The 72089-nt window shown below is 42.7% G+C and overlaps 2 protein-coding genes across 5 annotated transcripts; one reads left to right on the forward strand and one right to left on the reverse strand.

The window, feature by feature from the left end:
• Window positions 1–29168: 29168 nt before the first annotated feature.
• LOC105466163 (2-aminoethanethiol dioxygenase) lies at window positions 29169–32934 on the forward strand. Its single transcript, XM_011715142.2, has one exon. It carries the CDS (start codon window positions 29518–29520, stop codon window positions 30328–30330), a length of 813 nt encoding a protein of 270 aa, XP_011713444.2. The 5' UTR covers window positions 29169–29517; the 3' UTR covers window positions 30331–32934.
• Window positions 32935–36415: 3481 nt separating this feature from the next.
• On the reverse strand, window positions 36416–43256 carry LOC105466162 (early growth response 2). Of its 4 annotated transcripts, none has more exons than XM_071069615.1 (3): window positions 43022–43256; window positions 40284–40392; window positions 36416–38901 (listed from the first exon to the last, which is right to left on the reverse strand). In XM_071069615.1, the coding sequence occupies exons 1-3, from the start codon at window positions 43118–43120 to the stop codon at window positions 37640–37642; spliced, it is 1470 nt and encodes a 489-aa protein (XP_070925716.1). In that variant the 5' UTR covers window positions 43121–43256; the 3' UTR covers window positions 36416–37639. The 4 variants fall into 4 exon arrangements, with proteins under 4 accessions (XP_070925716.1, XP_011713440.1, XP_070925717.1 ...); XM_011715138.3 differs by lacking the exon at window positions 43022–43256 and adding an exon at window positions 40692–41039 and having other exon boundaries at window positions 36420–38901; XM_071069616.1 differs by lacking the exon at window positions 43022–43256 and adding an exon at window positions 40493–41039 and having other exon boundaries at window positions 36420–38901.
• Window positions 43257–72089: the final 28833 nt, after the last annotated feature.

The following is a 72089-nucleotide window of genomic DNA, read 5'->3' on the forward strand; positions in this document are numbered from 1 at the left end:
CACATATGCATGTATCTTTTTTTTCCCCAGAAACAAAGTTGTCATGCACGGCTGCATGCTTGTTATGGAAGAAAATTTTGCAAAATAAAATCATGTATTGTCCTTACCTAGGACTCCCAGTGTTCCAACACCACTCTGAGCGGGCAGTGAGCTTACAGCTGATTCCCATGACTTCTCTGAATCCCATTTCGGGACCACTTTTTAAATGTTCACTCACCCATTTTTGCATGAGGACAGTACCCTAAAGGGGTTCTAAATAAATACTATCTACCTCGGCATAAGAAAAGTATACTGCAAACTTTTGTCCCAAGGTTTCATACCTACAGGGCCTTTGCAAGACAGCATCAAAAGGATTTGGGATCTGACTCCCAACTGTGTGGGGCCAACGACTTTATTTATATCTTCATGATATAACATTCCATTCCATGGACTTCTTTTTTTTTTTTTTTTAAGACCAAGTCTCTCTCTGTCACCCAGGCTGGAGGGCAGAGGCACCAACTTGACTCACTGCAACCTCCGCCTCCTGGGTTCAACCAATTCTCCTGCCTCAGCCTCCTGAGTAGCTGGGACTACAGGTGCGTGACCCCATGCCCAGCTAGTTTTTGTATTTTTAGTAGAGACAGGGTTTCGTCATGTTGGCCAGGCTGGTCTCGAACTCATGACCTCAAGTGATCTACTTGTCTCAGCCTCCCAAAGTGCTGGGATTACAGGCATGAGCCACCACGCCTGACTAGTATTCCATGGACTTCTGAAACTAGTGATTTCTTATATTTACATTTTAAAACTGTTTGTCTTAAACCAAAAACTTTGGACACTGAGTTTGTCAAAGATACGTACTTAGAATCAAATAAGTAGGTTGTGAATATACAAAAATATATCCAGATATAGAGGTATTATAAATGGAAAGATAGTATTTGGTTCTATTAAATGGTTTATCATAAAATATCTTTTCATAGAAAAGACTTGAAGTGTGGGCAGGAAGGGACAGACAGATTACCAAGAGAGCTGATTAAGTCCCATCTGTTAAGTGCCACCTTCAGATTGACAGGGCGGCTGAAGTCAGAACCAATATAAATAGAAAACAGAGTAAAAAAGAAAAAAACTCTTGGCTGGCTTCTAGTTAACAATGTTGTAACAACTGCTTTTTTTCCTGAACAAATTAAAAAAAAAAATGTTCAGGCATTGTAGGTCAAGATGCTCTGGGAGGTTGATCGTGAAACACCACAGCTGGTGTTTACACAAACAGAACAAGACTTTTCCACCTAGAACGGGGACTAGGTACATGCTTTGGGAAAGTATACACTTCCTCTAAGGATGCTGCTATTGCTTAAAACACTTGGAGAACTTCTCCTTCACAATTTCCTTTCAGAGCCTTAAGCACGTTCTTTAGAATATTCTCAATAGTGATGTATCTTTATAATTTAAATTTTTATTTCATTTAGGGGATGGGCGGGAAGATTTTAAAGGAAATGATGGGGAGATTTAAGTAGCCAACAATCTTTTGAAGGAAAATCCAATGAATAAAGTTGGTCAGTAAACAAAGTTAGTGCTTTTTCACATCCATCTTACTCACCAAAAAGAACAGTTTTCAAATGGGAAAAGAAAGGCAGCTATCATTAAGAAGGCACTAAAATTTAAGATAGTTTTTTTAAAATAATTGCTAATTTAAATGAGAATAATTGTATCCCATGTGCCTCCCACCAAAAGAAAATGAAAATAAAAATGTTTCAGATGTAATCAGAGAACCATAGTCAGTGACATTTTAAAAATCAGGGAGAAAGACTAAGGATAGATCAAAGCCCCTAAGACTAAGATATAATCCTAAGACTAAGGATAGTTCAGAGGGAAGGAACAGACTGGGAGAGGAAAAAATGGAATCCAGAAATTTCATGTTGTTTCTAGAAAAATTCTATGATAGGGTGTTAAAATATGACTCAAAATTATAGAATGCTAGAAATAATCGAGCTCATAGTTTTCCAGATTTTTTTTTAATGGTGGGTAAAACAGACAAATTGACTTGCCTGAAGTGATAAAACTAAGCATCCGGGGAAATCCAAATAATCTCCCAGGTTACATCCTGATGCCTTCTTAGAGCACTTAAAAAATAAAGTAATGATCACTAGAAAGAACTGGGTTCAGAAGGAGACCAATGTGATCCACAAAGTCACAGCAAAGTCATCTTTAATAAGCGATTAAATAGGGAAACACCATAGAGTCAGTGTTTCAGCATTCTAGCAAAGCATTTCATGCAGCATTGGGTGATATCCTTGCAAACAAGATGGGAAAATGCCACCAGGTGCTAGTAACAGCCAGGAGGATTTAGAACAGTTGGGTGGTTTAACAGTCATAGCAAACTTGTGGGTAGATGCCACCTTCTGTGTGCCGCAAGGCTCTCAGTGAAACATCTGTATTATGACTTGGGGTAGAGATGGCAAGTATGTTTATCAAATCTATGTTATAATGCTAAAAGAAAATTTGAAAAATTGATGTAGAATTCAACCACCACCATTATAAACTGTTTATATATATATATGCATATATACACACATATACACATACATATATAGACACATGTATGTATATATACATATACATACTCATATATGTATATATGTATATAGGATGGAGGAAGCTGGCTTATAATGGTTCATATTAAAACAAACTTTAAAATAAACAACAGCAAATAAGTCTTACTTAACCACAAATTCAATATAAGCCACCAGGGCAGTATGGATACCAAAAAAAGCAAGCAGTCTTAATCCGTATCAACAGACAGTGTCATTGTCCCCCCACACTTTGGTATAGGGGCTTCAGTGACTTCATCCAGAGGATTATGTTTCATTCCCAGCCCTGGGTTTCATGAAGAACCTCCACAAACTAAGTCAGCTCAGACAAGGGTGACCAGAAGAGTGAAAGCCAGAAACTTGAGAAGAAGGGGAGAATTTGATATGCTTAGCTTGAGAAGAGAAAACCTAGATGTTATAGAATGGTTGGTTGCCTTCAAATATTTGGAATAAGTCATGAGAAAGGGAGGGAAGGCATGTTGTACATAAAAGGAAAGAACTCTGGCTGCATAATAGAAGAAGCCAGGTTCATCTTCACATCAAGAACTTTCTTACCAGCCTTCCTGGCCAGCAAAAGGATGGATGGCTGCCTCGCCATGTGTGGTCAACAATGGTTGCTCCAGCACCACAAGGGCTTGATGGAAGTCGGTTGACCATTGGTCAGAAGACCCCTGGGAGACAGTCCTGCAACTGAAATCAGAGGATAGATCAGATGCGCTTTCCAAGAGCCTTTTTCAAAGTTAGTGTTGGGTTTTGTTTCCAAGAGTTGTGATCATGAGGTTTTGAGAACGATTTTCTCTCACGGCTCATCTAGCATCTCTTTGGGTCATTTTCAAAACAGCCTAATCTTCTTCCTAAGATTTTTATTCATGAAATTCTCTTCCACAAATTAGAACTAACATCATTTCCCATTTCCACAATGCCTCATCCACTAATCCCGCTGCCTCTTTCTAGGATATAGAGATAACTGTAAACTTGGCCAGAGAGCCAGCTTCAGGTGTTACTTTCCTATATTTGTCTCCTTCCTGTTATTGTCTGTTTGTGGCTCTTTTAGATTCTGAATCTCCTTAATAAGCTGCTGGGTCTAAAATTGGCCCTTTGCCCAGAGTGGGGTTTCCCCAGCCTAGAGGTATGAAAAGACACTTCACACTCTGTGGCACTGGGGAAGTCCCAAGAGCTAAACTATTTTATTTTAAATATTAAATAGAAAAGGAGCTTGATTAGTGGGTGTAGAAAAGAGGGGAATTTTCACTTGTGAAATAGTGACTAGATTTTCAGTTGTGAAACAGTGACTATTTTAACAATAAAAGATTATGTCTCATCCTTGACTCACACATACATACCCGTTTGATCAGTTTGCTCTTTTACCAAGTCTCCAATATTCTACTAGCACTATCAGAAGAAGCCGCTCAGCCTGTGCAATACAGACAGACCTCATCTCCACACACACACCAAAAAAAAAAAAAAAAAAAAAAGCCAGATAGTATGCCTGTAATCCCAGACACTTGGGAGGCTGAGGTGGGAGGATGGCTTGAGCCCAGGAGGTTGAGGCTGCAGTGAGCTATGATTGTGCCACTGCACTCCAGTCAGGGCTACATAGTGAGACTCCATGTCTGAAAAAAAAAAATTAAACAAATAAATAAATAAGTAAAAGAAGCTGATCCAGAGGTACCAAAGTTACAACTAGATTACACATTATCATCTGAACTAAACAGAAAATTTATGTTTACTTTTTGAAAATATTGAGAAAATCTCATTTGTAGTCAATGTCTAAGTGTTTCCCACATCCCGAAGACCTTAGACAAAGTTTTGAATAACTTTCATCCACTAACATCTCACTGGAAAATGCTAGCGAATTTGGGAGTAAATTTGTTCACCTTCTATGGGTTAAAAATGGGACTCCTCAAGTCACCTGGATCCTTTGAAAAAATCTTCACAGCCTCCTTTAACAGACCAGTGGAGGAGAAAAAACTGGGAGAGAGTCTATGTCTACTCAAGGCTATCACTACTAAGTCCAAGTGCATGGTAATGATGAAAGAGAAACAGCTTGCATAGGTCTACTCATCCTACTAACCCACTGGGACAAAGATCTAGAGGCAGGTCACAGTGCTTATAGACTACCAAAGGAAAGTTAAAAGAATTGGCAATGAGGAGATGGAGGAAGCAGGAGATGGAAGACATTCACTCTAAGCATCTGGATCCATAACTGGGCACTGAACTTCAAATTCCAAGCAAGGAGAAAGGAATGGGGTCCATACAGGTTAACTTTCAAAGGGCCCATAGCTTCCTCTTCACTGTCCCATCCTCAGATTTGGAGCATGTGCATAAATTGAGCCTACTGATATAACAATCTTGTCTGTCAGGGACCTCAAACCTTCCTAGGTTATACCAGCAAGAAGGGATGAAGGGTTCTTTGAGGATGATCCACTGAGATGCTAATCAGCAAAATAAGAACCCCAGGAGATGGGTTAACAAATGACAGAAGGTGTGAATCATCAATAAAAGTAAAAATTTATATTTACTATACATTAAGAAGTATACCCCAAAACTAGTTTTTTTAAGCTGGCAAGATTATTCCTGCCGGAGAACCTCTGCCAGGGAAGTTCTGCCCAGATCTTACCATGGCCGACTCCTTCTGCCCTTCAGATTCCACTCAAGTGCTACGATCACAGAGAGGATTTCTTTGGTGTTCCAGACTAAAGCAGCCACCCAGTGGCTACTCCACTATCCAGTTTATCATCATGTCACTCTATTATTTTCCTCCCAGTACTTAGGGCTTTTTGCAAGATAATTATCTTGTTCCCTTGTTTCTTTTCTATGGTCTGCCCCTACTTCTAGAATATGAACTCCATGCAGACAGGAATCTTGCTTGTCTTTTCACTGCTATATTCCTCACCCATAGGTACCATGGAATGCATGGAATGAGTGTTTAATACACATTTGTTGAATGAATGAATGAATGAATGAATGAATGAATGAATGAAAGACCAAATCAATGTTGGTAAGTTCTCAGTTTCTAATAACTCAGAACTAAGCAACTTTCTGGTCTTTAATTGAATATCTAACAGATTTTCTTGTGGGGAGAACTTCATTCCCCAATAACACCAGGCAAATGGAGCATGTAAATGGGAAAACATATTGTCATTGAGACTTAAGCAATTTTAAAAATAAAACTTCTCCCTATTAGAGAAGATATGCTATTAGAGAAGACAGACTATGAATCACAATTGTAAAATAAAACTGTCTATCACTTACTGTTTCTGACCCCTATACCATTACTCATCTTTCTCCAGACACCTAGGGAGCTGCTGTATGCAAAGACCACCACTTTATGTCACTGAGCATCTTTTTCACTCAGCTTCAGTGTGTGAAATTATTTCTCTTTTATCCCTGCCCCAGAAATCTAAACAGAGTCCCAGTCTTATATCCAGGAACACCAGGAGACTAGTGCAATATTAAAATATTACTCCCGTTGGTGGCTGGCAAGATGACCAAATAGGAACAGCTCTGGTCTGCAGCTCCCAGCGAGATCAACACAAAAGGCTGGTGATTTCTGCATTTCCAACTGAGAACATTTCCAAACCAGCTCATCTCATTGGGACTGGTTAGGCAGTGGGTGCAGCCCACAGAGGGCGAGCCAAAGCAGGGTGGAATGTCGCCTCACCTGGGAAGCACAAAGGGTCGGGGAACCCCCTCCCCTAGCCAAGGGAAGCCGTGAGGGACTGTGTCATGAGGAATGGTACAGTCTGACCCACATACTATGCTTTTCCCATGGTCATCACAACCTGCAGGCCAGGAGATTCCCTCAGGTGCCTACACCATCAGGGCCCCGAGTTGTAAGCACAAAACTGGGCAGCCATTTGGGCAGACACTGAGCTAGCTGCAGGAGTTTTTTTTTCATACCCCAGTGGCACCTGGAACACCAGTGAGACAGATCCATTCACTCCCCTGGAAAGGGGGCTGAAGCCAGGGAGCCAAGTGCTCTAGTTCAGTGGATCCCACCCCCACAGAGCCCAGCAAGCTAAGATCCATTGGCTTGAAATTCTCACTGCCAGTACAGCAGTCTGAAGTTAACCTGGGATGCACCAGCTTGGTGGGGTGGGGGGGGAGTTCTCCATTACTGAGGCTTGAGTAGGTGGTTTTCCCCTCACAGTGTAAACAAAACCCCTGGGGAGTTCGAACTGGGCAGAGCCCACTGCAGCTCAGCAAACTACTGTAGCCAGACTGCCTCTCCAGATTCCTCCTCTCTGGGCAGGACATCTCTGAAAGAAAGGCAGCAGCCCCAGTCAGGGACTTATAGATGAAACTCCCATCTCCCTGGGACAGAGCACCTGGGGGAAGGGGTGGCTGTGGGTGCAGCTTCGGCAGACTTAAACATTCCGGCCTGCTGGCTCTGAAGAGAGCAGTGGATCTCTCGGCACAGTGCTCCAGCTCTGCTAAGAGACAGATTGTCTCCTCAAGTAGGTCCCTGACCTCCATGCCTCCTGACTGAGAGACTACTCCCAGCAGGGGTCAACAGACACCTCACACAGGAGAGCTCTGGCTGGCATCTGGCAGGTGCCTCTCTGGGACGAAGCTTCCAAAGGAAGGAACAGGCAGCAATCTTTGCTGTTCTGCAACCTCTGCTGGTAATACCCAGGCAAACAGGGTCTGGAGTGGACTTCCAGAAAACTCCAGCAAACCTGCAGGGAAGGGGTCCTGACTGTTAGAAGGAAAACCAACAAACAGAAAGGAATAGCATCAACATCAACAAAAAGGATGTCCACACAAAAGCCCCATCTGAAGGTCACCAACATCAAAGACCAAAGGTAGACAAAACCACGAAGATGAGGAAAAAACAGGGCAAAAAGGCTGAAAATTTCAAAAACCAGAATGCCTCTTCTCCTCCAAAGGATCACAACTCCTTGCCAGCAAGGGAACAAAACAGGATGGAGAATGAGTTTGACGAACCGACAGAAGTAAGCTTCAGAAGGTGGGTAATAACAAACTCCTCCGAGCTAAAGGAGTATGTTCTAACCCAACGCAAGGAAGCTAAGAACCTTGAAAAAAGGTTAGAGGAATTGCTAATTAGACTAACCAGTTTAGACAAGAACATAAATGACCTGATGGAGCTGAAAAACACAGCACAAGAACTTCGTGAAGCATACAGAAGTATCAATAGCTAAATCAATCAAGCAGAAGAAAGGATATCAGAGATTGAAGATCAGCTTAATGAAATAAAGCGTGAAGATAAGATTAAAGAAAAAAGAATGAAAAGAAATGAACAAAGCCTCCAAGAAATATGGGACTATGTGAAAAGACCAAACTTATGTTCCATTGGTGTATCTGAAAGTGATAGAATGGAACCAAGCTGGAAAACACCCTTCAGGATATTCAGGAGAACTTCCCCAACCTAGCAAGACAGGTCAACATTCAAATTCAGGAAATACAGAGAATACCACAAAGATACTCCTTGAGAAGAGCAACGCAGACACATAATCATAAGATTCACCAAGGTTAAAATGAAGGAAAAAATGTTAAGGGCAGGCAGAGAGAAAGGTCGGGTTACCCACAAAGGGAAGCCCATCAGACTAACAGTGGATCTCTACAGAAACCCTACAAGCCAGAAGAGAGTGGGGGCCAATATTCAACATTCTTATAGAAAAGAATTTTCAACCCAGAATTTCATATCCGTCAAACCAAGCTTCATAAGAGAAGGAGAAATAAAATCCTTTACAGAAAACAAATGCTGAAAGATTTTGTGACCACCAGGCCCGCCTTACAAGAGTTCCTAAAGAGAGCACTGAAAATGGAAAGGAAAAATCAGTACCAGCCACTGCAAAACCTACCAAATTGTAAAGACCATCGACACTGTGAAGAAACTGCATCAACTAGCATGCAAAATAACAAGCTAGCATCATAATGACAGGATCAAATTCACACATAACAATATTAACCTTAAATGTAAATGGGCTAAATGCCTCAATTAAAAGACACAGACTGGCAAATTGGATAAAGAGTTAAGACCCATCGGTGTGCTGTATTCAGGGGACTCATCTCATGTGCAAAGACATACATAGGCTCAAAATAAAGGGATGGAGGAATATTTACCAAGCATATGGAAAGCAAAAAAAAAAAAAAAAAAAAAAAAAAAAAAAAAAAAAAAGCAGAGGATGCAATCCTAGTCTCTGATAAAACAGACTTTAAACCAACAAAGATCAAAAAGAGACAAAGAAGGGTATTACATAATGGTAAAGGGATCAATGTAACAAGAAGAGCTAACTATTCTAAATATATACACACCCAATACAGGAGCACCCAGATTTATAAACAAGTTCTTAGAGACCTACAAAGAGGACTCCCACACAATAACAGTGGGAGACTTTAACACCCCACTGTCAATATTAGATCAATGAGACAGAAAGTTAACAAGGATATTCAGGACTTGAACTCAGCTCCCGACCAAGTGGACCTAATAGACATCTACGGAACTTTCCACCCCAAATCAACAGAATATACATTCTTCTAAGCACCACATCACACTTATTCTAAAATGACCACACAGTTGGAAGTAAAATACTCCTCAGCAAATGCCAAAGGATGGAAATCATAAAAAACAGTATCTCAGATGACAGTGCAATCAAATTAGAGCTCAGGATTAAGAAACTCACTCAAATCCACACAACTACATGGAAACTGAACAACCTACTCCTGAATGACTATTGGGTAAATAGCTAAATTAAGGCAGAAATAAATAAGTTAATTGAAACCAATGAGAACAAAGACACAACATACCAGAATCTCTGGGACACAGCTAAAGCAGTGTTTAGAGGGAAATTTATAGCACTAAACGCCCACAGGAGAAAGCGCAAAAGATCTAAAATGGACACCCTAACATCAAAATTAAAAGAGCTAGAGAAGCAAGAGCAAACAAATTCAAAAGCTAGCATAAGACAAGAAATAACTAAGATCAGAGCAGAACTGAAGGAGATAGAGACATGAAAAACCCTTCAAAAAATTAGTGAATCCAGGAGCTGGTTTTTTTGAAAGATTAATAAAATAGACCACTAGCCAGACTAATAAGGAAGAAAAGAGAGAAGAATCAAATAGACACAATAAAAAATGATAAAGGGGTCCAAGCACGGTGGCTCACGCCTCACTTTGGGAGGCCGAGGTGGGTGGATCACCTGAGGTCGAGACCAGCCTGACCAACATGGAGAAACCCCATCTCTACTAAAAATACAAAATTAGCCCGGTGTGGTGATGGATGCCTGTAATACCAGCTACTCGAGAGGCTGAGGCAGGAGAATTGCTTGAACCTGGGAGGCAAAGGTTGTGGTGAGCCGAGATCATGCCATGGTACGCCAGCTGGGGCACCAAGATTGAAACTCTTTCTCAAAAACAAACAAAAAAAAAGATAAAGGGGATATCACCACTGATCCCACAGAAATACAAACTAATATCAGAGAATACTATAAACACCGCTACACAAATAAATTAGAAAATCTAGAAGAAATGGATAAATTCCTGGACACATACACCCTCCCAAGACTAAACCAGGAAGAAGTCAAATCCCTGAATAGACCAATAACAAGGTCTGAAATTGAGGCAGTAATAAATAGCCTACCAACCAAAAAACCCAGGACCAGACGGATTCACAGTCTAATTCTACCAGAGGTACAAAGAGAAGCTGGTACCATTCCTTCTGAAATTATTCCAAACAATAGAAAAAGAAGGACTCCTCCCTAACTCATTTTATGAAGCTGTCATCATCCTGATGTCAAAAGCTGGCAGAGACACAACAAAAATAAGAAAACTTCAGGCCAATATCCCTGATGAACATCAATGTGAAAATCCTTAATAAAATACTGGCAAACTGAATCCAGCAGCACATCAGAAAGCTTATCCACCACTATCAAGTCGGCTTCATCCCTGGGATGCAAGACTGGTTCAATATATGCAAATCAATAAACATAATCCATTACATAAACAGAACCAATGACAAAAACCATATGATCATCTCAATAGATGCAGAAAAGACCTTTGATAAAATTCGACACCTCTTCATGCTAAAAACTCTCAATAAACTATGTACTGATGGAATGTATCTCAAAATAATAAGAGCTATTTATGACAAACTCACAGCCAATATCACACTGAATAGGCAAAAGCTGGAAGCATCCCCTTTGAAAACTGGCACAAGACAAGGATGCCCTCTCTTACCACTCCTATTCAAAATAGTTTTGGAAATTCTGGCCAGGGCAATCAGGCAAGAGAAAGAAATAAAGGGTATTCAGATAGGAAGAGAGGAAGTCCTATTGTCTCTGTTTGTAGATGACAAGATTGTATATTTAGAAAATCCCATCGTCTCAACTGAAAATCTCCTTAAGCTGATAAACAATTTTAGCTAAGTCTCAGGATACAAAATCAATGTGCAAAAATCACAAGCATTCTTATACACCAATAATAGACAAACAGAGAGCCAAATCATGAGTGAGCTCCCATTCACGATTGCTACAAAGAGAATAAAATACCTAGGAATACAACTTACAAGGGATGTGAAGGACTTCTTCAAGGAGAACTACAAACCACTGCTCAAGGACATAAGAGAGGATACAAACAAATGGAAAAACATTCCATGCTCATGGATCGGAAGAATCAATATCATGAAAATGGCCATACTGCCCAAAGTAATTTATAGATTCAGTGCTATCCCCATCAAGCGACCATTGACTTTCTTCACAGAATTATAAAAAACTACTTTAAATTTAATATGGAACCAAAAAAGAGTGCACATTGCCAAGACAATCCTAAGCAAAAAGAACAAAGGTGGAGGCATCATGCTACCTGACTTCAAACTATACTACAAGGTTACAGTAACCAAAACAGCATGGTACTGGTACCAAAACAGATATAAAGACCAATGGAACAGAACAGAGGCCTCAGAAATAACGCCACACATCTACAACCATCTAATCTTTGACAAACCTGACAAAAACAAGCAATGGGAGAAAGGATTCCCTATTTAATAAATGGTGTTGGGAAAACTGGCTAGCCATATGCAGAAAACTGAAACTGGATCCCTTCCTTACACCTTATACAAAAATTAACTCAAGATAGATTAAAGACTTAAACATAAGACCTAAAACCATAAAAACCCTAGAAGAAAACCTAGGCAATACCATTCAGGATATAGGCACGGGCAAAACCTTCATGACTAAAACACCAAAAGCAATGACAACAAAAGTCAAAATTGATGAATGGGATCTAATTAAATGAAAGAGTTTCTGCACAGCAAAAGAAACTATCATCAGAGTGAACAGGCAACCCACAGAATGGCAGAAAACTTTTGAAATCTACCCAGCTGACAAAGGGCTAATATCCAGAATCTACTAAGAACTTAAACAAATTTACAAGAAAAATACAAGCAACCCCATCAAAAAGTGGGCAAAGGATATGATATGAACAGACACTTCTGAAATGAAGACATTTATGCAGCCAACAAACTTATGAAAAAAAGCTCAGCATCACTGGTCATGAGAAAAATGCAAATCAAAACCACAGTGAGATATCATCTCATGCCAGTTAGAATGGTGATCATTAAAAAGTCAGGAAACAACAGATACTGGAGAGGATGTGGAGAAATAGGAACGCTTTTACACTGTTGGGAGTGTAAATTAGTTCAACCATGTGGAAGACAGTGTGGCGATTCCTCAAGGATCTAGAACTAGAAATACCATTTGACCCAGCAATCCCATTACTGGGTATATACCCAAAGGATTATAAATCATTCTACTATAAAGACACATGCACACATATGTTATTGCAGCACTGTTCACAACAGCAAAGACTTGGAACCAACCCAAATGTCCACCAATGATAGACTGGATAAAGAAAATGTAGCACATACGCACCATGGAATACTATGCAGCCATAAAAAAGGGACGAGTTCATGTCCTTTGCAGGGACATGGATAAAACTGGAAACCATCATTCTCAGCAAACTAACACACACAGGAACAGAAAACTAAACACCACATGTTCTCACTCATAAGTGGGAGTTGAGTTGAACAATGAGGACACATGGACACAGGGAGGGGAACATCACAAACCAGGGCCTTGGGGAGGTGGGGGGCTGGGGGAGGGATAGCATTAGGAGAAATACCTAATGTAGATGATGGGTTGATGGGTGCAGCAACCACCATGGCAAGTGTATAGCTATGTAACAAACCTGCAAGTTCTGCACATGTATCCCAGAACTTAAACTATAATAACAAAAAAAAAAAAGCGTTATTGCCACCAACAGTATCCCTTGCTATATACCAAGGCAATTTTAACATGCTCAAGTAGTCACCTGCTAAAATGTGAACATTCCACAACCAGTAAATTCCACAAAAATTTTAAAAATATTTTTCTCTGCAGACAAAATAAACATTGCAGCATGAAATGTACTTTGTAAATTGAATAATTAGATGCCGGATATCAAAGGGCCAAGATAAAAATAGCAGCATCCACCAGGCTTTCTACATTCTTTATGATAGACTAAGCCGGCAGCCTGGATGGGACGGCACGAACATGAAAATTTGTTGCCACTAATCCTGTTCCTGTAGGCAGAAAATTCTCTTTGTTTTAGCTTCAGAGTGAGAAAAAAACTCCACCATCACCTAAAGTCCATTTTGTACAGTTAAAAATAAAACTCGTCAAATAGGGATTTGCTGCATGACCCTGACCTGTGCACAGCTGCAGGCTTCTCGGGGCAGGAGAACAAATGTCTGCATGGGAAGAGAATGCACACTGCTGGCTGGATCAGGGGAGAGTTGACGCTCATGTGAGAAAGTTCCGGCAGAAATGCCTGAAGGTTGCAAATAATTCTATAAAGTAAAACACACCATACGCCTCTGTGGGCTACACAAATGCACCCGTGGCCAAACAGAACACCGTGTGGCTCTTCTGTCCATGCACAAGTAGGGAGACAAAGTCTGGGTCTTCACTTCTCTCCTGTCTCCTTCCCATCAATGTGCTCCCAATTCTTGTGTAGGGACTTGGTTCAAGCTACACATCCTCAGAGAAGCTTTTTCTAAACATCTTGCCTAGAATGGACTCTGGTGTATTTTGTAAGCCCAGGCTTGCATTTGTTAATAGGTAACAGGAGCTCCACAAATCCCCTTACCCTGCGTCTTGCTTCTTTCCAGCTCCTGTGTGTCCGGTCTGCAGGGAGATTCTTATCTCCCACCAGCAGGGAGGTACATCTTCTGTTATTTCCACAGTTTAGTACAGTACTCCTATCAAATGGCTATGTAGTAAAAGCTGATGAATGACTTAGCAAATTACCTTTTCATAGGATTCATTCCTGATAAAACAGGGCCTCCTTGCATGAGAAGTGGATCTTGGGGAACACTGAAATGGGATGGGAGCGAGAAAAAGGATTAAAGACAGGAGGTTATATAGGAAGAGGGAAGCAATGACTGGCCTTCCCCCAAGAGAACTCAAGGAGGACCTCTGGACTGCATGCAGCATTTCAGGGTGGCGCAGAGGAGGGGAGGCACCGAGGCAATCCAGGAAGGAGCAAAGACTCGTGGTCCGGAGAGAATGGTGCCACTGAATGCACAGTGCGGAGGGGGTGTCTGGAAGAAACGTGCCAAATGTTGAACAGAGTGAGGCAAAGTGAGTACCTCTGCGTGTGTGTCAGTGGGGCATTGAGATACAAGGAAAGTAAGCTAGGGGACGGGATCACAGTTGCAGCACAACCAAGCCTATTTGCTGACGCTGAAGGAGAACTGTTAGGCAAGATTCCCCCCACTGCATTTTTGTCCCAAATGCCACCCCAGAGTGGTATCTTCCCAAACCACACCCAGCTCTGACGCATGACGGCTGACACCTGAGTTTCCAAGGTCTCATGGTGATTAATATGCTCATTTCCATGGTGATACTTTTTGGTTCTTCACCTAACTCTCCTTTAAGGGTAGAATAAGGACTAGTTAGATAATTCCCTCGAATTCCAAAGGTATTCCAATTCTCAAGTAATCCAAGTTGTCACAGCTGCACTGAATTCTCCCATCCACTGTTGGCTATTCTGGGAGCAGCCCTCCCTGATAGAGCCTGGCTTCTCCGCGGGACCCCAAAGTACCAGCAGAAGATGTGAGAGGGAGGCAGTCTCCTTCCAGGACCTTTTATCTGCTTCTGGTAAGGCCTGACCCCTAGGCAGTCACACGCATGCAGCAAAAGTGCTCTCTGCTTAGACAGTCAGCGACTACAGCCAGGAGCAGAGCATTTTGAGGGGCACCCCTCACCAGGGAGGGGAGAGATGGGGAGGTGCCAGTGCCATCACCAATCACAAATTCTCGGATTGGTTTATTTCTTTGACGGTTCGTTTTAATGCTTTGTACCTGATGCTCAGACATCTAGAATAAGACAGCTTTTCTCTCCTCATTTTTTATTAGAAGGAGAAAAGAGGAAAGCAATCAGAATCCATTCTTCTCAGCACGTGGGCAAAGCACACATTAAAGCACCTCCATGTCAGATTCTCTTTCCTCCTCTGCAGTGCTGTCCATACTTCTCCAAAACATTCCCCAACTATCATCCCTTCTAGGAATGTACTCCAGAATATGCCCTTGAAGAGGACAAAAGGCATAAGCCCCACAGTCACTAGCATGTGCTAACATACTCATGGGTTCTGTCTTCCAGGGTTCATCCTGTTATCATCCTGGGTTCTGTCAAAAATACATTAAGTAGATGTAGTCTTCATCCTCAGGAAATGTATAAGCCAACACAGGAATAGAGTTTTCAAGGTTGCTCATCCCCCTGCCTCTCTGGTCCCTGCCCCTAGTGGTGAGGAAATGGCGCAGGCGGCTCTGCCTTGGCTTCCCACACTCGGCCTGTGCTCCTGGGCTTTTGCCGCTTCACCTTTTTGGTTTGGTGACCATATTCTTCAACCCCAGTAAGACACATTTTCATAGATCCCTACATATATATATATATTTGAGAGACAGGCTCTCACCCTATTGCCCAGGCTGCAGTAAAGTGGCATGATTGTAGCTCACTGTAACCTCAAACTCCTGGCCTCAAGCAATCCTCCCACCTCAGCTCCCGAAAGTGCTGAGATTATGGGCATGAGCCACCACACCCAGTGATCCCTCTACTTTAAGAGGAAAATAGGCTACAGCAAGATATTAAAAGGTGAACACTCATATGGCCGTCTGCATTAGTGTACTATTGTGACTATTGGTAAGAATAAAATACTATCTTTATGTGAACACTTACAGGAAAATCTGAGTTGAGAAAAGAAAGGTAAAAACAAAATGCTAGATGGAGGATGTTATGCCAAAAGGGACAAGTGTGAAATCTGTCAGTCAAGTATAATATCAAGACAACTGCTTACATAATACATGTAAGTCAAACTACAAAAGAGGAGCCACTTAGGCCAGTTTGAGGCAAGGAACCTAAAAAAAAAAAAATGTGAGGTTAATGCAGAATGTTAAACTGCAGAATGCTAAACTATTCAGCCTGAAAGTAAGAACTGGTGAAACAAACAAGAAAGAATATTTCATTTTATTAACACTAGATGGGCACGGTGGCTCACGCCTGTAATCCCAGCACTTTGGGAGGCCAAGGTGGACGAACTGCTTGAGCACAGGAGTTTGAGACCAGCCTGGGCAACACGGCAAAACTCCTGTCTCTACAAAACATACAAAAATTAGCCAGGTGTGGTGGTGTATGCCCAAAGTCCCAGCTACTCAAGAGGCTGAGGCAGGAGAATGGCCCAAGCCCACGAGGCAGAGTTTGCAGTGAGCTGAGATCACACCACTGCACTCCAGCCTGGGTGACTGAGTGGGACCCTGTCTCAAAAAAAAAAAAAAAAAAAAAAATCATTTGACTTCTGTGTTCAGTTGGACTTTTTGAAAATAGGCTATGTTAACTACTAGAGAGTACAAGATCAGTAACTAGTTGAGGAGTCCACAACTTTATATAGTAAGTGGCAAAATGTTTACATAAATCAATCAGGTTCTGCATGGGCCCCTGCAAAGGAGATGCTTGTTGTCTAGTCCAGCTGTGATCTGTGGTGTATTTTGGCTCCTTCGCTTTAGGAAGAAATTAAGAAATGAAGAAGCAAGTGACATTCGATGAGAAAAAAAAATAAACAGAAACTATTCTTAGAGTTTGGTCATGGCCTGAGGGCCATGATACAGTAATTACGTAAGAAAAGTCAATGAGAAAAAAACCCAGCATGAAAAACTGAAATCCCGTAGCCTAAATGGAAGCCTAGTGTGGGGAGCTACTACAGGATTTACGAAAATACCCTGGAACCCACTTCAGCATGCTGGCCATCAGATCGCCGTGCATCTCCTATGTTTCAGAAAGTTCCTTTTTACAGAGCACTGTTTCAGTGATTAGAAAGGTGTGTTTTTTTAAAATTGAACATTAGCCTGAACATCTACTTATGGAATGTTATGCATTACACAAGCAAGGCCATTCCTTATAGTACCTAGTGAGCGGTGCTAGGTCCAGGAAACAAACCATCTTCTAGGTCCAAAATTGCCAGTCACTGATGTGTTAGGCAACAAGGGAGGAAAAGCAGGCACTACACCTCTCAGGCCTCCCCATTAGCATAGATGATAGACTTAGATACCTGTCCTTCTCTAGACTTTTATATTTTATTTACAGTAACTATTCAAAATTAACTTGGGACACCCAACGTGAAGTGTCAAAGAAAGTGCAATAGACAACAACAACTACTACACCATCTATGTACTCTTCTTTACCTGTAAAATAGAGTTTATTTTAGAGCAGGTTTAGGGTCACAGAAAAACTGAATGCAAGGTACAGAGATTTACCATATATCTCCAGCCCCAACACGTGCAGAGCATCATCAACATCCCCACCAGAGTGGTATTTTGCTACAATTGATGAGCCTATGCTGACACATCACTATCACCCAAAGTCCATAGTTTATATCAGCATTCATTCTGGGTTTTGTACATTCTATGAATCTGGACAAATGTTTACTGACACGTATCCACCATTATAGAATCACATGGAGTAGTTTCACTGCCCTAAGAATCCTCTGTGCTCCACCTACTCATCCCTCTCTCTTCTAGTCCCTGGAAACCACTGATCTTTTTACTATCTCCATGGTTTTGCCTTTTCTGGAATGTCACGTACTTGGAATCACACAGTATGCAGCCTTTTTAGATTGGGTTCTTTCATTTAGTAACATGGATTAAGTTTCCTCCATGTCTTTTGATGGCTTGGTAGCTCATTCCTTTTTATAACTGATTAATATTCCATTATTTGGATGTACCACCATTTATTTATCCTTTCATCTGTTGAAGAACATCTTGGCTACCTCTTCACTACTTTTTTAAAAAATAGCATTTAAAGATATAGGGAGGAGTAAAACAAACAAACAAACAAAAACACGGCAAGAGCAACTCAGGCTACCCATGAAAAACTATAAAGAATCTCTTTAGTGCTTTCTACTTTCACCACTCCTTTTCCCAAGGTGATTGCTTCGTGTTTATCTACCAACTCTTGATATGCAAGGTAATTTTCTCCTGGGTCTTCTTCCTGAAGGATCTTGTCATAAGTAGAACGGTATTATAGGTATATATTAATAACTCATATATACATATAGTTATATATTAGTAACACATTAGCTTTTAACTGAAAACTGAAGTTTCAGTTTTTGTGTAAAGAAATTCTCCTCTCAGGAATGTTTGCATTTTAACAGAAAGAACGAATTTCCAACTAGAAATTTCCAACAGTATAGCAGCCTGTTTGGGAAAAATCAAGTGGTATTTGGAAACAAGAGTGTTTTACCGGTGTCCCTCAAATTACTCCAAACTGGGATTCACCAAGGCTCTGATTTATTTATCTCTATTAAGACTTCACTTACTGCCTGGGCATAGAGGCTCATGCCCGTAATACCAGCACTTTAAGATGCCAAGGCAGGTGGATCCCTTGAACCCAGGAACTTGGGACCAGCCTGGGCAACATGGTAAAAGCCTGTCTCTACAAAATAAAAAAAAAAAAAAGCTGGGAGTGGTGGTGCATGCCTGTGGTCCCAGCTACTCTAAAGACTGAGGTGAGAGGATCCCTTGATCCCAGGAGGCAGAGATTGCAGTGAGTGGTGATCTTGCCACTGCATTCCAGTCTGGGCAACAGAGCAAAACCCTGACTCAAAACAAACAAACAAACAAAAAGAACTTACTAAAGTTAAGAATTTGGATCTAGACATCCAAATTCAACACACTTTGTTTAATATTTAAACGCTTTTAAAGGAAGCAGTTGCCAAGACCTTATTCTTTATAACTGATTCTCAACCAGGGGTGATTTCGTCCCGTATCCTGAGGACGTTTAGGAACAGATGGACGTATTTACGGTTATCACAACAGGGTGGGGTATGGGAGTTAGTGCTACTGTCATCTAGGGGGTAGAGGCCAAGGATATTGATGAACATCTTGCAATGCACAGGTCAGCCCCCACTACAAAGAATTAGCCAATCCAAAAGTCGATAGTACTGAAGTTGAGAAACCCTGCTCTCTGTGAGCTAACTGCACTAAAGTTGATACCTAGATAATATAAACATCAATGCGAGTGATATCAGTGCCCAGCTTAAGAGTAAAAATGACCATAATTTATAAGGATCTGCACTATTTTCTTAACATTTCTGGAATATCTTATCCCTGGCTTTGATTTATTGAAATTGCCTTTTCAAAACACTCAATTGAATAAAATGAAGAGGCTTTATATACTGTATAGTTCATGCAAGTTTTTCTATTTTGGAAATGGAAGTAGTGATTAAAATTGGCATTTCTGAAACTCTAATTGCTAGTTGTTGCATTGCTAAGGGGAAAAAAAAAGAAAAATATTTCCAAGACCAGCCAGATGGGAAGTCTCAAGATAAGAAATTATAAGCCAGTGTTCATATTCCAACCAGAAGAAACATTCTGTTTATACATTTTTAAATTCTGCTTAAATAGTAAGCAATGCATTTATTTAATGAATTCCTAAATAGCTATTAATTGGCTGACTAGTTTTCTAATATTGGATTTAATCTCCCAAACCCTATTAGATTATTAATAAGTAGAACAGAGTCTATATTTTAAAAAACTCTGTATAAATAACAGCTTTATACATTTTAATGGGATTAGACTGGTTTCTGATATTGTAGGTGATATCCACATCTTAAAATGTCCGTTTTTCAAAACTCATTATGTTACCAGCAGTGAATCTGTACAAGTCTGAAGCAAACTTGATCCTTGACTCCTCAAAGAAAATAATTTGGCTGAGGAGCAGATGCACGTTTAAGGCAGAGGGAAAGACCACGGCAACTTTTAGAGCAGGAGTGAAAGTTTATTTAAAAAAATTTTTTTACAGTAGAAACAAAAAGAAGTAAAGTACACTTGGAAGAGGGCCAAGCGAGTGACCTGAGAGATCCAAGTGCCCCATCTGGCTCTTGACCTGGAGGTTCGTACATTGGCATGGTTCAGGGTTTTGGTTTCTTCTCGCTTGAGAAGAAAGGGCTTCCCTTGGAGCAGGTTGTCTCCATGCCTGGTGGCCAGCCAGCACTTGGGAAGGGCTGCATGCACAGTGTGTTTACTGAATTTGTACAAATGCTCACTTGAGGTGTTGTTCCCTTACTAGCTGAACATTCCTAGAGGAAGGTCATACACCCATTAAACCACCATTTTACCTCTTAGTGCGCATCCTTGAGCCCACTTGCCTAACTCCTGAGATCTCATCAGGAAGCTGCTGATCACCAGATGTGGGTGTTTTCTTATCTATTGGGAGACTGCCATTCCCTGGCACCAGCTGTGCCCAATTATTGTTTTACAGAGACAGTTTAACAACCAGCTGACCATCACCTGATGGTCACCTGACATTCCTGGTGGGCAGGGCCCTGTCCTGCCCTGCTCATGTCTGCCTAACTACCTACTCCAACAATTTGTGATTGAAATATGATGAAGTCTTTCAGTTTACACACCCAGACCAGAGCAACACAAATGTCTTCATGACGTCAATACTCAGAGTCTTGGGAACACAATCTATATTTCTTTGGTAACTTCTGCTGTCCTGAAAGTTCTCTCTCCTCCCTTTGTCACTCCCTTTCTTCTCCTTGTTTTTCTCTTCTGCCATTCCCCTAAGAAACAGTAAATGGATGGAAAAGACTTGCAGTGGAGGCATGTGAGGAAAAGCCATAAAGGTTCCATCTGTCATCATGAAACTAAAACTGCTCAAACAAGAAAAGATGGCCCAGCAAGGGCTTTCACTTACTGAAATTTATCTCGAATTTTCCAAACATAAGAATCTTTAAGCCACGAAGAAAAGCTTTTTTTTTTTTTTTTTTTTTTTTTTTTTACAGGGTCTTGCTTTTAGTAGATTTGTGTAACTGTTTTCTTTTATTCAAGTCTGCTGAAAGCTACTGAGTGAGAACTACGAATTGAGGTACATCTCTTGCCAGTTGCTTGGGTTTGACAAATAAAGTAATCATCAAAATCACGGAGTGTGCACTGCTTTTAAAAGCCCTATTTGCTTGACATAATATAGCAGCTGGATGGCTAGGCAAATAAATGGCATTACTTAACATAATCACTTAATGTTGTGCAACGAAAGTCAGGTCTCATTGCTTTATCGCTTTCAAAGAGTTTAATGACAATGAAGTTGATTGTTAGTGTGAAGATATAAATTGTTCAGTAGTTAGAGTTGTTAATGACAGCAAAGGAACACAAAAGAGGAAAAACAGGCTTTAGCAGTACAAATTCATTGCTAATTGCCTGTGCATTCATTATAGGCTGACCAGGGCTAATTATCTAATTAAACTAAAGCTCTGCTGCCTTAAAGAAATTTCTATGCACTGTGATGTTGGTTGTCAATTACTCAGCATGTCCTGTTGAAATGTGTAGTTAACTCAAGTCATGTTTTGCTTTTCCCACTAGCAATACATGGCAGTCTTATTGCATGATAATTTGTGCTTAGAATGAAAAAAAAAGTTTTTCCTTAAAAAAATACATTGTGGAAACTAAAAATAATAACAAACATTTTAAATAAGGGCTCCTGCTCATTTTACTCAATGATCTATATTCAGGAAAAGTCAATATAATCTACTTTGGAAAGGGAAAACACAGACATAAAAAACAAGTCAAATATCGTTATATACATGCTACTGAGTGTTCTCTTCATGTTAAAAATACATTTAAAAGTGTCTTTTGTGATATCTGTGTAGATCATGGTATGAAATTAATATAATTTCATATCATTACAATCTTCAAAATTCATAGGTTTTTTTTTTTTTTAATGCTGGAAGGAAAGTGGTAAATCATCTAAACCAAATTCTTCACTTTATAAATAAAGGAACTGAAGTTCCCAGAAGTGAAATCATTTGCCCCAAGTCACACAGCTGGTTGCTAGAACCAGGAGGAGAACTGGTATCCTCTCAGTCCATTATTCTTTCCATGTTCAGTCCTGCTGTTCCACTTTCAAATCGTACTGTTATTTCTCACACTTTCTCCAAAATGCCAGAACAGAGCATCTATGGACAAGGTTATCTTTGTTTGTTTTTCCAAAAGAAGGCTTTGATTAGTGGCATTTCATCTCTCCAAGGAAACACGTGTAATACTGCCCCTATTTATTTATTTCAAGTCGGTCAAATGCCCAGGAGTGTAATTTAAGGTGAATAGTCAAGGGAGAAGTTTTAAAAAGCAAAGCAAACAAACAAACAAACAAAAAAAAACAAGGTATCATATGCCTTCTCCAACTAAAGAGAAAAAGGTGATAAACTTACAGTGGATTTTATTAATCAGAGTGCTCAAACAATTAATTGCATCCTGCTATTTTGCTCCTAAGGAATTTTATTCTAAACCAATGATCCATGACCATAAAGCAATATTTATTGGGTTGGTGCAAATATAATTATGGTTTAATGGCAAAAACCGCAATAACTTTTGCACCCACCTAATACTAAGCATCCTGTGGGAAAAGCATCTCCCAAGAAAGTACAATATCATTCTAAAGAGTTTCCCCAACTTCATCTCCCTTAATCCTAGTATACGGCATCTGTTCCCCTGCAAGGACATAGAACTCTGGAACCCTATCCTGCCCCTTTCCCAGTCATTTTTCAGGCAGGCACCAGCAATGAACACACAGTTCTTTGCTGGCAAGTCAAGGAAGACGATTTTCCCTTTCACTGCCTCTTGAAGCTGAACATCAACTGTTTCACCACTTGTGATTCAAATCCATTAATTAAAATAAATATAAAGTAAAACTCTCTCAGCCAGGAGGAAGAGGACAGATGGGGAAGCGGAGGAGGTGGAGATAGCTGATGTCTTCTCAGAGGAAAAAAAAAAAAAGGAAAAGAAAAACAAGAAGCATGAAATGGGGCAGGGGGGAGTTAATTAAGAGAGGTAAAGTGTGTTTGAATTTAATTTACAGTTCACAACAATTTTAAGTCTCATAATAGTTGCATTGCTTAAATGAGAAGAGGAAAACCTCTCTAATACCAAATTGGTGGAGGGGGTGCTATAATCTTAAATCACCTCCAAAAATCATAATACGTGACCTCTGGCAGTGCTTCAGCCTGGGCTATAGCAAAATCTTCTCTTTGTTAATAACTTGTGAAAGCCGCACCTTCCCCCACCTCAACTACGCTCTGCATTCTACCAATTTTTAATTCTTTTTCCCTCGCCTCTCATTGCCTGAAATAAGACATTGGCAAGTAAGAGGAAAAAAAGAATAAATTTAAGTCTTTCTCTATCCCAATCCACTATGCACCAGTCTATAGAATTACAGTTAGAAAATGGTGTCTATGGCATGTATCACACAACACAACCTATGCAATTTATTAGTGCAATGTGTACAGCTAAAGTCTGACCCAAACATGAAAAAGCCCTGAACTTAGCATATTTAACTAAATAGCCCATACACCAAAGTGATATGACTTCAAATAACCACACAAATTTGAACTAGAGTGGGCAGAGTTACTTTATATGATCTTAGTGGAGATGGACACAGCTAACAGGATTATAGTGTAATAATTTTAGATAAATGAAAGAAAATACATACGTTTGGTTTTATGTGAATCAGTCTTATGATTGTCTCTGTCCTCCACATTGAGCTAACGAGATGCTAGAAGGAATCTTACAAATAAATAATCTCTCACAGAAACTGGGATCCAGTGAAGTCAGGTGACTTGCTCAGTAACACACAGGTAGTCAGTGGCAAAGCCATGACACCAGCTCCTCTGACTTTGAAATTATTATTTTTTCTTACAACATGACATTCATTCATAATAAGGAATGAGAAATATACACTCATGTTTTTTAAAAACTGAAAGCAATGATACAAATCCAAAATACTTCAAATATAATTGAGTATGAATTAGTCTGAAAATGGGGATATTTTTATCCACTTATTTACCATGTTCTATGCTAATATACAAGGCAGATATCGGAATAAGGTGGAAATGACTACTCGGGAAAAAATAAACCTTCCTTCCCACTTTAAAAACAAAAACAAAACAAAACTGCAGACTAGGAACTCTGAGCATGTGAGAATATCATTATAATCTTTTGTACTCTTTCCACTGGATCTCAGTGTACCAAAAGAAATGGACAAATGAATTCTGAAGAAGATTTGAGTAAAAGCCAGAAGCTAATGTATCTTGTGAATTAAAGAAAATTAGTCCCCATAGAGTCAAGAGGTAGGGGAAGAAGAACGAAAGGCAAAAGCACAAGCCTAGTTCCCAAAGAATGAAGAGATCATAGAAATGAACAAGTGGAGTTAAATCCATATAGGCTGGGGGCTCTTCCAGCTCTCCTTGTTTCCTGGTTAATTAAGCAACTGTAAAGGAGGAGAAAAAAAAAATCTCAGCTTTACTCATGCTTCTGTGTGCTTCCCTCATTCCTAAATTTAATAGACGTGGGCAGGAGGTGGGATTTAAGCTTTATCAGTCTTACCTATCACCACAGAGCTGTCAACCTGTGAAAGAAAAAACATGGAGAAAATACACTTGGAAATAGATTGCTGAAGCAACAGCTCATCAGCAAGCCCTGTCAGCTGTACCTTCAAACAGATTCTTATCCTTACACTAGTTCTCTTGTCTTTCCTCTGGATTACTGCCCCTCATTCAGGTTTCCCTGCTGTTACACTCACCCCACCACCAACCTCTTAAAAATGTAAAACAGATCAAATCACTCCCCTGCCCAAAGCTCTCCAAAGACTTCTCACTGCATTTAGAATAAAATCCAACTCCCTACCACAGCCTACAACTTCCTATTACCCCCTCTCACGGCCTAAAAGGCCTACATAGTACAATCCCTACTGGCCTCTCCACCTGCATCTCCCTCCAGGAATCTGAAAGCTCACTATGCAGTCTTAACCCCACAGGTCTTTATCTTCTCTCCTAATTATACCAAGTTCCTTCCTATGTGGTCAAAGTTGTGATAGTCAATACCCTGTTAACAATCTTAAGGATGTTTCCTGGTCTTGGAATGCTCTGACCCCAGATTTTTCCATGGCTAACTCCTTAACATTCAAAAGTGGCTTAAATGTTAATATCTGGTCACTCTTGATAACCCAATTTAAAGTAACATAGCACACACACATAAATATCATACCATCCTATTACTGTATTTTACTGTCTTCCTAAGTTTTCTCTGTCTGAAAAGTATGTTGCTCATTTACTTGCACTGTATAACACTTCCATCCTCTCAAACATACACATTTCCTTCCAGGTAAACGCCTTGGGAATTTGGACTTTGTCTTCCTTTGTTCCTTGCTGAATCCCCAAAGCCTAGAACAATGCCTGGTACCCAGTGGATACCGACTGTTTCTTAAACGATTGATTTTGTCTATTCCAAACTTTCCCCAAACCTTGTCTCTGTCATGCATTTTCCTAGTATTTGTTCACTATCACTTCTCTTCCTGTCTCATCCCTTTCAGGATCTCTTTGGTCTCCATTTTGCTTACAACAACACTGAAGAATTACAGAATCAAAGAGGATAAAAAAGAAGGATGTTAATGCTAACAGAAACCCACTCAGTCTATGCTACTGGCAGTGGGGCAGAAGGGCAAGTAAACTGCTTCTTAAGGGCAAAAGCCCATAGAGTCAATGTCACCCATTAGTGCAGCTCTGAATGAAGGGCAACATCTAAACGAATTATGGAGGTAGTCTCTTTGTGACCTAAAAAAGTACCACATGCCCTGTAGACACTCAGCAGTTCTTATGAACTTTTTTTTTAGAGACAGTCTCACTCTGTTGCCTAGGCCTGGGTGCAGGGGTGGAATCATAGCTAACTGCAGCCTTGAACTCGTCGGCTCGATCAATCCTCCTGCCTCAGCCTTCAGAATACACTACAGGCATGTATCACCATGCTCAACTAATTTTTAAATTTTTTCTGTAAAGATGTGGGTCTTGCAATGTTGCCTAGGTTGTCCTTAAACACCTGTCCTCAAGCGATCCCCCTGTCTTGGCCTCCCAAAGTGTTGGGATTACAGGCGTGAACCACCATACCATGCCTGCCTGGTTCTTAAAATTTTTAATGTGCAAAAGATTCAGATGCAGTAGGTTTTGACATGATCTGGGAACCTGCACTTTTGACAAACACTCCCAAGTGATTCTGACACAGGCAGTCTTTGGAAACTGTGAACTCAGGCCAAAGGATGACTAGCAAGGACTTGAGGAATGGTATTACCAGGTAAGTGGTTTAAGCAATAATCATTTTTATCTCTACCCTGAAGCTGATTCTCAAAAGAAGTCAAATTCCCTTTCAATACTTGCTTAGTATTATTTAAATTTATTGGTCTTTAAGTACAACTTATAGCCATTTTAAACCTATAATAGCTACTGTCATGGGGCAGCTACTATGTTCTACATAGTGTCATCAGTGATTCACACAGGTGTATTATCCTATTTTATAGACGAAAATTTTGAGCTTCAGTTAAGTAAGTGGGGACAACCATTAAGTGACAGATTTGAAAATCAAACAGATTCGCATGTTAATATAGTATATAGTCTGTGTTCCATGAAGTCTATACTTCCCACTAATTATACCTTAATAGAAGTAAAACCAATAAATAAAAATTCATATTTGTAAATAAAGGAAGGGAAGGAATTTTACTCTCAAATATTCCTCACTTTAGAAAAAGACTGTATGAAATTTAATTATGAGCTTTGAAAGTACATTTAAATAACGTAACAATGGCATGGCAACCTCTGAACATGAATCAACCTCTCTTTTTTTTTTTTTTTTTTTTTGCTCGCTCTGTCTGTCGCCCAGGCTGGAGTGCAGCGGTCGGATGTTGGATCACTACAAGCTCCGCCTCCCGGGTTCACGCCATTCTCCTGCCTCAGCCTCCCGAGTAGCTGGGACTACAGGTGCCCGCCACCATGCCCGGCTAATTTTTTGTTATTTTTAGTAGAGACGGGGTTTCACCGTCTCTACTAACAATATCCTGACTCTTGTTTAGCCAGGATGGTCTCGATCTCCTGACCTCGTGATCCGCCTGTCCTGGCCTCCCAAAGTGCTGGGATTACAGGCGTCAGCCACCGCACCCGGCCGAAAATCAATCAATCTTAACAATCCTTTCCTAAAGCAAATAACCACCCTTTTAACTAACGAGAGCTGGTTCACTATTTACAGATCTACCAGTGGTTCTCAAACTGGGCTAATCATGAAGAATCGCTTGTTCGGGCACGGTGGCTCACGCCTGTAATCCCAGCACTTTGGGAGGCCGAGGTGGTCGGATCACGAGGTCAGGAGATCGAGACTATCCTGGCTAACACGATGAAACCCCACCTCTACTAAATATACAAAAACAAACAAACAAAAAAATTAGCCGGGCGTGGTGGCAGGTGCCTGTAGTCCCAGCTACTCCAGAGGCTGAGGCAGGAGAATGGCATGAACCCGGGAGGTGGAGCTTGCAGTGAGCCGAGATCGCGCCACTGCACTTCAGCCTGGGCAACACAGCGAGACTCCGTATCAAAAATAATAATGATAACAATAATAAAAATCGCACGAGGGAGCATCTTAAATATAAATCATAGGGGCAACCCACCCCGGGTCCCCTTCCACGCTGAGGAAGCTTTATTCTTTTGCTCTTCACAATAAACCTTGCTACGGCTCCAAAAAAAAAAAAAAAAAGGCTTCACTCCAGTTCTTCTGAATCAAAATATCTGAGGTGTGACCCCCAAGATCTTTATTTTTTAAGCTCCCCAGGGGGTTCTGATGAGTAGCGTTCAGAACTATTGTTTCCTTAACACCGGCATTCTATAAATGAAAAAATTGAGGACGTAAATGTCGGATTTGCCTAACGACACACAGCTTGTAAGTGGCACATTAGGCTGGAATAACAATATCCTGACTCTTGTTTGGTCCTTTTACACCAATTCAAGCTGCTGGTTTTGGTAAGACTGTACTTGTTTCTGCTTTGCTGCTTATGCCTTGCAGAGTACTTAGTATTCACTATCCTACAACTTATTCCCTCATCTGCAATCTGGGAATAATAATAGTGCCTGCCTCTTAAGAGATGCTGCAAGGATTAAATAGTATAACATTCGTTATATAATTCACTTAACACAGTGCCTGGCATATTGTGAGTACTCATTAGCCAGGTTACGTAATTCACTAAAAAAGTATGCCTATTTTAACTGGAGAGGATTTACTGAATCACTCCAATTACAAAATGTACAAGAAAAACATGGTCAGCTTGGGAGTCCAAAAAGACTTTAAACTCAGGGTTTACAGTCATAGTATCTAATGTCTTGCTTTTCTAGTCATTTACTTATGTCAAAAGTTAGTTCACGCCACAGAGCAGGATGCCTCTGTGTAGTGAACTAATTTCACAATTACTGATTGAACTGACTGTTGCACACCACTGTTTCTCCTAGGCTGCCTCAGAACCATCTAGTAACTCCATCTCTGGGTGATGACAGGGAATCCGCATTTATAAAACCCCTTCCCCCTTCTCGGGCAAACTAAGATTTGACAACCACTAGTATTCGGAATCCACGACCACTGTAAATGGCCTCTCAAGCCTCTCCAGCAAAAAGCTATCGTGCTCTGTAACCAGAAGAGCTGCGTCATCAGGTCCTGATGCAAACAACAACTGGGCCCAGCTGGGCCGAGTAACCTTGGTGATCACAGAGGACGGCCTGGACCCCCTCCCCTCCTAGGAAACACAAAATTACAAAAGCGCCCTCCTACAACTCCCGTGGGAGACAGTGCTACACCTAGGCGGCCGTGAGGAGCTAAAGCTGACTCAACAGCCTCCTTCCCAGGGCAAGGCCAAAGGAAGGCGACCCTGCACGGCTAACCAGGCCCCAGCGGCGCCAGAAGGTTAACGACCCTCCTTGCCCTGTTATTTATGAAGGCCAAGAGCCTCCACTACTTCGCGGGCCAGCTGACGGAAGTGCATCACTCCACCCTGCGGGGGATGCCGGGAGTTGTAGTCAAGTGACTGCTACTCTTGCACCTCGAGTCATCTTTTTTAAAACAAGAAAAACACCTCTGCATTCTGAAAAAGATCGCTTTATTCCCAACATGTGTAATAGTTCCTCCATTTTCCAATCAACTAAGTGAACTCTCTCAGCGCTCAAGCGGAAGGCCGGACTACAAGTCCCGGCATGCTCTGCAGGGTCCCTGGGCGCCCGGCCACCGTCGTAGGTGCGGGCCGCATGAATGGAGCACCGGGCGTAAGGCAAAGCCTGGCACCGTCCGCGCGGCCGGTATCTGCTCCCGGAGCGTGAGTGCGGGGTGTGGGGCGTGCGCGTGCACGCTCAGAGGGGGCGCAAGGCGAGCGCGCCGGGCAGTTGCGGGCGCGTGGCTGCTGAGGTTGGCTGTGGTGCCGCGCGCCCGACGGGCCGGTGGTTGCGGGGCCTCCCGCCTCGACCCGGGCTGCGGGCAGCCGTGGCGGCCGCCGGGGACCGCAAGGGGCGGAGGAAAGGAGGGGGCCGGTCCCGGTACGCAGAGGAGCAGCAGACCATGCCCCGAGACAACATGGCCTCCCTGATCCAACGGATCGCCCGCCAGGCTTGCCTCACCTTCCGGGACAGCGGGGGCGGTCGCGGCGCTTCCGATCGCGGCGCGGCTTCTGGCCCGGAGGCGCCGATGCCGCCGGGCTTCCCGGAGAACCTGAGCAAGCTGAAGAGCCTTCTGACCCAGGTCCGCGCCGAGGACTTGAACATCGCCCCGCGCAAGGCCACACTACAGCCACTGCCGCCCAACCTGCCGCCAGTCACCTACATGCACATCTACGAGACGGACGGCTTCAGTCTGGGCGTGTTCCTGCTCAAGAGCGGCACGTCCATCCCGCTGCACGACCACCCGGGCATGCATGGCATGCTCAAGGTGCTATACGGCACCGTGCGCATCAGCTGTATGGACAAGCTGGACGCGGGCGGCGGGCAACCGCCGCGGGCCTTGCCGCCCGAGCAGCAGTTTGAGCCGCCGCTGCAGCCCCGGGAGCGAGAAGCAGTGCGGCCGGGCGTGCTGCGTTCGCGGGCCGAGTACACCGAGGCCAGTGGCCCCTGCATCCTGACACCGCACCGGGACAACCTGCACCAGATTGACGCCGTGGAAGGGCCTGCCGCCTTCCTGGACATCCTGGCCCCGCCCTACGACCCGGACGACGGCCGGGACTGCCACTATTACCGGGTGCTGGAGCCGGTCAGGCCCAAGGAGGCCTCCAGCTCGGCCTGTGACCTGCCCCGAGAGGTGTGGCTCCTGGAGACCCCACAGGCCGATGACTTCTGGTGCGAGGGAGAACCCTATCCAGGTCCCAAGGTCTTCCCTTGAAGCCACCGGCGCCCAGGAGCAGTGGGCCGAAGACGTGCCCTACCCTACCACAAGGGCTGTGTCTCTCTCTACCCCCGATCCTGGGCGTTGGATCTACTGGAATGAGCAGCAGCCGCTTCCTCGGCAGCCTTGGGAAGCACGGGCGACTGGACAGCAGCCGCCGGGCACGGTTATGGGGGCGGAGTGGGCGGGGAGGCTAGATTGTTTCCTGGTACCGTCACTGCCACTGGGGCTTTGATTTGGAGGAATGGGGCAGGGGACTATCTGAAGCGCTTCCATCCTAAAGCCATAATGAAAGTATCTTCCTCTCTTCCCCATTCTATACAAAATACTAAGTGGTTTTCTTCCTCCCACTCCCCACCCCTTAGGTAAATAGGGTTTATTTTCCACTCATGCCCTTATGCCCTTTTTTTCTTACAGTTTTAACTTATTGACTGTGCATGACCCAGTGGTTTGAATTGTTTTTAGTTCAAGTCATTGGTAAAAACTAGGTTTAAAGAGATGAGCTACTGTTTAAAGTGAGCTGGCCTGCCTAATTAATTCCTTGTGAAAATTAAATGATTTTTTCAGTTTGGGGATCACTCTCACAATATAACTATGCATGTAGAGGACAAGATTTATTTTCTTTCCTCCCTGTGCCCAGTAGCCACATCTGGTTTACTCAGGCAGCATCTACTAAGAAATTCAGCACCTGCATAATCTCTGTGACATGGTCACTTAGAGCTTATCTTCCCTATGAATCTCCAGATCTGTGAGTTGAGCAGATTTCATGTTGCAGATTCACCTGTAATGCAAAGACTGTATTATCCTCACATGACTTTTTTTCTTGTCTTACTGTACCTTAAAAGGTGATAGAGTAATTCTATATTTTCTAACGGGAAGATTCAAAGGAGCTGAATGTGTTATGCTTCCAAACAACTGAATGTAAAACACTCCTAGCCAGCTGTTGTATTCCCTATCTTTATTTACTTCCAATATTTTACTGTAAAAGTAGGGAGAAATATTATGTTGATAGCTGTTTCACATTCTCTCAGGAACTCTAACGTTCCCGACTCGGGTATTTCCAGCTGTGTTGCTGGCAGTGTTGTCTCAACCCTCTCCCTAAAACGACTGAGCGCTGGGTTCATCTAATGTGATTTTCTGTAGGACGGGATAGAAGGCACAGAAGATCACAGCTAGAGAATTGAGAATTAACTAGACTGCTAGCCATTTTAGGGCACCAAAACTTGGGATTAAACACTTCCCACTTCCCACTCCCAAACCCTGAAATGAACAGTCTTGCTATCTGTGACTAGTTTTATTTTTGTGCGTTTAATAGTCTGAGCAGTCTCACCTTGTTTACAGATGTATTGACACCATTTGCTTCAGGCCATGAAGCACTGTTTCTCCCTTTTTACTATTTATAAGATTCCTTTTTTCACAAAACTTTTAATAAAAACAAATTGTAGAAATAAACACATTAAAATTTGCCCAGCTGTCGTCTAAGCCCTCTTGATTGACTTGCCCAAGTGGCAGTAGAGTTCTAATATCTATAATAAAGGGAGATTTGCTATTGTTGGTGGAATGTTGACCCGGTATGTAGAGAAAGAGTATGTGCCTTTGCCTCTTTATACACACACAGACCCAGGGTGAGGGAGTATTTGTTCCCAGTTTTTAAGATAGTATAAAAAAGCAAATACTTGGTGAGTGATTTAAAAATAAAACCAAAACAAAACACAAAAAGATATTCCACAGGACATGCCACTTTATTATAAAACCTGACACAGGCATAGTACCAAGTATTTCCTCCAGGGTTGTTAAAATTGTTTTATTGTAGCTCCACATTCTGATGTCGTTTAAAATGCCTTTGGGGGCAGTTCGAAGCAGTTCTTCATGTCACTTAGTTTGAAAATAAAATTCTAGATATGCAAATGATTTTCTTAGAAAACTTCACAAAATAAAAGGTGGGTTTTTTTTTCCATAGCACGGTAATGAATGTGGTTATCAATCATATACTTTTTTGGATTATATTGTAGCAAAAAGTTGATTAGCTTACAAAGATTATTAATAGCAATGTATGTGTTATAATACAACCTAGAGTACATTAACCTACAAAAACTCATGCTGGCTGTAGGATAGTAATAAAGGAAGAATTATGACTTCATTATGAAAAAAAAAAAGTTTTAAAGTTTTCAGTTATAAGCAAATTGGAAGAAAATACCTAAGGTGCTTTCAAAAGAGTAACTGAAATTGTTGCAGGCCAAAACAGCAATATGATATCTCAGATTCAGTTCAATAAGTACAGTGAAACCTTTGGTTCACTAATAAATTCTGAGTAAATTAGTGGTGAAGACAAAATGTAACTTGTTTTAGTGAGCCACTAAGGAAAGAATATGCTTATTACAAAGACAAAGTGTGGTGCAGAAAGTATGTTGCACGTGTGTGCATAAACTGTTCGTCATGACTGACTTGATACGTTGCTATTGTGGTTCTATATACTCCCTCCAATATAGATAATTTTTAATAACAACTGTGGGATAAAAGTTATCTTCCCCTAGGAAAGACTAATGAGCACAATGATACTAATCACTTTTGTAGTGAATAATAAATGCAATAATTGCCTCATGGGTGAGAAATTGTCTGTCTAAATGCTTCTGAAGCTTTTAAAGTATCTGGTTCTGTCAGTGGCCAGTTATATCAATGCAGAGTATTGTGTACCTACTTAGCTATTTTATGAGAATTGATTTTTACTAAGCCTGATTTGAATGGATTGCATTTACACCAACTGCTATTTATTAATGAAAGTGATAGCCTGCTTTTTAAATAATATGTGTTTTGTCAACAGGAGAGGGTTTTCTGAGCTTTTAACACTAGTAACCCTGAACTTCTCCCAAAATCCACACCTTTTATTCCCCCTTTTCGTTGTCTCCTTGTAGGTGCCTCAGTCCTGGCATCTCGGGAGGACTCTGCCATTACTCATCTGTTACTGATTCTGAATCTTGTGCTCTAGCTCTCCAGCCCGGTGAAGAAGCAATATATCTTTAATTCAGGGCTTGCCTATTGCTTTCCAATTCTAACCTGAGAGCAGTGCTACTTCTGTAATTGCAGGTCTAAATAACTTAAACGTATATACAGAAGCCAATCACTGATCGCTTCCATTGCAATGAGGCATCTGCTGTCAAAGAAGGAAACCATTTGTCAAGTCCCTTATAGATATTGAATCTTCAAACCCAAATCTGGGGATGTTTGCATTTCTGGATTAAAATCAGTATACCTGTAATGCCAGCACTTTGGGAGGCTGAGGCAGGCAGATCACCTGAGGTCAGGAGTTTGAGACCAGCCTGGCCAACATGGCAAAACCCCATCTCTACTAAAAGTGGAAAAATTAGTCAGGCATGGTAGTGGGCACCTGTAATCCCAGTTACCTAGAAGGCTGAGGCAGGAGAATCTCTTGAACCTGGGAGGTGGAGGTTGTGGTTAGCCGAGATCGTGCCACTGCACTCCAGCCTGGGCGACAAGAGCGAGACTGCATGTCAAAAAAAGAAAAACAAAATCAGTGTACTTATGGAAAATGAAGACGTTTCAAATTGTTTAGAGATAATTCTTACTTGATTATTGCAAGACAGGGAAAAGCTTGCCTGCTCTGGTGTCTACAGTTTGATTACCATTAAAGGTTCACAATGTATACTGTAAGATTATGTACTAAAAGCTAGTGGCCTTCTGCAGATTTTAAAGCCCAAGTAATATACACTTAAAAATAGTTTATTTCCTTGAGAGTGAGCTTTGAAACAGCATGAGGGAAAACACATCTGAAGCTAATGTCTAATCGGACTATTTTGCTATAACAGAAAAAAGCTTACTTTGTATTTAACCTAAGGAAAATAAGATAGTACTATACAAGAAAACAAAAATACTTTCATTCTGGAAGAAAAGAGTTTCAGGACTTATTTTCTTTTTTGTTCTCCTGTAGAATTTGTTTAGTTTTAGCTTCTGCTGGCAGCATTTTGGGGACTTTTTAATGCTGACCGCTCTTCCCCCCACTCTCCATACACACACACACAAAAGTGGTATTAAATGGTTAAAATGTCACTGCAGCCATTTTTAACATACACGAAACAATTTGCCTTAATCTTATTAGCAGCTGGGATAATCAAATTAAATAGCCTGGTTTGTGAACACTTGTAAGCCTTATGTAGGTATAATCAACTCATTTTTAATATGAGTTGAACTATCTCAAAAGCACTATGAATCTTTAAGAAATTATTCTCCAGAAGTGTATATACAAGATTAGAAGAAGACATTTTTCTGTGCTTTATTTCTTGAGTAATGTAAAAAATGAGATGTGTGCAAGAAGCACCCTGAATATTTTAAGTAGAGAGCAAAATCGGATTAAAGATACTGACCTTACATATTGAAATCTACTAGTAAAAGCCACAAGGTTGGCTCTGAGAAAACGCTGAGGTGTGGTGTTCCTTATGGTATGTGTGTTAATGCTACCTCACCAAGCTCACGTCAGGGTGAAAGTGATTATGTAACCAATTCTGCTGTCATCAAAATATCTTCTTTTTTATTTTTGAGATGACTTTTGAGTCTACTGCTTTGTAAGTAATTGTTTAGATTATCTTGATTGAAGATCCTCTAAAATTAGAATTTGGCAAGACAAATATATCTTACAAAATTTGGGTATACTATATTTTAATATAATGAAATCTTGGTAGGAAGGAAGTATTCTTTTAAATCATGTAATTATCAAAATGTAGCATTGTCTGATACTTACTAAAGTTGGACAAGCAGGGATGATACTATGCCAACAAGCTGGGAAATAGGAACTAATGGGAAAACACCAGTCACTAGAAAAATCTGAAACAAGTTCGGAAACCTCTTGTTTCATAGTAGAATAGGGGGATTCTACATCCTTGAAATAGGGATGGAGAAAAGATATAGAAGAAAGGCATTCATTCCCTCCACAAATCGGATCTCAAATTCTAGTGCTGGTAAGGGCAAAAGGTGGTTTCCAGAGTAGCTGTAACCATCTGCTGTTCTGAAATACAGGTTGAGCCTGAGGGAGTCTTAACAGTACTGAAGGGCAAATAGACAAAGGGATTTTCAGATGTCAGCTAAACAGTGGACGCTGCTGCAACATGTTACATTTGTGTAAGGATCCAGAGGTGGGTGAACGTAAATGATATTTAGGCCCAGATTTTACAGTAAAGATGATAACTTCACAAAGGCATCATCTGTTTACTTGTGGCTAAATTAACTATTTTTTGGTGAATTTACATTTTAAAACCACTACAAAAGACTTGCAGTAAAACGAACCCTACAGTATATTCTTTGCAAACCCTTATCCAGTACCATGGAGGACTATATTGGCCTATTTAGTTTAGATCATCTTTGAGATTTTCTTGAGGCATCTATATCTAATGAGCTGAGTATTTTGATGGTCACTTCTAGACCCACCAAACCTTTGGCAGATCAATGATCCTTTCAGATAGGGGTAATCAGTTGGGAAGTGAAGGCTGGAGAGAAATGAGTCCTGGGGTAATTCCTTTGGCAACCCATTCATGCTGTCATCAGCAGCGTCTGGGAGCATTTTCGATCTGAAGAGATGATAGCGCTTTTCAAAAAGTTTTCTGTGGTCATGAGACTAATCCTGGAAGCTGAAAGTCATTTCCAGCTTGACCACGCCACCACACTTTCCACAAAGCCACATCTCGTCTGAGTTCCAGACCCTGGTCAGGGTTCTGAAAGCGGTTGCAAATGTGTAGTCTCCGAGTGGGCACTTGTTTGTAAGTATTTATTTTCCGGAGCCCACTCAGGAGCGGAGAGAAGCTATAGGCTGTTAGAGACAACGGAACAATGAGTCAAAACAACGCCTCCCCACTTTTACACTAATGCATGGGGGAAATCCCCAGAACACTAGTGTTTGATTATGAATGGAGCCTGCTTTGGGGTTGGTATCCAGAGGCTAGCAAAGAAGACCTGGAGACCATGGTTTGGTCAAAGCATTTTCACTGGTGCTTAGTGCTGTTTTTAAAAAATACTGCCACAGCGACTGAATGACTGTTTAATTCCCACCCAGTAAGTATTTCAGAAATGATTTCTGCAACAAAAATATTGTTGAAAAGTATTTATTTACACTATAGTCACAAACCATCCATTATCTGAACTTCAGTTAGTGGTTTTGCATTAGAATAGATTTATTTTTTCACAACTATTAAGAGCTAATGACCAAACAAATCAGCTCCAGTAACATTATGTACATTCTTATCTGAAATTTGACTACAAAGGTAACACTTTTAAGTCACAAAACAAAGCATACAAAAATATACTTTCTAAAAAAAATTCCAAATATTAATAGGCAGAAATATACAGCCATACTAAACCCAGGGAGTGATTTTTCTTTCCATAAGGCAACCCATTTACATGCAGACCCTGTAACATTGTCTACATCACACAAGGCACCAAGGACACTTCCAACACAATTGCATGCATCCTAGTTTCAGAGAATATATGTACATCCCCCTTAAATAAGTTAACCTCTGACTCATTTCAAGAGATCATAAATGCTTTACATTTTTTCCCAAAGATTCAGAATTGTAGAGAACAGTGTACATCAAAAATACACGAAATCTGAGTGGATATACACTGAAAAAATAGTCTACATTTCTCAACTCGAAAAGGAGCAGATATTGCTATGTCCCTCCCATCACATTGCACTTCTGTTCTCTGAGTTTATAATACATATTGCTTCAAGGGTTGAGACAACTAGATATGCTCTGATTCGCCATTCTAGGGCCACAGAGTGCGGCATAAAGGCCATACTTCACTCACTGTACAACATGCCCTAAATCAGTCCCAAGCCATAAAGTGCACATCAGTTTTGCTTGTCTTTTTGCTGTTCCCACTTGAAGGGATCAGCGTCTCCCAACCTATTGTAGAAAATGTCTTAGATCAACTCTGACATCCAGGGTCAAAAACCTGTGATGGGTCAAAATAAGGGGAAGTGGGGGAGCAAAATCTAGTCAAACAACCCTTTAAAGCAGGGTCAGACCTCAGCCCTCTTGGCCAGGGGTCCCCCACCACCCCCTTCTGAGCCTCCCCTTTGCCTTGGGTTGATAGTCAACTCACCTAAGAGAGACTAGAATGGTCTAAATTCTAGGAAGGAACTGCTTCTAGGTGGAAAGGGGGCAGTGCTAGCTCCACCAAAGCCCTTTGCCCAACAAAGGGAGGGAGGGACAGGGAAGGGTGGTAGTGTTTGTTGTGCAGCTCCAGTGGACAAAGGGCCTCCGGGACCTTTGGGAACTGGTGTGTCAGCCCGAGTCTCATCTCAAGGTGTCCGGGTCCGAGAGGAGCAAGGGGCGAGCGGCCCTCCACCAAGAGTGCTGCTGCTGCTGCTGCACAGGGTGCCCCCAGGCTGCACGCCCCCAGAGCAGGAGGCTGTAGAGGGGGCTGGCACTGAGGCAGAGGGGGCACTGCTTTTCCGCTCTTTCTGTCTCAGGTGGATCTTGGTGTGGCGCTTCCTCTCATCACTCCGGGCAAACTTTCGGCCACAGTAGTCACAGGCGAAGGGCTTCTCACCGGTGTGGGTGCGGATGTGGGTGGTGAGGTGGTCACTGCGGCTGAAGTTGCGCATGCAGATCCGACACTGGAAGGGCTTATGCCCAGTGTGGATTCGGATGTGCCGTGTCAGCTCGTCGGAGCGGGAGAACCGCCGGTCGCAGCCTTCTGCTGGGCACGGGTAGGGCCTCTCGTGCACTGGCGTCTTGCTAGGTCTGTTGGGGTACTTGCGAGGCCTCAGAATGGGCCGCAGTGGCAGGTGATGCGGGTTATAGGCGGCAGCGGCCGCGGCGGCGGCTGCTGCTGAGCTGCTACCAGGCAGTCGGGGTCCCTCGCTGCCTCCACTGGCCCCTGGTCCGGTCACCCCAGTACTGGGGCCCCCCAGGGTAAAGTTACGGATGGTAGAGAGTGGAGTGAGTGGAGGGGGCACCCGCAGGGTGTCCAGGGGGCAGGGAAAGGGCTTACGGTCTGGGCCAGCTGTACCATGTAGGTCTCTCTGGCACTGAGATGGAAAGAATCCAGGATAGTCTGGGATCATTGGGAAGAGACCTGGGTCCGTGGCTGGCTTGGGGGACGGATAGGAAGGAGGTGGTGGGTAGGCCAGAGAGGAAGAAGTGGAGGTGGTGGCTGCTGACAGGAACGCAGAAGGGTCCTGGTAGAGGTCTCCTGCACAGCCAGAATAAGGAGGAGGAGGCGGTGGTGGAGAGTACAGGTGGTCCAGGTCAGGCTGGGTCTGGGACATGGTGCACACACCCAGGGGTCCTGTGGCCAGTGGGTTGGGGGAGGCAGAGGTGACGCTGGATGAGGCTGTGGTCGAAGCTGGGGAAGTGACCCCTTGCAAGATGCCTGCACTCACAATATTGATGATGCCTTCTGGGTAGCAGCTGGCACCAGGGTACTGAGGGTCAATGGAGAACTTGCCCATGTAAGTGAAGGTCTGGTTTCTAGGTGCAGAGACGGGAGCAAAGCTGCTGGGATATGGGAGATCCAACGACCTCTTCTCTCCAGTCATGTCAATGTTGATCATGCCATCTGGGGAGGGAAAAGGCAGAATGGAGATGGAACAATGAAAATACAGCCAGGATTCCCTTCTCACCCCGGGTCACATAGGTCCATTCCCAAGGCCCAGAGTCTCAGCACTGTAGAGCTGGGGCAAAGTCCAAAAGGTAGGGAAATTGAGACTCACAGACAGTAAGAAGAGGCCAGCCCAATTGTGGCAACCCATTGACAGTATGGAACTCAAGAACTACCTCCAAAAAAGCAGAATGAGCTTTTCCCAACTCCCCTCCACCCCCAGCCATCTGCAGCTCTAGTCCCCAATAAAAAACACCCAATAATAGCAACAACAATATTTTAAAAGGCCCCATCTGCCCGGAGCTTCTCTCCCTCTTCTTTGCCTGGGGGTTCCACGGCTGAGGCACCAGGACAAACACCACCCAAGAATCGACCTAGTGCCGTGATGCTGCCAAACCGAGAGGAGAGCCCGAGAAGCGGGTGGGTGACTTCCCGGCTGCTCCCCATCCGCAGCGCCTTGTGCCTTTCTCTCCCTCCCTCTCCCGCTGCGCTTCAGCTGAGGGCTGCTGGAGGGAATGGGGGCTGTAGAGGAAGGAGTCCGTAGGTTTCCCTGCCATCCCAATCTTCTCCGCCTTTCCCGACAGCCGCGCGTCCCCGCCTCAGCTCAAGGCCAGTGGCCCGGCTTCGAGGAAGGTGCGGGGGCCGCGAGAGACGACTTCCACGGCATCGCCAAGGAAACCGGCGTCGCCGGTGCCCCCGCGGGCCTCCCTCAGCAGTCCGGGGGCTGCTTCCCGCCGTTGCTCGCCCTCCTCCACCACCCACTCCCTGCCTCCGCCGGCCGGAGCCCCCGCCTTGCTAACCCCCTCAACTTCGCGGGCGGTGCGCAGGTGGGGGAGCGCCTCCAGGCCGCAAGAAGGGAGCGCTCCGAGATTTTCCCGGGGTCGGCTCTGCCCAGGAGGGAGCTACCGACGATTTCCCTTGGCGCTTCTCCGCCGCTCGGCTCTCCAGGCGCGCAGCTCTCCCCGGGAGCCCCGAACTTTACCGTCACTTTGCCCCTGCCCCGGGAGAGGGGAGGTCGAAGTGCTACCGGCCAGAGGGCCTGCGCAAGCCTCGAAGCCTGAAGGGACGCCTCTTCCACCCCCATCCCTGCGCTCGCCCGGGGCTGGGCGCGCCGGGGCGCACGCACGCCGGTTTGCTGGCGACCTGGCGCATCAGCCCGCGCGCCCTGGTCCCTGCTGCCGCAGGTTCCTCCTACACCCACTTCCAGTCTTCAAAGCCAGTGCAATCAGCACCGTCCACCTGGAGCCCCAATCCTCTCCTGCGATTCCCGCACACCCACTGCACCCCACCCACCACCTCCGGGCCGCGCAGGTCCCGGCCTGCGAAGACACGCGGCTTACCTCCAGCCACTCCGTTCATCTGGTCAAAGGGGCCTCCCAGTTCGGCATTGGGAAAGATGGTCACCGACGTGGCGGCGAGGTCCTCCACCGGGTAGATGTTGTCAGACAGCTGGTGCACAAAACCACTGAGAGTTACTGGGATTTTGTCTACGGCCTTGGCGGTCATCATTTGCTCCTCGCACAACCTGGAGACCCAACTCCCTCGCTACCTGGAGTGTCAGAAAAGCCGTTTTGGAGAGGGGTTGGACTGAGCCTGGGATGGTATCTCCTTTTGCCCTCCACACTTAAAAACAACCACCACACATACCAAAAAAAAAAAAAAAAAAAAAAAAAAAATCAACAGAAATAAAAGTAGCAAACAAGTTGCTGTTTTTTAAGAAATAAGAAAAATGGCTATTTGCCACTGACTCTCTCCTGTCTGTGTTCCGGCTGCTGGGAAGCCAGGAGTTGCTGGTGTAGTGTTATTATAACAGTCAGTGTGTCCCCTCGCCGAGCTATTAATCAATTGCTCCTTGCTCAGTTAGACGGAAAGTGTTGCTCTAAGTATTTATGGGCAGGTCTTCAATACCCGTGACGTCGCTGCCCATATATGGACTGAGGAACAGGGCTGGGCCAGGCGGCTTTTGCCGTCACATGGCTGATTTGCATACACGGGCTCGGCCGCGCGGACTCCGCCGGGCTCGCGACTCCCAGCTCGCAGCCGGCGGGGATCCGCGGGGGTCCCGGGCACGCGGCCCTAGCTGCAGCCTGGGTCCGGGGCACAGGGATCGCGGGAGAGAGGGCGCGCCATGGACCCAGCCGCAGCCACAGCGGGAGAGCGAGCGGCTCCGGGCTGCGGCTCAGCCTCCCGGGGCGGGGAGGAATTCCGGTTCTCTGGGACTTTCCAAAAAAGGCGAAGATCCGGTGCCGGCGGCTCCGCCTCCCTAGCCCTTGTTTGGGAGCCATTCCGGAAAATTAAACTTCGGAAAGAAACCGAGCTGAGCCGAGACACTACAGTCAAACCCCTACTCACTTTCTTGGCAGCTCAAAACCGCAAGCAAAAGGAGGCAGCGAAGAAAAAAAAAGCTACATGCATTCACGGAAGCTGACTGCTTTTTTCTGAATTACTTGGTGGAAAGAAGTGGCTGGTGATAAGAGTGAATGCGTATTGCTTTTTTGGAAAGTCTGTTCTATTTATACAGGAGCGAAAACGGAACAGGTTTGGGTTGTTTGTTTGTTTAAGTATTTTGGGCACCTTGGGACTGGGAGGGTAAACCCTAGGAGGAGCAGAATTACTGTGGGGAGCTTCGAGAGAAATCCTCAGCCGGAGACACCCTCCTTCCTCTGCCCGCGCGCTCCCCGCCCCCCTTCAGCTGCTGCGCGGAGCGGGCGCCCTTCCCGGCGCGTCTGGGCGGTCGGCTGCGTGGGGGCGTCCAGATGGAAGCTTGGACACTCACCCTGCCCCTCCACACACACATACACACACACACTCGCTCCACTTCCGCTACACACTCCCGCCCCCGCTGCCCTCTTCACACACCCGCTCACACACCTTACACTACACACCTCCCTGTTGACTGCGCCCGCGCGCCCGCGTTGCCAGCAGTGTCCCGGCGGCAGAGCGGGCTCCGGGCTCGCGGGACAGGAGGCTCTGTGAAGACACTGTCTTAGCCTTCACTACCTGTCCCGGCAGCCACAGATTCCTCCTGACCCCCATGGCCCACTATCCAGGGCCGCGCCCTGCCCGCACCCGAGCCAGAATACACGTACTAGAATAAATATTTTCTCTCCCTCCCCAAAAAACACCTTGGTGAGCCCAGCGCGGTCCTCAGTGACGGCCGAAAGCATCTCTAATCACTTTCAAGACGCCATCCCCATCCCCCAACCCACTCGTTTTACTTTGCGAGACCCCGGTAGAAACCCTTCTGTTTAGTTCCCAAAGCAATTTTAAAAAACTTTTCCAAAGTCCAAATAGCAGCAGGTTCTGGCATGCTGGGCGCAAAGCTTCCACCAGTGAGCCCCAGCCCGCATAGGTAACCGGGCCTGGCCGGGGCCCCACAGGAGGCTGGTCCCGGGTGCCCAAGTCCAGCGCACCGCCGCCTGCATGGCTCATTCATGGTCGTTTGTGCAGGTTGCGAACTGCCCCAGAGCCCTTTCCCGCTCCAAAGCCGTGGAGGCCAGGGATAATGCGCAGGGTCAGCCTCGCGGGCCTGTCCTGTTCCTTTTTCACCCCCGGCCCGGAGCGACACTAGCCTAGTGCGGGCCGGGGCAGGCGGGAGCCACTGCGCCACGCCGTGGAGGGAGCGCGGCGCTGCAGGCGGCTCTCCAGCCGCTCACCTGCCTCGACCGCTGCAGCCGTGCGCCTGCTCTCGCCAGGCCCAGCGCACCGCGGTCATGGCCCTGGGGCGGCAGGGAGCGGTCTCTCCCTCTGCTCTTCCACCCAAGCGCTGCTTCTCCCTCTCCCTCCAAAAAAGCCGGTCTCCGGCGGCCGGCCATCTCTGATGTAAGTCACCCAGAGCACATTTGGGAAAGTTTCTCGCTCGCGCTGTGCGCTTTTTTCCAATTGGGGATGAAAAGGACGTGGAAAGAAATCGCAGCAAGGTTAGCACCCTAGTAGATACCCCACACCCAGCAAAAATGTGCAAAGTCCTAGAAAGAAAGAAAGGAAGGAAGGAAGGAAGGAGAAGAGAAGAGAAGAGAAGAGAAGAGAAGAGAAGAGAAGAGAAGAGAAGAGAAAGAAAAGATAGCTGCGTTCTTACCACGTGTGCCAGCCCGCTCCGCCTGCGCTCCGGCGGGTCCCGCGGCCCCCGCGCTGACCATGGGGAAGACGACGCCTCGGAGGGGAGCCCGACTCGCATCTCCGGCCCTAGTCCGAAAGAAGGGGGGAAAGCCAAATTATGCAAATGCGGATCCCTGCGATGGGGCTCGGGTTACGGCCCCCGCCGGCCCCTGAGGTGAGGCACCCACCGGCGGCAAGCGCGGGCGCGGCGACTGCTCGAGCTTCGCTCCTCTCTGCGCACGTGGGCGGACTGGCAGGCGGGCGAGTTGCCCGGGCCGCCCCGCGACTGGCGCAGCCGGCAAACCCGCCGGCGGTCGCCGCGCGCCGCCCCGAGGGGGAGCTCCTGGACGCCCGAGTGCCCGGCCAGCAGGCCGCGGAGGGCAGGACGCGGGCCGGGGGGAGGGGGCAGGGGTGCCTGAGCGAGGGAAAACCGCGAGGTCTTCGGCTGCCACCCTTCCCGGAGGAGTAGGCCAATGGAAGGCGGGTGGAGGAAGGAGCCCCATCAAGGAGTCTTAAAAGCACATTAGAGTAAATGAGAGTGACTGGCCCTCTGAAATTCTTCGGAGCTTTCCAAGGACTCACACCACCCCCTAAGAGCTACGCTGCACCAGCCCGTGGTGCGCAGGGAATGGAGTGGGGGCGGGGACGGGCAGCAGCTGCGGGGAGGCCGGGGAATGCCTGGGGCCAGTCCTGGGAAGCCTTTATTGAATCTCCTCTGAAACGAGTCAGTAGATAACTCTCGTAACCTTTGTTTTTTTGAGTGTCTCTTGAAGTACCAACCCTTAAATATGGGTAGTGCAGGTAATGGAACAGAATCAAGGCGCACTCTTTCAAGCCAGCCACCCTGTGGATAACCTCAGAAAGCTAAAGTGGCTTGCCTAAAGTCACGTAGCTGGTAAGTGGTCGTATCCAAACTTGCAGGCGGGTCTTCTGAATCCAAGTACAGCGCACAGTGGTCGCTACATAGTGCCCTCAGGAAAACCCAGGTCTGAAAAGTGAACAGTTCTTTGAGGATTGGGAGCCTAACTCCCCCCACTAGCGAAGAATCAGGCCACCTCCGCCAATTTCATCTCCTTTCTTTGGCGTGTCTGAGGAGAGCAAAGCTGAGGTCAGGGTTTTCTACAGGCAAGGAAGAAGGGACTGTCATGGACACGCCCCCTACCCACTGTAAAGGGAGAATTTGAGTTCCTGGGCTCTCCAGACTTAGATTGTGAATGGAATAGCCAGGCTGGCACAAAGCCAGCATACTAATAGACGCTGTCATAAGAGGAGCCAGCCCCACAGTATCCTCCCTGGAGACAAGAAGAGGTGAGAGAAGAAAGAAGTGCGGACAAATAAAAACTTCACAGGATTTACTGAGCAAGATACTGTGCTGGAGGTGGAGGGGTGTGGGGATGGAGAATGTGAGAGTTGAATACCAACATGTACCATGGTCCCTACTATTAAACATTTGAACTTTTTTGTTTTCACTTTCTTTAAAATAGAGCTGTAAAAATGCCCAAGTAAATGGGGCACTCCAAGATGTATCAGGGCTATTAAAAGAGTAGCAAACTCATGCCAGATTCTAATTTGCTTTGTCCAGATTCCAGAGCCCGAAAGTAAAATAGCAAGGATGCATAGAAGCCCTTTAGTAGGCTTACTCCTGGGGTTGCAGGAGAATGTTTGGGGTGACAGGCAGGGGTGGCAACCTGAAGGTCCTAACTGGACCCCAGGGTCCCCTGAGTGATTTTCAGGTTTTTTTTTTTTTACCCAGATTTGAAATTCTCATTTACAATGTGGTGACAGGATCACCATCAGTCAAGTGGGATGTCACAAATAATTTGTTAATATTTGTGTTTTGATTTATTAACATTTTTGCACATCATAGGCTCTACCTATTGTGATGTCATTTTTGTTCCCTTCCATACTACTGTTACTGGAATGGAAGACATAAGAAGGTCAGAATTTGCCTTAACTGGGGACACTCATGAGGGTGGGGACCTCAGACTTGAATGGCGTAGAACATGTGCACTTCAGTGAAAATCAGATCAATTTCCAACTCTGCCATCCAGCCAAGCTTTCTTAAAGGTGCCCCTGTATGCTGAAAAAAACTGATAAATGGTTCTCTACAACCATTCAACAACTGATAAATGGTTCTCACTACTAATCTGGTAATCCCAGAGGCTATAAACCAAGCCCAGGCTACGCCAGTCAAAACCGTTGTGAAGCTTGAGGAAAGCATTGCTTTGCACCAGTCCAGTGTGCAACTTAAGTCACGTGTCACTGGCACAAATAATCTGGACAGGAGGAGATAAGAGCTCTATGATCTAATTTTGTTGAAGCAGCAGCACAAGCAGTAGCACTGGCCCAAGCAGTGGGTGCTCAGGTTCCCTTTAGATATTTTATGTGCCTCTACTAGGTGTCCATCACTACACCAAACCCCAGGGGTATAATAGTGCCTAAAACTAGGCCTGGTTCCCACGCCATGGACTTAGCATTGTGTATCACACAAATACATGACTACAAACAATGACAGTGTTTGATCCCAATGAAAGAAAATGACAAAGGACCGAAGTGAGTCTTGGAGGTTGAGGAAGACTTCTCTAAGCAGAGATCTGAAGGATGTGCAAGGATTGGGGGAAGGTCAGTGGAGACAGGATTCCAGGGAGAAAGAACAGAGGTTGCAAGGTGCCAAGGTGGGAGGAAGCAAAGTTCATTTGAGGAATGGGGAAAGTCATTAGTGGAAACTTCTAAGGCCATCTCCATGTCTAGAGCACTGGGGCTGAAGGTAGCCGGTACAGGCATCCTCCTTGGAGTGTCTCCAGAGAGACTTTATTCTCCGAGATTCTTTCTTTGCTCTGCCTTTTCTTTTTCTGGCTAATGACAGTGACATTAGAATTTTTACATTTGAAATTTTTTACCACTCAGCTTCTGTAAGCAAATGAGAACATGCTGACAAGGTTTCAGCAAGGAGAACATACACAAAAATGCTTATTGATATCAGCATTGTGTCTTGGTGACAGTCGCAATGAAAAACATTTCTTAGTTGTCTATTTCTTAATAAGGAAATGACAGACTGTGTGAATTTTGTCCCATTTTAAATGAATAGAGTTTATAAGTGCAGCTTTTCTAGTAGAAACACATCCTGACAAATCTGCAGATCGCTTTACCATTGCTGGCAAAAGATAAAAGGTAAATCAATGCATGGTATACCATGACCTGGTGTCCACTTTAATAACTGATAGGCTGACAGTCTGATCACAAAGGTTCAAAGCATAATCTTCATCCCAAATCATGCCTTTTTATATTTTTGAATCTTTCAGCTTATACCTTTAATTTATTATCTCTAATTATATAAAAAATAAAGTTTGCTATAACTGAGGAGCTTATGGATTTTTATACACATATTACTAACCTGCTTACATTACCAGGTTATGGGGAGGAATTTTTCTTCTTCCAAATGATGTCATACTTGTTATAGAAGCTTTGCTTTTATACTGACAAAAGGACCAGGCCAGTCAGTGCATCCAGTTGTCAGAGCAGTTGCTTCGCAGCGTTAAACCAAAAAAAAAAAAAAAACAAATTGTATATTTCAATCAGATAATCTTGATAAGAATGGTCATTATTTCTCATGATTACGGTTAAGGTTATAGGCTCTAGAGGCCCATAAGGCCTGGATTTAAATCCTGTGGTCCTGGGTTCAAACCCAAATCCTGCCACTAACTGGCTATATGTACTTAAACACCTAGGTAGTTAAAAGTTCTGGCAGGGCGCGGTGGCTCACACCTGTAATCCCAGCACTTTGGGAGGCCGAGGCAGGCAGATCATGAGGTCAAGAGATCAAGACCATCCTGGCCAACATGGTGAAACCTCATCTGTACTAAAAACACAAAAATTAGCTGGGCGTGGTGGCACGCACCTGTAGTCCCAGCTACGTGGGAGGCTGAGGCGGGAGAATCGCTTGAACCCGGGAAGCAGAGGTTGCAGTGAGCCAAGATCACACCACTGCACTCCAGCCTGGCAACAGAGTGAGACGCTATCTCAAAAAAAAGAAGAAAAACTTCTGTAACTTCTGTGTGCCTCTATTTCCTCAAATATAAAGTGGACAGAATGATTATAGGGTTGTTTTAAGGATTAAATATAATAATATATGTAAAACCCATAGCATATTGTCAGTATATAATAACTATTCAGTAATTGTTAGCTATTAAATCATCATTATCATTGACTGTCCACTCTGCACCAGACACTATACTATGTTCTAGGTTCATTGCTTCACTCCTCACAACCACCTTGAGAAACACGGCTGTTTATTCTCATTTTACTGATGAGGGAACTAAAGCTCAGGGAAGATAGCTCACCCAAGTTCACACAGAACCAGAATATGAACTCTGTTCTCTCAATCACCAAAGCCCACATGTTTCAAGTACATTACATAATGTAGAACAACCACGCAGATAAAAGCGAGACAGTGGCTATACTTCAAACATTGATATAGGAAGTATTTGTTGCATTTTTCCAAAATTCTGAGCTTCAGCTTCCAAGAACATTGATAATATCATTACTGAGCAGGCGAAAAAGGAACCCAGAAGGCAGAGGTTACTGGCATGTAATTTAAAACAAGCAATACCTTTGAGGAAAATGTCATCTAAACTTGGAAAGCCAAGTTCCACATTAATAATAATCTAATTAATATATCATCTTTCTTTTCCAGTAAGACCACAATACATAACAATAGCACTGTTGTTCTTCCAAGGAGGTTTGGGAATATAGAATCGAAATATAAAATGCAGGAAGAATGGGTTAGCAAATGGCCTGCAAAATCTAGAGACAGTGCTCCATAAGGGACATTCTTAGCCTTGTGCAGCCCATGGAGGAGCACGTCCTCGTGTGATCCTCTCCATATTCTCTATGCCATTACTTTTTCAACTTAATTATAAATCCCTTTAAGGCAGGGACATCAGAAATGTGTTCTCTGTTTATATTCCAATCAAGCAAAGTTCTGGATAGGAATCCAATATATGCCTTTCCAGCGACGAGAAGCATCTGAGATTTTTATACTGTCTTGTCAGATAGTTCCCAATTAATTCTACCCATCCCCCTTCATGCTATGTCTAACAATTTCTTAGGGAGATGTTGTATTTAGAACAAGGGCAAGGACCTTGGAAAGCATCCTCTGAAAGGTTTGTCCTCAGATACCCCCTTTTGCAGAGGTTTAAATCTTTAAGCTGTGAGGGGCCACTCTCTGTCTTCAGGATAGTGAGTGCTACTGACATGGTAGCAGCCAGCAGTAAGCCACCCCCTCTCCTTCCTGACTCTTCTCCCACCTGCTAGTGGTCCCAGATGCAGGGCAATCGAGGTAGCCTGGGGAATGGAAAGGACTCCAGGCACAGAGTTCCAGTTCTGCCTCTGCCAATGGCTCATGGTGCTATTTGGGGTGGGTGGTTGATGCTACAAGGCACCACCTGTGCTTGCTGCAGTCACATCACTCAAACCTTTAGTGACAGCCTTGGGAGATAGGCTTTTATTTCCCTGTATCCAGTGATACTTTTTAACCTCATGCCACAAAGAGGTAGAGACATCACATCCCCTTGTGCCTGCCAGAATTTTAAGTAGCAGCCAAGGGAGCCATAATGTTTAGAAAAAGAGTTTTACATCTTCACTATTTTGAGTGAGGAAGGTGGTGGGAGCAGGGGAAAGGATTGGGCAGAAAGAGAATGCAAGAAGCTGGTGCTGGGTACAACACTGTGTACTGGAAATACCATGAGATTAGGAATTGGCCTTAATGGTTATCTCTTCATCATAACAATGGCTGATATTTATTGAGCATTTCAGGATGCTAACCACTTTCATGAGTGGGATGCTTTATCTTTTTTAATCTACCAATCACACTATGAAGCAGATATCATTATACTCAAGAAACTGAGTCACCAAAGCCCAAGTTGCAGAGCTGATTAAGTGGAAGTGCCAAGACATGAACCCAAGTAGTCTGACGCCATTACTGGTGTTCCCAGTACCTACTCTAACCGGTGTAACTAGACAAGTGACTTAACATCTCTGAGCCTCTGTTTCTTCATCTTTAAAATGAGACTGGGTATGCCTGCCCTAAGTGCCATTGACCAGAGCATTGTGAGACATCCAAGGAAGACCACATTCTGAAAAGCAAGATAATACTGCAAATATAATTGTTGTCTCCCAAGGCAATTGTTTGGGTCGCGGGGCCTTCAGAGACAGGGCTGTATATAGATTAGGGTAGGGTGGGAGGCCAAGTTTATGATTCCAGGACAAGACATCAACCACCGAACTCAACTTGTGACTTGTTTGCTTGCTGACCAATCCTAAGACCCTTCAAGGTGGCCTTTTTTCCTCTCCTCGTGGTGCAGAGTGGTCCGTATCTGTGTTTTCCTTCTTATGTGGAGATAGGGGAGTAGGGAAATGTCCCTTGGAGTCCCTTTGGAACTAGGCCTTGGTGGGTCTGCCTCTCCTGATACTAACAGCAGGCCCAGATACATGGTCATACTCCTTCTTGAATCCTCATAATTAACTAGATTGTGTGTCCCTCTGAGGGCTGTTGTGGTGCCAATGTGCTCACTACTGAGTAACAGAACGATTTCAATAAATGGCCTTGTATGCTCAAAAGAGAGTCTCCCCAGAGACCTGGCAACCCCCAGCCTTTTAGAATTAGACAGATTGCTTTTTAAAATATGATTATTCAGACAACAACCCACGAACACTTCAAAAAGAGGAAAACTGGAACAATTTATTACAGCCTTTCTTCCCTTTATTTGAATTTCATGAAACAAGAGGCACCAAAAACATGTCCAAAGTGACCATTTTGGTCCCCTCATCTGTTACTCAGAAATCCTAGAGATGGAAGGTGCTTTAACAAGGGTCTTATTCCCTCACTTTTCCTGTATGTCGGGCTTTTTAAAATCACAGATTGCTTTCATAGAATAGCAACTCGAGTGGACTGTTACCAAACAAATAGAAACTAGTATCTGGAAGCCCAGTATGTATAAATATCAGGTAAAAGATGGGTGGGTGGCTATAGTTGAACCTGAGTGGACTTGACTCCTTCCCTACCATGCAAATCCCTGATGAAGAGGACTGAGACACTGTGATGGTTACTACTGAGTGTCAACTTGATTGGATGCAGGAATACAAAGTATTGATCCTGGGCATGTCTGTGAGGGTGTTGCCAAAGGAGATTAACATTTGAGTCAGTGGACTGGGAAAGGCAGACCCACCCCTAATCTGGGTGGGCACAGTCTAATCAGCTGCCAGCACAACTAAAATATAAGCAGGCAGAAAAATGTGAAAAGAGAGACTGGCCTAGCCTCCCAACCTACATCTTTCTCCCATGCTGGATACTTCCTGCCCTTGAACATCAGACTCAGCTTTGGAACTCGGACTGGCTGTCCTTGCACCTCAGCCTGCAGACAGCCTATTGTGGGACCTTGTGATCGTGTGAAATAATACTTAGTAAACTCCCCTTTATGTATTTATCTATTCTATTAGTTCTGTCCCTCTAGAGAACCCTGACTAATACAGACACCTTGTCCAAATTTCCTGAGATTTGAAGGCCACTGCTGTAACTTAGAGGCTCAGCCCATAGCATGCTGAGCCAGGGGCTGTGGATAAGCAGGTAGGTGAACCAGAGGGTAACTTGTCTCACTTCCAAATGCCCAGACTAGCTCATAGTGTTCTTTTATCCATTCAGCAAATATTTATTAAGCACCTACTATACGCTAGGTATTATGCTGGATGCTTGGAATGCATCAGTGAACAAAATTCCCTGTCTTCATGGAGCTCACATCCTGAAAATTCTTATGAATTTAGTTCCAGGAACCAAAAAAGGGAACTAAGTTTGTAGTGTCTTCCTCTATCTTCAGCCAGAATCACATTTAAACCACCCACACTCAGGTATGAATCTCTCCTAAGGCCATCAGAGAAAGAATACCAAACTTGTTTTAGTAACTCATTCCGGTATTTAATACGCTCACAAGACATTCTTCAGAGATAGAATACACTCCATTTTAGTATGCATTTTATTTTGTTTTTTCCTCAGGAGACCTGATAGAAGTTAGTCACAATGTTCTGAGTAAGAACCAGTCAAAGGCTGGAATACAGCCCTCAAACTTCTCTGTTTAACATGGATAGAATCTCAGTTTCTATAGCCTGTCCCCAGGATTTTCATGTTTTGAACCTTTCACCATCCACATCAACTCTCCGATGAATTTCCCCCACACTTCCCAGTGGTTGTAAAGCCCAGTAAGCCACTTTAGGTGCCACTCTACCCTTTCCAAGTCCCTTTCACTCACATTACTTCATATATAACCCTATGATGTTGGCAAGGCCATGTTCACCTCTCCCACTGCACAGGGAAGCCAAGTGAGCCCCAGAGGGGCCAAGTGACTTACCTAAGTTCACACAGCTAGTAATGAGGCAAAGGCAGCATTGCCAGCCGGGTCTCCAGGTGCTGAGCTTCAGAGTTCTGTCTCATGGGAGCCTCAGTTACCATTTGGGAAGGCCCAGGTATGTGAAGGCTTGTGCAATCCCTGAGACATTTTGATGGCTGGTGGCCAGTTAACATTTAGGTCATGTGTTTTCTTTCCCAGGTGTGTGTTGACCCTGTTCTGTACCCTGTGTCATACAACCTCTAAAGGTAAGGACTGGTAGCATAAAGTAAAATCATAACCACCATCAATCGGCCAGTTCCTGGCCTTCTGGGTCATCAGAGGCAGACTGGGGCCCCACCAGCCCTAGGTCCATCCCAGTTAGTACTCAACTGTCCCATATCTGTGAGGTTGGCACTGACTCACTGATTGCCACCCTCTGGGTTATCAGCCTGTGGTGCAACCAGAAGAGATTCTCATCTGTGTGAGGTGGCTCAAGTGTGGTTGGGTCTCGACTGGGGTGACCAGCCTGACCAGGTGGAGGAGATAGACTCATCCACATCATCAACAGAAGGCTTTGATGGCTTTGTTTTTTTCCAAACTTAGGTAACCTATGCCACGGTATGCTCAAAAAAGATCACAATATTATTTTCAGATGAAATCATTTGTGTTTGTGGCTAAAATTTGGCCTCATCATAATTCATTTAATGGGTAACACCATGCCACCCTTTCAGTCTTGCCCAGAGGGTTGCAAGATGGTCCTTAATACAATGAAAGGAGATGGTGTATAGTTACAGGAACTGGCCGGTAAGTGTGCTGGGCCATCTTCTGACCTGACTCATTATCAGAATCCTAGTCCCAATAATCTATTGTAAAACAATAATAACAACAAAGAAAATGCCCTTTAAGAAGCTAATTTTGAAATAATCTAGGTTCTCATTATAATTTTTTTTAAAATCCGGACTCCTTACCACAACCTGCAAGTCTCTACATCGGGGTCCCCAACTCCCAGGGCTACCGACTGACACCAGGAAGTGTTAGGAAGCGGGCTGCACAGCAGGAGGTGGCGAGTGAGCATTACTACCTGAGCTCCACCTTCTGTCAGATCACTGGCGGCATTAGATTCTCATAGGAGCATGAACCCTATTGTGAACTGCGCATGCAAGCGATCTAGGTTGTGTGCTCCTTACGATAATCTAATAATGCCTGATGATCTGGGGTGCAAGAGTTTCATCCTGAAACCCTCCCCTGACCATGTCCGTGGAAAATCTGTCTTCCACAAAACCAGTCCCTGGTGCCAAAAAAGGTTGGGAACCACTGCTCTAGATGACCTGGCCTTGTCCTACTTCTCCAATTAACATGTCTCTCCTCTCTCCCCACTGCTCACCATGCTCAACCATTCCATGCTCCTCCTCATCCTGTGCACCAGCTATTCCCCTTGTCTAGAATGACTCCTGCCCCCACCCTTTGATCATCCTATGCCTAGTCCTTATTCAAATCTCAACACAAGCCTTCCCTTCCCAACCCTCCCCTCTCTTCCTTGGTCACCCTGACCATTACTGTGCTTTATTTTCTTATATTAGGTGTATTCTTAGTGAGTATAAGCTCTATGACGGTAAGGGCAATGCCTATCTGGACCGTCACTGTATCCCCCCACCAACAACAATGCTGGCACAGAGGAACGTGCAGTAATCATTTATTGAATGGATGGGATGAATGAGACAAGATCAGCCAGGTTTGGGATTCACTGCCTTATTACAACATTTTGCCCTTCCTGAGTCTTAGCTGCCTAATCTGTAAAACAGGAGTATTAGCCTCCGTGGCAGCTAAGGCCCCATATAGCTTTGGCAATCTATTATTTTCTGACCCTGTGGACCCATGGAGAGCCCAAGGGCCTCCGCCTCAACTGTCACCCCAAACTGGACCATAATTTTGTAAATAAGGCAATATCACAAGTCCCAATAAGGCAAAATATATCAGGCCCATTGAAGAGGTCTCCCTCCTGCCAAGAAAGAGTGAGGTTGTGCTTAGGAAGAGGCTGGATGATCCTTATAGGAATTGTTCCCCATGAAGTCTGTTTGATTGAATTCTGTTGATTTGCTAATGCCAAGGTATTTGCCAATGGGTGGAACAAATGAATATTCTGATATATACATGAGCTGTGCTTAGAAGGAAGACTTAACTAAATCTGCAACTACTGGAACCTCTTTTTAGTTTTATAAATAAAGGTAATTTATCCTTTTTCAATCTTCAGAAAAGTCCCTCGGACTTCATTAATTCTTTCAAATGGATATTCTGCTTAAAGTGACATAGAACATAATGGGAAGGAGACAGTTAATAAGAGGGAAAGAAATGGTTTTTCTACCTAATTAGAGAATAGAACCTTAAAGTAACTTGTGTTCTTTGATCTAAGGCAGTTAGGACTGCACGTTGCTTTTGAATGAATACTGCTAAATTTCAGAAAATAAATACCATTATTATCAACATTTGGCTTTGAATATCCTAATGGCACTCCTGTAGGCTTACTTTAATTTCAATGATATATTTTAATTTTGGCTATAGAATAGAAACTACAGTTTACATAATTTTTAGAAAACCAAGAACAAGTTGGCTTAATTGGGGCCTGGTTATTTAAAACACACACAACACAAATCAATAAATGGTGTGAAGAGAAAATAGTCATGCAAAGAAAGAAGTCAATTTTTTTTATCGTCATAGTCCAAAAGTATCTGACCTATCAGGTGTAAATTGTCACTGACAGACACAAAAAGGCCATTTATTAGACTTGTTGGGCCAATGCTGGCAAAATAAATGAGTAAGTATTTTTGATACCTACTGAGTGCCAGGCCCTGGGTCAGAGGTTGTAGAAAATGAAAGATGAATTTGAGTCCATGTCTCTTGGAACCCATAGTCCAGAAAGAGGTAAGACAGGTGCACACATAAATAGATTGCACAGAGGGACATGATAGGTATGATCAGACACATTCAAAATGTTGTTACAGGTTCCAAGGAAGAGGACAACAGCTGCAAGTATAGTAGTTGGAATCAAATAAGGCAAATCATGTGAAGGCCACTCATTTTTCAGACGTGGGTGTTTTTATGTCCTTCATAGCTCATTAAACCTCTGTACACTATACCTAATACAATGGGATGGCTGTGGGAGATTATCAGTATACACTGATCGATTAATCAATTGACTTGATTGATACTTAGTAAAAGATAAATGAAACATAGTACAAACACAGTCCTTAGCAACCGATAGGTAGAGTTAATGGATTCTGGGGGTTTACCTGAAGATTAATCAAAAGTTTGGCTGCTATAGTTGTAGACTCATAAACATAAGTTCTGTAGGTATCTATCATTTTTAGTTTTCTGAGCTAAGATTATTGAAGCCAGTCAAGGGAGGAAAGACCATGCATTTGTACAGCCTAATCAGAAATGAAGGAGGCTGCATTTAGCAGCAACTAAACTTTCTTTTTCCATCAAAATATTCTGAGAATCATGTCCCAGACATCTCACCAAGAAGTGGTTGTGTGACTGTGTCAGGGGAAGAAGCAGGCCCTGAATTGTGCTGGTGTGATTTTACCTAATAGATGGATAGAAAATAAAAGTTCAGCTTTGAAAAGTTCATAGGGCTGTCTGCTATGATGTGCAGGCATCTAAAGACAGCATTTCCCCAGACACCCTAAACCCTGATCACTGAACCCTCTGCAGCGAATCTCATCATTGAACGGCCAGCTTTGGTCTGCACACACTGTGGGATCCCAGGCCCCACCAGAAACAAGCCATGGAGGAACAGCCAACCTGCTCATTTCAGTTTGTTGCCGCAGCCTACACCTCCACAGGACTCCTGGATGAAATACGAACTGAGAACGCACTTGAGCTGCAGCTGCTGAATTTGGGGCAACTGGAGGAAGCCCATTTCCGGGCAAGACAGCCTCTCGCATTAGGGCAAGAGACCAGAGAAATCAGGAACTTGGGAGGCACGGGGACTTAGCATTCCACCCCACCCACTGCCTGTTATGCAGACTCTGACTCAGTGAGAAGCCCAGGGAGGTATAGCAACAAAAGTCTGAGGATAGGCAGATGTTAGGAAAGAAAGAAAACCTGTCTCTGGTTCTGGCTTTCCAAGTTCCCATTTGGAGTAAATTTTCAGAATAGAAATTGATTATTTAACTTCAATGAATTTTTTTAAAAAGAATGGACTTTTTTTTGGTTCTGTCTCAGTGATTTTAATTAATTTTCAGAGGTCTACAGCAATAACTGTTACCTTGAATGCTATTGTGGATAAAATATGATGAGCATAGACAAATTAAATGTTAATTGGCATAATTACCCAGTTAATATTTAAAGATTTGTTATCTGCATTCCTCTGCTTTTGCCTTATTGTGCTTTGCAGTTCAATATGAATTTTTTTTTTTTTGAAAAAGAATTTTCTCTTCATCTCCCACTGAGTTATTTTTCACTTTGGGTTTGCTGGTTATTAGTCAGAGATGATAATAATAATTTTTCTTAAAGTGCAGGCTTGCAGCTGAGAATTTCCAAAGTGCAGTGAGTCACCTCTGGAGTAGTCAAGTCATTTATCTCCAAACCTCAGAATCAAACGTTGTGCCAGGAAGGGGATCCAGGACTCCCCATCCTTGATACCAAGCATCAATACCATGATGGCCTCACCTCATGGCATAGCTATCTGTGGCTAGTCAGTGTGAGCCACAGTAGTCCCACAAGCAAGCCTCCAAGATGGTCTCTAATTTTCATGTCTCTCAAACCAGTAGCTTTCATGTTCACCCTGCCTCAGCATCATTGCACACACAAGGTCCCAAACCTATGTCACATTGTCAAACAATGACAGAGACTCATTAATTGCACAGGACTACCTGTCCAGATTACTCTGCAGGAAGACTCCAGTGTAAGGACCTGGACTATAAGGAGATCCAGCTTGTAGTCCTGCCACTGTTCTACCAATAATTTCAAATCATGGAATGTCAGTGTGGCTCAGTGTTAGGTCTCTCAAACTTCAGTCATTTTTATTTTATTTTGCACTAATATTTACTTTGTATTTTTCTTCAAATTATTTATTTTCATAAGTAAATACATTTTTAAAAGAAAATGTTATATTATTACCACAAAACAGAAACCTGTATCATTTGGCATAAATAAAAAGGAATCATGAGAATGAATAATACATTAGGGTTTCCAGTCAATACAGTAAAATGGCTGTGAAAGTTCAGCTCCTGGAGGTAAAAAGGATGAAATGCAGAGAACAGAAAATGGCTCACTGATTAAGACCATAAACGGAGGCAAGGTCTTCACTACCACTTTATATAAATGTCTGTGTATTATATATAGTGCGTGTATATATATTTGCATATATATGTGCGTATGTATGTGTCTATATGCGTATATATACATACATGTGTATATATGTGTATTTATAGACACATACATATATGTGTATGTATATACATATGTATGTATGTACATATGTGTATGTATGTACATATGTGTATGTATATACATATGTATGTATGTACATATGTGTATTATAGATACACATATGTATGTTTTCACATATACATGTGTGTATATATACGTGTGTATGTGTGTATATATACGTGTGTGTGTATATATACGTGTGTGTGTTTGTGCGTGTGTATAAACAGTTGCTGACCCACTGTCCAAGGTTATGACTTAAAGGAATGTGTAAAGATAGATAAAACTTCAAGACTAGGACCTTAGCTAACCACCAGTTTACTTGTTGCTCTGATTTGTGAATGACATAAAAATAGAAAATAATTAGAATCTTGGAAATTAAAAATATGCTAGTAGAAATAAAACAATTGAAAATAATAAATAAATCTGGATTAGAGACAGAGAGTCAGAGAGAGTATTATTAAATGGGAATGTAGTACTAAGGAATTTATCAGAATGTAGCACAGAGAGAAAAGATGAAGAGGAGATGGAAATGAAGGAGGAGACAGAAAAAAAGCAAAAAGGAGGTTCACTTAAGAGACGTGGATAGATTGAGATTTTTCTCCAACTCTTTAATAAGAGTTCCAGAAGCAAAAGAAAATGGAGAGAATGATGAAGAAACATTATATGAAGAGTAATACTTGCAAATTTTATCAAGACAACCTGAGATCAAAGTTGATCAAAGGGAACACAGTTTCAGATAGGCATAAGGAATAGATTTTGAGATCTATTGCACAGCAGGGTGACCGTGGTTAAAATAATGTATTGTGAAAAATTAGCTGGGCGTGGTGGCGTGTGCCTGTAATCCCAGCTACTCAGGAGGCTGAGGCAGGAGAACTGCTTGAACCCAGGAGGTGGAGGTTGCACTGAGTCAATATCATGCCGCTGCACTCCAGCCTGGGCGACAGAGTGAGACTCCGTCCCAATAATAATAATAATAGGCCGGGCGCAGTGGCTCACGCCTGTAATCCCAGCACTTTGGGAGACGGAGGCTGGCGGATCACAAGGTCAGGAGATCGAGACCATCCTGGCCAACACGGTGAAACCCCGTCTCTACTAAAAAATACAAAAAACCAGCCGGGCAAGGTGGCGGGCGCCTGTAGTCCCAGCTACTGGGGAGGCTGAGGCAGGAGAATGGCGTGAACCTGGGAGGCGGAGCTCGTAGTGAGCCGAGATCGTGCCACTGCACTTCAGCCTGGGGGCCAGAGCGAGACTCTGTCTCAAAAAAAATAAATAAATAAATAAATAATAATAATAATAATAAAAATAATAATAATAATAATGTATTGTGTATTTTGAAGTAACAAAGATAATGCATTTCAAATACCTCACCATAAAAAAATGATGGGTAAGTGAGGTGATAGATACGTTAATTAGCATGACTTAATCATTCCACACTGTTTGGCTATATTGAAACATCACATTGTACCCCATAATGTATACAATCATAAGTTGTCAACCAAAAACAATATTAATAATAAAAAGTGTATTGCAGAGCATACCTAGCACCCAGATCTTGGTTTCTAATACCATTATGCAATAAAAGGAACCAGGGCTCCTTCAAGAAATGGCTGACTCTTCAAGAAATGGCTGACTGGGGCAGGAAGTATACAAGATGAGCCAAAAGGAAAAAAATACAATGATGGGGACAAGCCAAATGATACAGGAGCCAACTGAAAGCTACAAGAATTTGAATAAGAAAATAAATATAATTATGTTGGGTTATAAGCCAAAGTAGGAAAATGTCCATTAGTACATATTGATATAAATAAATGATTGAATAAATAAACAAATGGGGAGCATAGATATAGTTAATATGCAGAAGAATTTCAAATAATTTATGTAGATACATTGCCCTTAAGAAGGTGGAGCATAATTCCTATTTAAGTGTTAACTGCATATAGTGATTTTCTTCCAAAGAGCACAGTATGGAAAGGGAGGGAAAAATGAGCAACTTTACAGTGGAGAAACCTGATAAGCATTACCTCAAGTCAGGTGTTTATGGCTAATATGGATAGTGATGTCATTTTCATAGTATGTACCCTTGATACGATGTGATGAGAATGGCACTTTGCCCATGTGATCTTCCTCCATATAACACATTACCTTGCTCTAACAAGAAAACATCAGACAAATCCCTATTAAGATTCATTCTACAAAACATCTGACCAGTAACCTTCACAACTGTCAAGGTCATCAAAAATGAGAAAGCCTCAGAAACTGTCACAATCAATAAGAATCTAAAAAGTTAGGATGACTAAACATAATATGGTGTCCCAAATAGGATCCCAGAACTGAGAAAAAAGACATTAGGGAGAAATTGAGAAAAAACAAATAAAATATAGATTTTAGTTAATAATAATGTATCAATATTGGTTCACTAATGGGGACAAATGTACCATGCTAAGGCAAGACGTTCACAATAGAGAAAACTGGATGTGGGATATACAGGAATTCTGTACTATTTTCTCAATAATTGTGTAAATCTAAAACTGTTCCAAAATTAAAAGTCTAATTATTTTAAAAGTGCATAGCAAGTGACCAAGTAGGATTAAAAAAAGAGTCACTGTAATAAAACTGTAGAAATCAAAAATATCCTAAAAGCTACGAAAGTAAAAAGAGCACCTACACCTATGACTTACAGTTAAATTTATTTTGATCAGCAGTAATAAAGCTGGGCAACTATGAAGGTAAATCTCAAACGTGCTGATGAAAAATAAAATAAATGTCAACTTAAAATTTTATACCTACATCAACTATCACTAGGGAAAGAAGACAAATCAAGCCATTTTCAACATACTATTTATTTATATACTATTTACATATCTTATGTAAAAAAACAATTCAAGAAAGAGACTATGAAGAATAATTTAGCTGCAGGACTAACACAGCTATCAAGATTAATACAAAGCTGCATATGTAGACAGTGGTATTGGTCCAAGAATAGGTAAACAGACCAATGGAACCGACTACGATCTAAAATCAGACCCACCTATCTCTGGTCATCTGAATTATGACACAGGTCCCACAGCAACATGATGGGAAAATAATGGACTTCATCAGTGGTGGTAGATAATTAGCTAGCCATGTGTTACAATGGAACCTTGACCTTACCTCACACTATATACAAAATTCAATTCAAAATGAATCATAGGGCCGGTGCGGTGGATCATGCCTGTAATCCCAACACCTTCAGAGGCCGAGGCAGGTGCATCACCTGAGGTCAGGAGTTCAAGACCAGCCTGGCCAACATGGCGAAATCCTGTCTCTACTAAAAATACAAAAAATTAGCCGGGCATGGTGGCATGTGCCTGTAATCCCAGTTACTTGGGAGGCTGAAGCAGGAGAATCACTTAAACCCTGGAGGCAGAGGTTGCAGTGAGCCAAGATAGTGCCATTGCACTCCAGCCTGGGCAACAGAGCAAGGCTCCATCTCAAGAAAAAAAAAACAAAATGAATCATAGAACTAAATGTGAAAGGCAAAACAATAAAGATAAAATAAACAACTATTTTTATGACCCTGGGGTGGACACAAAATTCTTATAAAGCACATAAAAACACTAAACACAAAGGAAAATATTGTTCTTTAAATTACATTAAAATGAAAAACACGTTTATTGAAAGATGCATTAAGAGAATGAAAAGTCATATCACATAGTGGGAGAAGATGTTTGTCACACTTATATCCAATAAAAGACTTGTATCCAAAACATATTTTTAAAAAATTTCTGCCGAGCCCAGTGGCTCATGCCTGTAATCTCAGCACTTTGGGAGGCTGAGGTGGGCAGATCATGAGGTCAGGAGATCAAGACCATACTGGCTAAGACGGTGAAACCCCGTCTCTATTAAAAATACAAAAAATTAGTCGGGCATGGTGATGGGTGCTTGTAGTCCCAGCTACTCGGGAGGCTGAGGCAGGAGAATGGCGTGAACCTGGGAGGCAGAGCTGGCAGTGAGCCAAGATCGTGCCACTGCACTCCAGCCTGGGTGACAGAGCGAGACTCCGTCTCAAAAACAAACAAACAGACAAAAAACAACTTCTCCAAATCAGTTTTTAAAAGACATGCAACCTGATTTTCAAATGGGCAAATAGTTGGGCAGGTATTCCATAAAAGAATGATGTTTATGCCAATAAACATTAAAAATATTTTTTAATATCAACAGTCATCAGGGAAATGCTAGTTAAAACTGCAATAGGATACCACTACACATCCGCCAGAAGAGCTACCAATTTAAAAACAAAAGATATTGGTGAAGATATACAGCAACTGGAACTCTTATGTAGTCTTGGGAGGAAGTTATATTGATAACTGGTTAAATTGGAAAACTGGCAGTATCTTCTGTCACTGAAAATTTACCTAACTCAAAACTGGGCAGTTAAACTCCTAGATATGAAACCAACAGAAATACACACACACACACACACACACACACACACACACACACACACACACACACAGATCTGTACTAAAATGAACATAGCAACATTTTTATAAGAGCCAAAAAACTGGAAACAACCCAAATATCCATCAGAAAAAGAATAGATAAAAAATTACATTTTATGCAGACACTAGACTACTCCCCAGCAATTAAAAAAAAAAAAAAACTACTTGCAATGATGTGGATAAATCTTACAGATATACTGCTGAATAAAAGAAGACAGACATATATGCATGCATGACACCATTTATGCAAATTTCAAAAACAGCCCAAATTAATCTATGGTGAATCTCAGCTCTGTCATTTTTTAGTAAGTTGCTCTCTGTGCCTCTGTTTCCTCATCTGTAAAATAAAGGCAATAATGGTGCCTACTTCTTAGGGTTGTATGTAGAAAGATTATGCAACATGAGTTAACTAACAAACACAGTGCTTGGCCCATGGCATTATGTGGCTATTATTATTATTGCTGTTATCAGTATTGTCATGTTTAACCCTGAGGAAAAGAAAAGAACAAACATGTATTGAATTCTCACTTGTCACTCTCTGTGTTACCTCTCGATCCTCACAGAAACTTCATGAGATGGGCATTATCATTCCCATTTTGCAGCTGAGAACAGTAAGGCTCAGATACGCCATGGGCTGAATACAGACATGAACCCAGGCCTGTCTCTACCATACTGTATGGGATTAGAGTATAAGTATACATGGAGTGGGAGAAGGAGAGGTGATCACTTTGGACTGAAGAGGCTTCTACCTAATACAACTCAAAGGAAGATGCTGATCCTTGAGTCTCCTACACCTAGACCTCAGGTAATTCCAAGTGAACATTATATTAAATTGCTGCAGAAGACATGAGATGATAAATAGTAATGGGGGTTTTATTTAGGAATTAACATTTAGCTACTCTTCAAATTATAAACTCTGGAGATCTAAAAACATTTTTAAGATATTAAATTCATTTGAATGCATTCAAATATTGAAGGGTCATGATTAATGGAAGTTCTGAAAATTATTAATGTCCAAGGTTTTCCAACATCAAGCCATCATTTAGGTTAGCGATTCCTATCTAGACTATAATAAATATTCATTGTAAAAACATCTGTTTTTACTCCACAAACTTAATATTTAGTCGCCTAAAAAATTAACAAATAAAGGGCTGGGCACAGTGGCTCACACCTGTAATCCCAGCACTTTGGGAGGCCAAGGTGGGCGGATCACGAAGTCAAGAGATTGAGATCATCCTGGTGAAACCCCGTCTCTACTAAAAACACAAAAAATTAGCCAGGAGTGGTGGTAGGCGCCTGCAGTCCCAGCTACCCGGGAAGCTGAGGCAGGAGAATGGCGTGAACCCGGGAGGCGGACCTTGCAGTGAGCCGAGATCGTGCCACTGCACTCCAGCCTGGGTGACAGAGCGAGATTGTCTCAAAAAAAAAAAAATAAATAAAAAAATTAACAAATGAAGTAAAAGATTAGCAATGATAATATAATAGTAAACATTTATTAAGCACTTAAATTGTGCCAGACATCATTATAAGCAACCTACAAACATCATTAGCTCATTTATTATCTCAACAATCTTATGAATTATTATTGTTCCTATCTTGCCAATAGGAAACTGAGGTACAGGGATATTAGGTGTCCAAAGTTACATAACTTATAAGAGGAGATTCAGTGTATGACCCCAGGAAGGTCCAGTACCAGAACCTGCACTCCTGACTACTCTTATTACAAGAATGCTTATCCAAAAGTGATTTAAAATAGAAGAAATCTAAAAACAACTTAAAGGTCCATAAATTAGGGTAAATTTCCAATATGGCGTAGTTACATAACCACTAAAAACATGTTTTTCAGAAAAATTCAATGATATAGGAAATGTTTGTGAAAATAAAAAACAGAAAACTGAATACAATGATAAGTGACATGGACTGAGTGATTACTATGTTTCAGGCTCTATTCTACATGATTTATAATGGACTATCTCAATTATCACACTAACTTTGAGACAGCTACTATTTTCTTACCGTTTTACAAATGAGAAAAACTTCCAGGAGTTAAATAATTTTCTCAAAATACAGACCCTGGCATTCAAACGCAAATGGTCTGAAACTGGAAACAATGTTTTTAAGTAGCACTCTACACAACTTCTCCTTTGTTCTCCGATAACACTGAATGTAAATTACAAGCACCCATTAATTAATTCATTCAACAAATACTTAGTGAACATCTCATATATCCCAGGTACGCCTTAGCAATGGGACTACAGCAGTGAACAGGCAGATGAAGTTCCTCCATTATATTCTAGTGGGAAATTAAAACATCAAACCACTCATTATAATAAAGTTTAATGAGCACTAAGACAAGAGGAACTAGTCGTCTAATTAATTCCTGGTATGACAAGTCCCTTCTAAATCCTATTATTTGTATATATTAGTCTGGGCAGGACAGAGTTCAGATGATCAGTGAGCACTCTGCACATGCACTGCATGAGAGAATCACTCTCTATTTGTTTCTTAGTCAATAATTGTCGTAACCTGCCACCCAGGCCACAGACTGGACCAAGACTGGCCAAAAGTAGCTATCCTTATGCAATGATTGCCATGCCCTGATATTCTGAGTGAGAATAAGAGGGAAAGAGAGGAGGGGGCTGAGGACTCAAGTAGGCATGTTCCAGATAAAAAGATTTGAATGCAATCTACCATAATGCGATCTCCAGAAAACTTGATGGCTTATCTCCAGATGGAAGGAGTTGAGTGATGTTATTTTCTCTGTGTACTTTTGTATTTTCCATATTTTCTAAGGTGGATAACGTTTCATATGTATAGTTTTCAAAACTCCAGACCATTTGCACACTGATAGTAAATTGTAGAAAAGATAAAATAATCAGTTAAAGAGATTTAGGACTTTTCTGACTATAGGAACCAAAATGCTTTATCAATTTTTTTCTTTGTTTGTTTTTTAATTGTGTAAAATACACATAACATAAAATGTACCACATTACCAATTTTTAAGTGTATAGTTCCGTGGCATTAAGTATATTCACATTGTTGTACAACCATCATCACCATCCATCTCCAGAACTCTTTTAATCTTGCAAAACTGAAACTTTATGATGATTGAACAGTAAGTACCTCCTCATACCCCTCCCCACAGCCCCTGGCAACCACCATACTACTTTCCATCTCTATGAATTTGAGTACTCTAGGTTCCTCATGTAAGTGGCATGATACATTCCTTTTGTGACTGGCTTATTTCACTTCACACAATGCCCTAAAGGTTCATTCATTGTTTCAGTCCATTCAGGCAGCTACAACAGAATACCTCAAACTGAGTGGTTTAAACAAAAGAAATTTATTTTCCACAGTTTTGGAGGCAAGAAGCTCAAGATCAGAATGGCAACAGATTTGATGTCGGTGAGGGACCATTTCCTGGTTCACAGAAGGCCATCTTGGAGCTATGTCCTCACGTGTAGGAAAAGGTGCAAGAGAGCTTTCTGGGGTCTCTTTTGCAAGAACACTAATCCCATTCATAAGGGCTCAATCCTCATGACCTAATCACATCCCAGAAGCCCCAACTCCTAATACCATCACATGGGAAGTTAGGATTTCAACATATACTTTTCAGGGGACACAAACATTTAGTCCCTAACATCAGTGTTGTTACACATGTCAAAATTTCCTTTTTTTAAAGACTTGAATAATATTCCACTGAATTTACATATCGCATTTTGTTTATTCATCTGTTGATGGACACTTGGATTGCTCCTACCTTTTGGCTATTATGAATAATGTTGCTGTGAACATGGGTGTGCAAATATGTCTTAGAGTCTCTACTTTCAATTATTTTGGGTATATACCCAAAAGTGGAATTTTTGGATCATATGGTAGTTCCATGTTTAATTTTTTGAGGAACCGCGATACTGTTTTCCATAGAAACCATATCATTTTACGTTCCCACCAACAGTGCACAGTGTTCCAATTTCTCCATAGGCCCATCAACACTTGCTATTTTTGAATTTTTGATAATAGTCATCCTAATGAGTCTGAGGTAGTATCTCCTTGTGGTCTTGATTTGCATTTCCCTAATAATTAGTGATGTTGAGAATCTTTTCATGTGTTTATTGGCCATTTGTGTATCTTCTTTGGAGGAATGTCTATTCAAGTCCTTTGCCCATTTGTTTGTTTTACTGCTGTTGAATTGTAGGAGTTCTTTACATATTCTGATATTAACCCTGTATCAGATATATTATTTGCAAATATTTTCTCCCATTCCATAGATTGTCTCTTTACTCCACTAATTGTGTCATACCCAGATTAAATTAGATATTTCCATTAGGGTGAGGACATGAAGAAAACTATGAGTTTTTTTCCAGGCCAGCAATTTCTGCTGGGTCCACTAAAGCAAGGATAGTCCCAAGTCTGTTGCCAGCTATTCAGAGGTATGGACCCAATGTTGTGACTTTTAAAATGAGGAAATACGGCAGAAGTAATAAATCGCAGACCAGTCTTTGACATGTCTCGCCCCTGACTCCACATCCAGACAACTTGCCATGCCCTCCCAATTCTTTCTTCTCCAATATGACCACATCCACTCTTCCTTCCCATCGTTCTTCTGCCACCCTTTTTCAGACTTCTATGATTCTACTCTAACAGATTTTTTAAGTGCTTGCTATTGTTCAGAATGCCATTGTGAAAAATAAAGGCTGCAAATGAAATGTTCTAGGTCTAGATAAAACTGAGAAATGATGGATTAATAAAAAGTAAACACATTTTTATTGTGGGACTTATCAGAGCCTATACTATGCTAAAGAGGATTACATATCTCAAAATAGAGATGTGTAAAGGTTTTCTAAGGTTATTTAGCTGCTGAACACATTTAGGAAGGTGGGTGGGAGAACCACAGTTAACTTTTAATAGGACATGGAAAATGCTAAAATATGGCAATAATCTCTCTGCCTCCAGTGTCACAGTCCCCCAAACTTCTGGTCTCCCGGCTGAATTAATCTGCCTAAGATGCTACCCTGAGATATCTCTTATTGGCTACCAAAGAAAGTATATCAAAGGCTAATTGAGAAGTATGTCTAACTTATCCTTTGAGAATGCTTGCTGTCTACTCCCCCATACAAACTCTACACTTCCAACAAACTGGACTGAGTGTACCATCCAGAAAAGGTACAGTCTTTTTCACCTTCCTACAAAAACTCCTTCATGTCATCCGCTGTGAGACTCTTGCCATCCACTAGGGCTCACCTCCTGACCTCTCATCTCTCCAGGCAGAAGGAATCACTCCTTCATCCAGATTCCCCAACACCTTCCATTGCGAAATACCATCATTATCTATATGTTGCATTAATCCTCATATTGGGTTTTTTTTTTTTTGAAGGAAGGAGACTGTGCCTTTCTCATCTTTGAATTCTTTATATTTCCTCTATCTACTAAAAAAAAAAAACCTTAAAAAATTACACATGTAATAAATAAATACATGCTTGTAAAAATCCAAACACCACCAAAATACATAGAGGAAAAACAATCTATTCTCTAACCCTGTTCTAACAGGAAACTTCCATCAGTAATTAACTGTGTATCTTTCAAACCCTTATTTACAATTAAGTGTGTGTGTAATATATACTTCTGATTATAATTTTATTTGTTAAAACACAAATGAGATTATGAATATATCTACTCTGCTATGACCTGTATTTTTCACTTTACCATATATCTTGAAGATCCTTCTGCATCATTACATATAGATCAAATGCAGTTTTAGTGGCTTCATGACATTCCATATATGAAAGTACTATTCTGTATTTAACTATTCTCCTTGACAATTTAGTTTGCTTCTTAATTTCACAATTAAAAATTAATGCTGCAATTAACATCCTTGTACTTATATATTTATGTTCATTATATGAGTGACTGGATAGGGGATATAATACTGGGCAAACACTACAAACATAAAATTTTGATGCTAACAAATTTTCCACTAAAAAGCCAATAATAACAATAAGTGTGTGTTTAATGAATATGTTTCAAATTATAAAGCTCTAAAGTGCTTATCTCTCTGGTCTAGTGTCCAGCACAGAACCATACACAAATAGACAGTCAATATGCTTTCCTGTTTAGCAACAGTAGTAATCAGTTTTACAAATTCCTATCAGTTGAATACAAGATGGGTAATAGTTTCTGTGAAAGTAATCCAGCTGGCCACAAGCTTAACATAAGCAAGATAAAGTAGCACCTTAAAAACAAACCAAAAAAAAAAATACAACTCTTTGATTGCATAAATAGAAGGATAAGTTTTAGATCACAGGACATAATAATCAGTTCAATTCAACAAACATCTATCCCACAGACTCATACAAGTCAGACTACATATTTTTCAATGAGGGACACTGGTTACAAGGAGGTCACTGACAACCTGGGGTTTACTCAGGATGATAAAAGCTCTAATGCCCTGTTACATGAGACAGAACAGGAAAACTGGGATATTTAACCTAGAGAGGGGAAAACCTAGGAAGGCCATGATAGCCATCTTGAAACGACACGAAAGGCTGATGTGGAGAAAGAGGAAGCAGATATACTCTCTAAACCAGCACTAAAGGTGGACTTGTCAGGCAGAGAGATTTCAACCAGTGTGAGCTGACCACTTTCTAACCACTTAGGTCATTCAACAATGAAATGAGCTGTCTCATGAGGTAATGGGGTTCCCACCCCTGAAGAGGTTACAGAAGAGGGGTATGGACTTTTAAGGATCTTGCAAAGGTTCTCATGAAGAGTAAGGCATCTCCAGGTGTCCCATAAGCAGGGACAGAAACCATCTTCCTAAGGACAAAGGAATGAGCTCCTGGTCTATTTTCCATTTATTCCAGCACCTCAACCTGTAGGACCTGAAACAATTGTTTCCTAACATCCTGATCCCTGGTGGAAAAAGAGAGCCAAGATGACAGAATCCAAGGATGAAGAAAGCTCTGAGAAACGGAAGGGAAAGTTACAAAGAAAGAAAAACAAATAATACTAAAAACAGACATTGTCTTTGCTCAGTTGTCTCATCTCTCTTTCCTCTACTTCTTCCCAGCCCTCAAGCTCCCCATAATCTTCCCTTCCACCTTATCCTAGGACTTTCCTGCACCAAAGGATAATGTCTTATAATTAACCCTAAACTAGGGGTAACAAACAGGATCAGTCTCAAGAGCTCATTCCCATCAATTGGTAGTACCTGCCAAGAGCCCTGATTGGGAGGGATTCTGATGATGCATCTGGGCAATTGATTAGCACTGTCTGCCCTAAGTTCTGCAATAGGGAGTGGTGGCACATATGCCATAGAGTTGATAAGCTTGCACTAGGATGCACTAAGATGTTACTATTTGCAAATCCCTAAGGAGGAATGAAATGTAAGTTTCATGAAACATCGTGGGAAGAGGGTAATGCTTAACCCCTAAAAGAGGCTCAGTAATAATAGAGATTGAAATCCCTGTGGCATTTTAGTGGAGGCCCCATCTGAGAGAATGAAATACCTCCTGATACCCCTATAATCCTACCAGAGAGGTGACCTCCAGTTCCATTCCCTGTTGGACAGGCTCTGGGGGCCAAAGAGAGAAGGTGGACGCAAACATCTTCTGTATCAAGTGTTTCTGACTTTGGATCTAAGGATCAGGACAAATGGATTTTTGTCTAGAGTTGACCACACTCATCTCTCCCATTTTCCATGCCAAGACCTGAACCAAGAAACTGAGTGGAGAAATGACTTCCCAAACTTTACACACTTTCCTCCAGCCTTTGAATTAATGGCTACCTGTGCCCTGATCCTGCAAGGGCCACGAGCCTCTTTCAAGTGTCTCATTGCTCCTGGGCCAGACTCAGGTCGTCTGTCCCTTCACCAGGTAACTCTGCCCACTCCCTGAGGCTCCCGCCTACCTCTTGGAGGCCTGTTCCAAGTATTATGGTGATGTCAGTGGCTTCTGGCTCCCTGCCTGAAGCCCACGCTTTCCTCTACAACAAAAATGCTTCAATTCTTCTGCCCTTATCGCCTTTTAAGTTGTCTCTCCTCAGCCTGCCACAAAGGGCTCTGTTCTCCCTTTGGTGTCTCCTCAGCTCAGAGTCAAGACTGCTCCAGGGCAAGAGTTGAGGTTGGTGGGGGTGAGTGGGAGACACTCAGGGCCTCTCACACACACTTTTCACTGCATGTTGAGGAAACTGAGACCCAGAGAGGAAAACGGACTCACTCAAGATGATGCAGAGATGATAGTGGAGGTGAGGCAGGGGCCTGGGTTTTCCCACATACCATCTGGTCTTCCCACCCCATGAGCCTCTGTGTGGCAGCACGGGCCGGGACTGCTTAATTTGGTTATTACCTTACACTCTTTAAAAACAAAGCTCCCTCTCTGTCTCCTTTCTCTCCTCCTTTTCTTCCTCCTTCTCTCCTTCTTGTCCTTGTGTCTGGCTCTTCTCACACCTTTCTCTGCCTCTCATCAACATCTCTCTTCCCCTTCTCTCCACTTCAGTTCTTTTCTGCTTTCTCTTCTCTTTCTCTTCCTTTCTCTCCCTTTTCCCTCTCTTTCTGTCTGACAACAAATGAAGAAGAGCTGTTTCCTCCACAAAATTGGTGTCCTCCCTAAGCTTCAAAGGGGGCCGTGCGCAGGACCAGAGGAGAAGAACTGGGGCAATCCTCCCTTGGTTAACAAACTGGGTCACATTCCTTCAGGCTCCATTCTTGGACCCCACAATCTGGGTAGTCTATTTTCTTTCAAAAAGGGTGCAATTTTATTTTACTTTATTTTTGCTTGACTAGATATAGACACAATCATATCATGTAAAGGTGGGGTGTTCTGCTATTAATAAAGTGTTTCCCCTGTTGGAGTTTGGGGTCAATGGGGAGGGAGGGTGGAAGCCACCTGGAAAGTGAGCACTCACCGAGATGCCGATGTTATCTGATGAAGCAGGTCAGTGTGTTCTGCTTCAAACATTGTTAACAATGAGAGAGGAGTAGGAGTGCAGGTTTTGCAACCAGATACCTGCATAATGTGTAATAAATAGAGAACACAGATGAGATGGCCTTTTATTATTTTTCTAATCTATGCTGTCAGGTTTCACTTATGAAATGGGGGAGAGACAAAGCAGACATTTCTCTCCAGGGTCCTCACCATGTGCCCCTTGGTGGGCCTGGGGCTACTCCTCCCCCTGAGGACTCACAGTGTAGACCAGGCTTGGCCACTGGGGTGCTGAAAGACAATCTCTCCCAAACCCACAAGTGCTGGTCTTATGGAAAGAGTGCTATATGAAGACTTAAGAAATGAGGAGTCTTTATCTCAACAAAACTTTGTACCTGCTATGTGATCCTGAGTTAACAATTTGTCTTTCCAATGCCTGGATTTTCTCTTGCCTGGAATGAAGAACTTGAACAGGATGGGTGATTTTCAAATAATACTCCATGCATTCCCGGGGATCACCATAACTATGTTTCAGGACATCTTCATCCAGAAAAATAGTGTCTGTCAAACAATGAAGGTTGAAACTTCCAGAGAAGCCTGCCTGTTGCTTTTATCTGTTTAGTATGATGATGGAGCTCTAGGTAAGATTTAGTTAGAAAAAAGAGGTTCCTAAAGTATGAAAACCACTAAAGTAGATTATTCTTTTCCTTATACAGGGGCTATAGAGAGATGCCCCAAATCTGGTCAACAAGATTCTCCTCTGGGAGCAAAGAAAGAAGTCAGCTCGAAATGGCCCAGAGAATTATGCAGTCATCTTCAAGACACCAGCTTGCCTTCAAGCCAGCAGCACTTAGCCTGACCTGATTAAACCCATCCACAGAAAGCCAGGCTTGTCAGAAGAAATATCCGAAGAAATATCCATTACATATGGAAGCACTGAAAAATGATGTTAGTAGTCACCAACCAAGCACTGCCCAGGGTGCCCAGTCCTCTAGTCCTAGTGAATGTGTGTGTGTGTGTGTGTGCATTTATAAGGCTTTCTTGGTGTGATGGTTTTACATGAGGGATGGCTCAAACATAGCATATATATATATATATATGTATACATATGGCATGGCAGACATCACTAATCAACTGTCACTTTCCTACCAAGCCTAAATGTGGCCTCGTACTTGTCAACACTACAGACGGCCCTGAACAATTGATGAGGGCACCTATTAAATGAAGCCTACCTTTCATCCTTGCATTTAAACTTTTGAATCATGTGAGTAACTCCTTTTGTTTAGATCTCTGACTCACCAAGCAACTTTCTTATTATAACATAGTTTCCCATGAGGGTACAGAAGTCAAATGGACTTTTCAGAAGACAGGAGTTTCCAGTCCTCTTGAGAAACCAAATGGACTTTTCAGAAGACAGGAGTGTCCAGTCCTCTTGAATGTTCTATTTTTCACTATATAGCAGCCTCATGAATTCAGTTACTACAGATCGTTTCCTTTAAAACAAAAGTATCTTTCTTTCAGTATGAAAAATTAGGTAAAGGTCCGATGATCAAACCCTGGACTCTGGCAGATCCCTGGTTAGAGAACCAGGTTGCTCCAGATAACTTACTCATAATCTCTGTGTAGTATGATAAAATTTTGTTCCTTTCAAACATCATTGTTATGACTCCAAACAGAAGATTCTACGATTTAAGAGATATTTGCCATTTGCAGAGTAAGTTAAGGTCAGAGATTAACAGACTGTCTGTGTAGTAGTCATGAGAATATGTCCGGCCAGCTTAATGGAAAAAGAGCAAGAGTATGGCAGTCTGGAAACAAACCCATGCCCCTGCTGCAGC

The sequence above is a fragment of the Macaca nemestrina genome, chromosome 9 (assembly GCF_043159975.1).
Source record: "Macaca nemestrina isolate mMacNem1 chromosome 9, mMacNem.hap1, whole genome shotgun sequence".
In the NCBI taxonomy this organism is placed as follows: domain Eukaryota; kingdom Metazoa; phylum Chordata; class Mammalia; order Primates; family Cercopithecidae; genus Macaca; species Macaca nemestrina.

Excerpts from the sequence above, each read along its gene's own strand:
- LOC105466163 (XM_011715142.2), top strand. The coding sequence starts at position 29,518 with ATGCCCCGAGACAACATGGCCTCCCTGATCCAACGGATCGCCCGCCAG.
- LOC105466162 (XM_071069615.1), bottom strand. The coding sequence starts at position 43,120 with ATGCGAGTCGGGCTCCCCTCCGAGGCGTCGTCTTCCCCATGGTCAGCG. Across the intron at positions 40,393-43,021 it reads GGAGCGGGCTGGCACACGTG|CTGTCTGACAACATCTACCC; the intron begins GTAAGAACGCAG and ends TTTGTGCACCAG. Across the intron at positions 38,902-40,283 it reads GATGAACGGAGTGGCTGGAG|ATGGCATGATCAACATTGAC; the intron begins GTAAGCCGCGTG and ends TTCCCTCCCCAG.